Source organism: Pistacia vera, unplaced genomic scaffold, assembly GCF_008641045.1.
Source record: "Pistacia vera cultivar Batoury unplaced genomic scaffold, PisVer_v2 Contig628, whole genome shotgun sequence".
In the NCBI taxonomy this organism is placed as follows: domain Eukaryota; kingdom Viridiplantae; phylum Streptophyta; class Magnoliopsida; order Sapindales; family Anacardiaceae; genus Pistacia; species Pistacia vera.
The window spans coordinates 541,056-613,144 of NW_022196477.1; the positions used below are offsets into that span (position 1 = coordinate 541,056).

The 72,089-nt window shown below is 36.8% G+C and overlaps 4 protein-coding genes across 4 annotated transcripts in view; 2 read left to right on the forward strand and 2 right to left on the reverse strand.

Annotated features, from left to right (window-relative positions):
* Nucleotides 1–31,207: 31,207 nt before the first annotated feature.
* LOC116111152 (kinesin-like protein KIN-14L) lies at nucleotides 31,208–40,194 on the forward strand. The gene is made up of 19 exons (XM_031397351.1): nucleotides 31,208–31,289; nucleotides 31,488–31,645; nucleotides 32,079–32,225; nucleotides 32,336–32,588; nucleotides 33,020–33,111; nucleotides 33,246–33,314; nucleotides 33,815–33,919; nucleotides 34,622–34,696; nucleotides 35,489–35,570; nucleotides 35,865–35,960; nucleotides 36,050–36,223; nucleotides 36,301–36,407; nucleotides 36,685–36,863; nucleotides 37,013–37,177; nucleotides 37,331–37,581; nucleotides 37,865–38,028; nucleotides 38,670–39,304; nucleotides 39,451–39,629; nucleotides 39,709–40,194. Exons 1-19 carry the CDS (start codon nucleotides 31,223–31,225, stop codon nucleotides 39,783–39,785), a joined length of 3,075 nt encoding a protein of 1,024 aa, XP_031253211.1. The 5' UTR covers nucleotides 31,208–31,222; the 3' UTR covers nucleotides 39,786–40,194.
* Nucleotides 40,063–42,110, reverse strand: LOC116111153 (pentatricopeptide repeat-containing protein At2g35030, mitochondrial). The gene has a single exon (XM_031397352.1). The coding sequence runs from the start codon at nucleotides 41,867–41,869 to the stop codon at nucleotides 40,199–40,201; it is 1,671 nt and encodes a 556-aa protein (XP_031253212.1). The 5' UTR covers nucleotides 41,870–42,110; the 3' UTR covers nucleotides 40,063–40,198.
* Nucleotides 42,111–44,334: 2,224 nt separating this feature from the next.
* Nucleotides 44,335–46,735, reverse strand: LOC116111145 (beta-1,2-xylosyltransferase XYXT1-like). Its single transcript, XM_031397337.1, has 3 exons — nucleotides 46,223–46,735; nucleotides 46,039–46,110; nucleotides 44,335–45,653 (listed from the first exon to the last, which is right to left on the reverse strand). The coding sequence occupies exons 1-3, from the start codon at nucleotides 46,464–46,466 to the stop codon at nucleotides 44,335–44,337; spliced, it is 1,635 nt and encodes a 544-aa protein (XP_031253197.1). The 5' UTR covers nucleotides 46,467–46,735.
* A 24,691-nt stretch (nucleotides 46,736–71,426) lies between these two features.
* LOC116111157 (transcription initiation factor IIB-2) overlaps nucleotides 71,427–72,089 on the forward strand; it is a 7,204-nt gene continuing 6,541 nt past the window's right edge. Inside the window, exon 1 of the mRNA XM_031397355.1 lies at nucleotides 71,427–71,950. Coding sequence (XP_031253215.1) covers nucleotides 71,598–71,950 — 353 coding nt within the window. The 5' untranslated portion in view covers nucleotides 71,427–71,597. The remainder of the gene's footprint in view (nucleotides 71,951–72,089) is intronic.

A 72,089-nucleotide genomic window follows, 5' to 3' on the forward strand; every position in this document is an offset into this window, starting at 1 on the left:
GAACTGGAAACTTAGAAGACGTACGAAAGAAAAAGAAAAAAAAAAAAAAAAAGAAAAAAAGAAAAGAAAAAAAGAAAAGAAAGAAAAACCTAAACCAGAACTTCAATGTTGCCCATATTAGATTTTCAACTTCAGTATTTCGATTACTTTCCTCAATGCCAATTCTTGGACTTTGCCCCCAAGAATTCATTACAACAAACACGAGTTTCCAAATAGCTTTGTGTAGAATGGTATGATGAAGTTGAGAGGATTGATGTGTCTTCTTCCATTTGTAATGAGTGACATATATTATCAGAGCAAATGTTGATGTGGCTCCTGTTGATGTGGCTCCTGTTAATACAAAGAGTACGAAAAAACTTCTGGCACTCAGACTTGAAATTTCATCATTTAAATCCACTTCCATACAATGTTCAGGTCCCAGCATTCTCTTCTCTATCTCCCGTAGCTTCCCACCTTCAGATACATTCAAAAGTGCTTCAGTTATGCTCAGAAGCAGCGGAGATTCCCTCGGAAATGCCTGAACCAACAAGTAATTAGCCTCCGAATCATAATTAAATGAAACTGTAAATGTGCCATGAAATCCTTAAAAGCTCTGGAAAACTCATATCAGGAGAGGAAGAATTACTTACAAATCCATATTCTCCGACTTTGTAAGTCGGTCCAGCAATAGTGAAGCGCTTGCAATATCTTGCAAGGAATAAGTTGGCCACAGGAGATTCAAGAAATATAGCTGCTATATCTCCGTTCTTAAGGTCTCTAGCATAAGCATCAGGAGAAGTGTACCCCTGCATGTTTTTGGGGTTTAAGTGCAACACATCCACCAAAAATTTCGAAACGAAGGAGGCAATCGAGTGACCAACCATTGCATTGTTTTTCTTCAGTGATTCAAGGTTTGATAACGTTGGTTCAAGCTTCTGTTCGGTAAGTATGCTGGCCAGGTTTGAACGAGATAGAGAAGCAACATGAACAAAATAATAATAGTTAAACAAAACAAACAGTAAACAAAGAAAGTAATACGCGCGATTTACCCTGGTTCACCCAATGTGGGCTACGTCCAGCTGAGTCAATATTATTGCAATATGCCTCACCTCTCTCGTTTACAATAAATGAATTGTTCTCACACACATAACAAGAGAAAAGTATGTTTATATACTAGGTTTAAGAGATTAAACCTAGTTCTACAAGAATTCCTATTCCTAAGCCCAACCCAAAAAGGAATTAATAACTTAAAAGGAATCCTACAGCGGTTATACATGGAAAAGCCCAAAACCGCCTACGGGACCCCCGAGTGCGTCTCCGTTACCCATTAATGCTGAAGTAGTCGACAACTCCAACAAGGTAGCTGTGTAAGTCTGCGTAATGACCAATGCCACAAACAGCCAAACCACCATTGTCATGCGCGATAAATTGCTATGCAGTATACTGCCTTTCATCAAGAAATCGAATTGTTAGCAGACAATCAAAATTTGAAACCGGCCAGCTAAAAGGGTTATCAAATTACCTTGAACAGAGACGAGAGTAGTGAAGGAATGACAAAGCAAGGTTCTTGCTTGATTCAGAGGTGAGCGTGGAGGTTCAGAGCAGTGATTTCGCTCAATCAACCATACAACAAAACCATTGTAGATAAGTTATGGTAGCTATTAGAATCCACATGGATTTTGTAAATGGCTTTATAAATAACCATTCTTTGGGGTGTGATTTTGTTTGAAGAGGGACTACCATTACTAATCCTGATTCTGTGTATGGTGGTGTGAATTCTGTATACTTGTATCTCGCGGCAGTAATGGCTATATCGCCTACTGCAGCATCAAAATTCTGCTTCCATTCAAAGAAAATTATAAGAAATTCCAAAATTGGACAAGTAGAAATTGAAAAGAATAAGGAGATCTCACACCTTGAGGTGAATTTGCCTCACTAATTGAGAATACGTGTCATTGAAGGGATATAATTTATATCCCAAATCAAATGGCACCTCATCTACGATTGATCTGAAAAGATCAATTGCAATTCCCGAAAATGAAGTTTCATTTTTCAAGGGATCATCCTCCACGTTCACATACTGTTTGAATAAGGATCTGGTGGGCACGCCAATTCTTAGAGTTGTGGGTAGAGTCCATCCATTTGGAGTATTAAAAGTTCCTCCTGGCCAAAACATTTGGCCTAATCCTTTCATAGAAGAATTATCATGATCAGTACTATGATCAATAGTCTCCTGGTAACCAAATTCATTCGACCAGAATCCAAGTTCTTTATAACTTCCATCCCTCACATTCACGATCTGAAAAATACGAGCAGGAACTGCCGTCTGGTTGGCAAATCGAACATTTCCAGTTAATCCATGAAAATCACTACGCAAACTATTTTCCGGTAACTCGCTCCCATTCTTACTTTCATTCATTGCAGTACATACAGTCCATATAGCATCATAGGCTTGCAGCGCGTGAAATCCAGGCACAGGATTTTCTTCTTCAGGATGTTTCAAGGAAAACCTTTTGCCAAATCTCTCGTAGAAGTCCTGGAAATGGGAAACATAAGCAAGGGAGTACCTCTTGACTCCTAAAATTCCTTGCATTGAAGGCATCAATGGAATGGAGAAGGCTTGTTAAAGCATCTGTTGTGATCCATACGTAGCCCTCTTCCATCATATTCATCTTCTTCGCGGTTTTGAAAAGACTCAGGGCCAAAGGCATAGACGAATGAACCACAAAGACTCTACATTGACCTTCTTGAATTCTCCTCAGCTCTTTAGATTATGCAGAAGAAGCAAAAGGAGGCAAAACAATAAAATCTACAATTTCCGCGCCTTTTTCTTTCAAGGCATCTGATAGATGAGGTATGATTCCTGTAGCTGAAGAATCAATGTCCTCATATATTACTGTGACCTGTGTCCACTCCCAAGACTCCACAATTGCTGCTATGGCATTCATTTGTTCATACAGATTCGGTGAAGCAGCAACTAGAAAAAGGCCACCTCTCCATTGAAAATCCTGGAGTTGAGTCAGCAAGTGAGAGAACTGGGATGTCTTTTTCATTACCGAATTGAGCTACAACTGAAAACTCCTCCCATGTCTGTGGTCCGACAATGGCTTCTGCATGTTGCGTGCTGATAAGATCCACAGCTGCAATGACATATATATCATAATGTTACTAATTTGTATATCGAATCAAATTTCATCGTAACTCAAGGTTGAGTTTATCAAATTAATCAAAGTCACTGTTCGAGCTCGCATCATTAGTACATTACAGTTTATAATCAACCTGTGTGTATTGTTGGCTGAGTTGGGAATCAACTTGTTTATATAGCAATTTACCCTTTTGGATCCATGTTGAGATTGTGGAGCCAAATTCAATCCAAATTAGAGTTGGATTAGGACATGGGTTTCTTAATTTGTGTTTAAGTAAAACTGTTTTCTTTTATGAATACAATTGAGAATAAGATTATAATTGTATTAGGAATTAAAATATAATTCATATTAGGATATGTGATTTGAGTTCTATTAAGAATAGTATTTCATGTATTACCTATATAAAGGGTTTAAATGCTAAAGTTAGAGATCACAAAAAGAATAGAAGGATAAGCCACAATTAGAGAGCAAGAGCCATCAAATAGGGTTAAGTGAGTGAGCCAATTTGTGAGACTCGTGAGAGATTCTTGTAAATTTTGTTTTCTTCTTCTTCATAGTGAAATTCCGAAGTAACAAAGTAGACGTAGTTTTCATACAGAGAGTGAACCACTATAAATGTTGTTTTTGTCTGTGATTATTTTATGTCATTTGTTTGCACAGTTTTTTTTGGGATTTAGGATTTGTTAGTATTCAATTAAATCTCTCCAACAATCCTGACATCAAGTGGTTAATTAAAACGAGTTATTCTCTATACTTATTCGATCTATAATTTCTAAACAAAGTTCTTATTATAATGAATAAATTTCATTTGCTGTCATGGGATCTGCCAATCAATAACATGCCAACAATTGCTACTTCCAAGTTCCAAACGTACGCAATATTTCACACATAGACGAAACTAATTTTGTAGATTTCTTTCAGCAAAGCTTGGAGACTCCGTGTTACCTTCTTCTATGTTGACTAATAACTTAGGAAGATGAAGAGCTATAATCTTAGCTATAATATAGCTTATTAGCCGTTTTCTTTCTGTAAAAATATTGAATTTAGTGACAGATATATCACAGAATCGTACACACACACACATATATATATTACCTGCAAGAACTGCTGTAACAGGTTCTCCGCGAGAGTTTCTTATGTGGAGAACCAGAGTCTGATTGGTGTAGTTATTGAAGTCCTGCACTGCCATCTCCATAGCTAGTTGCTCTTCATTACCAATACGAGAACCGTTATTAACAATGGCACCCATTACCCCCTTCACGCGCCCGTTTGTTGCAGTCAAAGTGTGGGCATTTCTATTAATAGTAGTTCCGTTCGCTGGAAACATGAACGGCAACAGCAAGGACAAGAAAGAGACGACATAAAGAACATTCATTATGTGCAGAAGCACCGGAGAAACTCTTGTTTTCTTACATGCAAATGAAAGCTTCTCTATATATCCTTGATCCAACAGTGTTCTGTCTTTCTTTAATCAATATTTAGTCAAAGTCAAGCTAGAAAATCCAACAGTTTGATTAAGAAACTCGTAAATTAGAGTTAATATATACTAACTGCAGCTTGATTAAGATTTAAGAAAGGAAGTTGGTATAGATAATACAAGGTTTGTCCTTTTGAAAGCCATATAATATTGAATATAACGATCAAACTGTATTTAATTGGTTGGTTAAATAATGCCTAAATTTTCTTGCGTGCTTAGACGGTTAGACCGCTAAACGTGTAAGACATGCTGTAGTTGGTAATATAAAATGGAAATTGGCGACAAAATTTCCTCTATATCGCTATATTCTTGCAGCTTTCTTTCGAAGTTTTCACATAATTATCAAAACATTAGACTTTGAACTTGAAAATTTCCTTTAGGGGTAAAAAAACCCAGTTGAGTTTTTTTTTTTTTTAACTATAAATTTAAGTACATTTGAATTTGTCTAAAATTTGAATGAATGCTAAGTCTTACAGTTACTTTGATTTGAAAAGAAATGTTAATCTGTTTGTTCCTATAAATTAGAAAACAACTTAGAATATTCTTATGGTTTGGTAGTTGTTATACAGTTATCTTTAAAAGAAGAAAATTCTACATTTAGAGTTTTGATTGGATCCATAAAAATGTTTATTAATTTTAATTAAAAATTTTCTTTTTGACGTATTCCAACAGGATGAGAGGCCAAAGATCCTGTTTTTCAAGACCTCATCAGGTCAAGGGATTTGGAAAGTCCCATTGTTGGAGCAAGAGCAAGAGCAAGAGCAACTGACCTCTCCCTCTAACTTTCGCTGTGAGTCTCTTCCTTACGTTGAGAAAAGCAAAAGCTTCAGTTAGCTCTTTTCTTCCGGGAACTTACTTTTCCTTTCTTACCATTCGTTCGACCCTCTTCTTTTTCCTTTTAAGACCTTTGCCTCCCGTCCATGCTTGGTCGATCCCCCAAATTCACTATTCACAACATGATCTTGACCTATCATTTGTTCAATTCGGTCGATATAATACTTAGTTAACTCTTTTATCCTCTGACGTGAGGATAAAAGTGATAGAACGTGATAAGAACTGCTCCTAAATCATAGGCTTTCTTTTAGTTTTAGTTTGTTTGTGGGTGAAAATGTGTCTTGGAGAGTATGGTTAGTTTTTTATTTATTGTTTGTAGAGCTGAATCGGTTTCTTGAGATGTATCTAAAGTTGTAAAATGTGCCGCGCAACTAAAAATTAAATTACTTTACTGACAACTTGTAATCACAGTAAATACAGGTCGATCCACATAAACTAGCTAATCAGATTACCCAACTTAATATCACAATGAATTAATTAAATAAAAGGAGGGAAGTTTTACTTTGAAAATTAATTGACATAAGATTAATTACTACTAACAGGAATTCAGTAAAGAGAATTTAATAAAAAAATGATTTCGACTCAAGGAAAATTACACATGGTTGCAAACTGATCACTGACTTCTAATATATATTATTCTTTAATTGAATATTTAACAAAAGATTATTAAGAAACCAAACAATCTTTATTCATTCATCTGAGCCCAACACACATTATTTTTTATCAATAAACCATTTGGTATTACGCAATCCTTATGAATTTACTGATAGTATTACGAATTAGGAGTAGTTAAAGATGAATAACAATTGAACAAGCATCAGATTATTTAATTCATTCCACGTTTCTTTTAAACAATCAATAAAAGCTTGGATCACAATTGTTTTACTTAATTACACTCTAACTGAATATTATAACAATTACGGATTACAAATACAGTTTAGCAATCAATCACACAATCAATCAATTAACAGATCTCTTTAATTAATTAAATCATGCAACCATAATAAATAAAACAAAGAAACACTGATATACGAATAGAAGAATAACTAAGATTAAAAACAAGTCTCATAATTATACTAACCGGATTGGAGTTTCCTTGAATTGAACTAAAGAATTTAGCCCAACATGAAGAGATGAAAGGCACAAAGAAAGAGAAAAATAAAATTGTGCTCTGTCTCCAACCTCCAAAACCCTAGCAGCCTAAAAATTCTATTTTATATCTCCAAAAAACATATAAAAGCTTCTCTTTAAAAGCCAACTCCTAAAATTAAAGCAAATAACTAAACCCTTTTAGGAAAACACTTCTTTCTCTCTCTTCAAATCTGCCCTTAATTTGTGCAAGTGAAATTCCAGCTCATACACACGAATTTCCAGCCCCCTAGACTTGTATTGAACTCTCTCTTGAAGTTGGACCAAGTCTTTATACGAATCATACAAAAATAATCAAAATCAGCTAAGGATTAAAACTTCTGGGCTGAAGCTGTAAGTTCCAGGCTAGTTTTGGATAGGACAACGAGCTTTCTGGACTTCGTCCCCTTCATAAGAATTGTAGTTCAGGATATTTAATTTAATTTGGGCTTTTAAATTGTCTCATTTGAGTTTCGGAATCTCCAGTTATGCCCTTTTAAAACTCCAGTATTCGGACAGAAATCCTACTCCAATTAGGATTTGATTTCCGTTTTTAGCTCTGAATTTACTCCAACAATTGGAGGCCCAAACAAGGCCGTCTCTGAACGTACCATCCCAACTTAGAAAGCTTAAGATGTCTACTTTAACTTCATAGATGATCCAAAAACAAAACTGTAACTCCAAGTCCATCAAAAACCTATAAATATCCCAAAACATCTAAAAGTAAAAATGCTAAAAACTTCTGATTTTAAGTATATTTTTACTAACTCTTAACCACAAATGCCTTATACATAAAAATCATCATAAATAGGCACCATAAGATATTAAACATGTCAAATAAACTAAATGCAAGGATAATAAAAATATAAAATTATAAGTCTATCAAAATGTTATGAATAAAATAAGCCAATTTTATATTTCTCTTTTTTCAATTATGGTATATATATCAGAGCTATTACTGTCATAGAACAAATTTTTTTCTTCATCTATCTATTCTCTTCAAACAATGTCTACTTCCTCTTCTCCACGATCAAATTCTTCACAGGCAACTTTAGATGCCTCTCTCCTTAATCGAATTCAGAATGATCCTCCTCTCAATCAACCAGTGCCTCCACCAAACGCAGGCACCACTAGTTAGGTAAAACTGTTGTCCTTGGAACTAACTTGATTTCTCTAAATGCCTATTCTCATATCCCTTTCAAGTTAGCAAAAGGAGTCAAATACTCCTCTTGGAAATCTCAAATGACCAATCTATTATTTGGTTATGATATGCTTGAATTTGTTGATGGTTTGCGCCCGCGTCCACCACCAACAGACCCGGAATATCGTTTATGGCTCAGGCAAGATCGTCTTGTGCTTCAAGGCATTCAAGCCACATTCAACAATGCAATTGGTCCTACTGTAAACAATTGCTCAACCTTTGCAAATGCTTGGGATAAGCTTCAATCAAGCTATGCAAATCGATCCAACACATTAGAATAAAGGTGGTTCTACTCACAATAGAAATTTTTTCTCAAACAATAGGTCACCTCAGGGATCTCCCAGTCAACAACAATTCAATTCCAACCAAGGCTACTCTCGTAGTCTCCCTTATCAAGGTACTAGCTGTTGGAAGTGGCCCATCAGCTGTCCACTGATATGAATTTAATTCAAATGTTGGCAGCTACTATTTGTTTTAAATTGTCGGTTACATGTGCAATAATTCTCATCAGTTACATTTGCAAATAAATTTAACTGTTACATGTGGTTATTGAATAATGAATCCTAGCCACTGGATGGATACTTGATGGACGTATCAAATTAATTGTTATTCTCTATATATAAACTGGTCCTCGCTCTACCCATGAGAGTTAAAGTATTTTTCCCAACAATTTTAGCATTATATGTAAAAGGATTAAGAGAGGAGAAATCAGTTTTTATCTAGAAAGTTTATTATCATGGCTTTAGAAATTAGGATCAGGTTTATTTTCTCACAATAATTGTTTAATTATTTTGTTTGTGAAAATCATGAAGTTCTAAGATCTATGTTTATTTGATTGTTTATGTTTACAATCTTTAAGTAATTACTAACATGTGGTATCAAAGCATGGTTTTGAAACTCATGATTTTCCTTTAAGATTATTGTTATGCCTAAAAAATACAAGGGCTGACGTCAGGTCTATTTAGCCCACAAAAGTCAGATCATTGAAACAACCGCCGCCTGCGTCCGTCAGGATAGTGGGTGCGCGTCAGGCTAGTTAAGAGCTATGGTGCTCCCACGTGTCCAATCCCTGCTCTAAATCGCGCAAATCACTCTGGAAGGAGGGCAATGTGACATAAAGAAGGATTTGCATGGATAATCCCACCAACTTACAGATTTAGTGATCATTACCTCAAGGCATCCCACTATAAAATGGGAGCTCCTCTCTCATTAAAGGGATTGGCATATTTTACGCTTGATTAATTACTCTCTCTTTCCTAGAATTCTCAGCATTAGATACCTTGTAACATTATTGTAAAGTCAGTCAGCTAAAAACGACCTGACCTCTATCATTTATATAAGCATCAATGGACGTAGGACTTGCTACCTTAGCATCCGAACCACTTTAAAAACTATCCCCTTAGCATTTACAATCTCTTTATCCATTACATTCACGTGTGTCTTCTGGGTCCGCACAGCATTTCACACGTGCGTTTCGTTGGTGCAAAAACGCACATCAACAGTTTGGCGCTAGAAGGAGGGCCTGATTTAATGTTCATCTTTCATCAGGAGAATCTCCAACTTACCAGTCCTACAACAACGAATGGCCCGCCAACCAGAGCATGAGCAAACCAACCAGGGCACTGAGGGTCCCCCCCAAGTTCAGGGGGATGCTTCTTCCAAAAAACCTTCAGCCCCGCAAAATGCTGTGGGAGATATCCCATCAAGTTCACAGCTTGACCCTGCTATAAGAAGCTACCTGAAGAGGTTTGACAATACTCTCTAGATGGTCAACCAAAGGTTGGACCATTTGGACCAAGACGCGCCATCTAAGTCAACTGCGGTGGTGCAACCGCCAAAAATGCTTGCAGGTCGCGCGAAAGCGCGGCAAAGGGAGATAGCCTATGCCGCAAGCACTGCAGCGCGTAGAGGAAAGGGTAAGCAAGTGGCAAAAAGCAAGCCTACGGGCTCCAAAGGGCCAGCCAACACCGATCGTGTCCCAAGCAGAATACCAGTCTCGTTGAGACTTTGTGGAAAGACTCAGCCCGAGCTGTCCCATGCCACGTCGCATGTGCATACCCACAAAAGTGCTGGACGGGGCGATTCTTATCAGCGCCAGTAAAGCAATCCTGATCGTCATCGTGTGAGAAGGTCCTACACTTTATGGGGCGGTTCTTACCACAACGAAGGTCATGAAAGTACCCGCACCTTTCATCACCATCACACGCCTCTAGTCAACGTGTGTCGAGAGTGGTTGGAACCGCCGGCTGAGGCGAAGAGGAACCCAACCTCCGGACATTCCTCAATCGTAACCGCGAGAATCGAACTTGCATGGGTGAAAGTAACCCCCAAGCGGCTCCATTGCCGCAGATTGAGGAGCTGCAGTGAGCTCTTGACAGACTAAGAGCTCAACAAAATGAGCAGGGGCAGGTCGCATCTGTGTCCCCCTTCTCTCCCGAAGTGTTAGCTGCTCCACTCCCGTCAAGATTCAGATGCCCGACATGTAGGCATTTGATGGAAATTTCGATCTGCAAGATCATCTATATGAATTTAATGACCTGATGGAGCTTGACCAGGTCTCAGATTTGGCAAAATGCCGCTGTTTGGCAATGACGCTGACCTCCCATGCCAAACATGGTTAAGGTCGCTCCCAGCGGGGTCGATCAGTTCGTGACCTTAGATGAGCATGACGTTCCTAAGACATTTTCAAGCGAATCAGAAGTTTTCGATGCTTTTGAGCTACCTTAGCAATATAAGGCAAGAAAGAGACGAATCCCTCCAGTCTTACATTGACCGTTTCCACAGAGAACTCAACAAGGTGGCTCATACTCCCGAAGAGTCTGTTCGGACTCTCATCATAGCCAGGGTTCGCCCACAAACCGACCTGTGGAAAAAATTACAAGCTGAGGACGATGTCTCCCTCACAGGATTCTACAACCTTACGGAGAAATACCTCTGAATAGAAAATTCATTGGCGGCACTCCGCCGTCGTGACCCCGGCGCATCGAGCAGTATGTCTGGTCAGGGGGAAAGTAGAAGAGCTGATTACAGAGGGGATGCTGACGATCAGCGAAAAGGGAAGAAACCCCGCTACGAGCACAAAAAATCTTATGCTCCTGTTCCTCGTCACGACCGCGACAGAATTTAATATACTCCACTAAATGTGTCTGTATTGGCCATTCTTGATAAATCTGAGGAGGCCAGTCTGCTCGGTGAGCCAGAACCCATGAAAACTCCTATGACAGCCAGAAATAACAAAAAATACTGTCGCTTTCATCGGGACAATGGGCATCATACTGATGAGTGCCAAGCTCTAAAACAAGCAATCAAAGAGTTCATCAAGAAAAGGCACTTCAAGGAGTATATTGATGACTCCGCTCCCGTAAAAGAGAAGAGCCAAGAGGGGCAAGGGAGAAAGCATCGTGATCGTAGAGGGTATAGTTGCGTTAACATAATCTTTGGAGGACCGCACCTCGCAGGAAACACGTGGGGTACGCAGGAAACACGCGGTGTACGCAGGAAAGGTACGCTCGTGAAACTCATCACGACCCGATCAGGGTGATGAACACATCACAGCGACCACAAAAGGCTCGAAAGGAGGAGCCGATCGCCTTCTATGAGAAGGAGGCAGCTCGTTTGCATAATCCCCACGACGACGCCCTTGTGATCACACCCCTCATAGGGCACCATAATGTCCGCAGAATGCTCGTGGACAACGGAAGTGCTGTGAACATTCTGTTTTAGACCGCTTTCGAAAGAATGAACTTGGACGAGGCTGACCTGAAGCCAGCCTCGATCCCTCTTTACGGCTTTATAGGGGACCACCTGATCCCCAAAGGAATGATCCAGCTCCCAGTCACGTTGGGTGACTACGACGAGGTGACTAAGGTAACTGAATTCTTGGTCGTGGATTGCCCATCGGCCTTCAATGGAATCCTGGGGCGACCTCTATTGAGAAGCTTCAAGGCAGTCACTTCCATATACCATCTTAAGATGAAGTTCCCCACCCCAACGGGGATAAGGGAAGTGAACGGATCGCAAAGCTCATCTCGCGACTGCTACATAAAAGCGGTGTTGATGGCGTGTAAAGGAAAGGGCATTTCTCGATGTGTGCCCTGACAGGCTATGGCGATCAACCAGATCGAGCCACAGCCTGGCCCAACAGAGGATAATATAGATCCTCGAATTCAGGAAACCCCTCCCAACGGCCCAATTGGGGATTTGTCCGAGGTATTAGTCGACCCGAAAGAGCCGAGCCGAGTGTTAAGGATTGGGAACAGTCTCAACCCCCAGCTCGCGTCCGAACTAATAAGCTTCTTGATAGAAAACATCGATGTGTTTGCCTGGTCGCACACAGATATGGTGGGGATCAGCCCAGGCATCATTTGCCATGCGTTAAACATCGACAGCGAAGCCAAGCTAATTCGTCAGAAAAGAAGAGTAATGGATCCGGAGCGGTATGCCGCCTTGAAATTAGAAGTGGACAGCCTCCTCCAAAATGGGTCCATTCGAGAGGCACTCTACCCAACGTGGGTTGTCAAGCCGGTTCTGGTAAAGAAGCCAAATGGCAAGTGGCGAACCTGCGTCGACTTCAGCGACCTTAACAAGGCTTACCCTAAAGACAACTTCCTTCTGCCAAGAATTGACCAGCTCATAGACGCCACCTCGGGGCACGAGCTGCTAAGTTTCATGGACGCATACTCAGGATACAATCAAATTCTGATGTATGGGCTAGACGAGGAGCATACGTCCTTCATTACAGACTGGGGGCTGTATTGTTATAAAGTTATGCCTTTCGGCCTAAAGAACGCTGGCGTGACCTACCAGCGGTTGGTTAACCGAATTTTCTCTAACCAAATCGGAAAAACAATAGAGGTCTATGTGGATGACATGCTGGTCAAATCCCAGGTCGCCTCAGAGCACATTGTGCATCTCGCTGAGATGTTTGATATCCTCCGGCTATATAGAATGAAACTGAATCCTCTCAAGTGTTCGTTCGAAGTATCGTCAGGAAAATTCCTGGGGTACATGGTTAACCAGCGAGGGATAGAAATAAACCCCGAGAAAATTCAAGCTTTACTCGATATGGAGAGCTTGACCAGCAAAAAACAGGTCATGTGTCTTAATGGGCGAATAGCGACACTTAGTCGCTTCATATCGAGGTTAACAGATCATTGCTTACCGTTCTTCAATGTCCTAAAGGCCAACAAGAAGTTTGAGTGGACACCCGAGTGCGAACAGGCGTTCCAAAGCATAAAAGAACACCTCGGGAAACCACTTCTCCTGTCTAAGCCTTTTTCACAAGAAATCCTGCTTCTGTACCTGTCCATCTCTCAGTTCGCGGTTAGTGCAGCTTTGATTCGAGGAGAGAAAAAGGCGCAATGGCCAGTGTACTATGCGAGCAAACATTTGACGGATGTCGAAATGCAGTATCCAGAGATGGAGCGATTAGCTATGCCCTGCTAATCGCCTCCAGAAAGCTGCGACCTTACTTCCACGCCCATACTATCCATGTGATGACTAATTACCCACTCAGGCAAGTCCTTCAGAAGCCAGAAGCATCGGGTAAATTACTTAAATGGGCCATAGAATTGAGTCAGTTCGATCTTAAGTACAAGCTAAGATCGACTATCAAGGGGCAGGCAGTTGCTGACTTCATCTTAGAATTTTCCTATCCTCCAAGTGAGCAACAGCCTGGCGAAGCCATTCAGGAAAATATTTAGAACCTATCGACCTGAAGCCTCTACGTCGACAGGTCATTGAACAGGAAAATGGCCGGTGCAGGTCTTCTTCTTGCGAGCCTCGAAAAGGCTCGCGTTCATGGCATTCTTTGGTTCAGATTTAAAGCAACCAACAATGAGGCTGAGTATGAAGCTCTGCTCGCTGGGTTGCGGTTGGCCAAAGAAATGGGTGCAACCGCGATCAGCGTCTACAGCGACTTCATGTTGGTCGTCAACCAAATTTTGGGGGAATATCAAGCCAAGGAAGAAAACATGGTCCGTTATCTTAAAGAAGCTAAGGCCGCACTTGAGCCGTTCAAACATTTTGAAATCACTCAGATTCCCAGAGACAGCAACTTTGTGGTGGACGCCCTGGCAGGGATAGCCTCGTCGTTGGACTCAGAGGCACCAGATAGCATTCCTATTCGGTTCGTCGAAACCCCAAGTATCAGTCGGATCGAACAGGCCGTGAATGTGACGCATTCTGATTCCTGGATGACTCCCATTTTTCAGTACCTCTAGGATGGGATCTTCCCAGACGACAAGGTCAAGGCAAGGGTCCTGCGAACAAGATCTGCTCGCTACACCCTTATCGGGGACCAACTGTATAGGAGAGGATTTAGTGCCCCTCTTCTTTGATGTGTAACCAGCGAAGAAGCAGACTACATCATAAGGGAAATTCATGGAGGAATCTGCGGTAATCACACCGCCGCATGATCTCTTGCAAACAAGGTTGTTCGTCAAGGGTACTATTGGCCCCGAGTTCAAGATGACGATTACAACTTTGTCAAGAGGTGCGATAAGTGTCAGCGGTTCGCGAACATACTACGAGCTCCCTCCTATGAGCTAATAACCATGACTAGCCCCTGGCCTTTTTCCATGTGGGGGATCGATCTCATTGGTCCCATGCCAGTCGGGAAAGGGGGAGTCAAATATGTCATGGTCGCGGTAGATTACTTCACCAAATGGGTAGAAGCCGAACCGCTAGCCGCAATCACAATGAAAAAAATCAAAGACTTCGTTTTCAAGAATATTGTGTGCCGCTTTGGAATTCCTCACACCCTCATTTCAGATAATGAAAAACAATTTGACAACGAGGAATTCAAGCAGTTTTGCGACAAGCTGGGCATCCATAAGAAATTCGCCTTTGTCGCAAGACCGTAAGCAAATGGCCAAGTTGAAGCTGTCAACAAAACCATCAAGCACACTCTGAAGGCCAAACTTGGCGCAGCCAAGGGAAATTGGGCCGACGACCTCCCCAAAGTCTTATGGGCGTACAGAACAACTCCAAGAACCTCCACCTCAGAAACACCCTTTTCGCTGGCATACGGGTGCGAAGCAATGATTCCCGTTGAGGTAGGAACTGGTTCACTTCGGAGAGACTTGTACAATGAGGCCGACAACGAAGCACTCATAAGGGCGAGCCTAGACGTTGTTGAAGAATATCGCAGCAAGGCTTTGCTAAGGATAGCAGCCTATCAGCAACGTACGAAGAAGTTCTTTGATTCAAAGGTCAGGCAAAGAGACTTTCAGGTCGGCGACCTGGTGTTAAAGGAAGTTCTTCTTAGAAACAGGGAACCAAGTGTGGGAGTTTTAGGGTCGAACTGGGAAGGTCTTTACCGCATTGATAAAATAATCAGACCAGAGACTTATCATCTCAAAAGGCTAAACGGTTCCAAGGTACCTTGAGCCTGGAATGCTGAGCACCTTCGGCCATACTATCAGTAATTTCGAACTTAGCTTTCCTTGTAAATTAATTTCTGATTTTTGTAAGTCATTTCTTTGTAAAATTTTATCTTGGACGTTTGTAACAATCTTTGTGTGTGATCCTTTTCGTGCGAATGAGTTATGTTATCTTTGATTCAATGAATGTAAGCAATCAGAAAGTACTCATGTATAATGAAACGAACAGAAATTGCATAAGTCCAAAATGTGAATTTTATTAATAAGGAGTATAACAGGCAAAAAGATATGGCTGAGAACCCTAAATTGACTCCTAAAAAGGCGACCTCGACATCCTAAGGCTGGTCGATTGAAGGTCTGTCCGAAGCATGTCCCGAACCACCTGCTTGGGAGGTCGCTGCTTTGTCATCCTCCTGCGCCATTGTCATAAGTGTTTCGTGCCAGTCCTCCGGGAGGTCGGACATGTCAGGTCATGAATTCCTCGGCTGCAGGGCGTAGATAAACTCGATTGCCCATTCGACAGCCCTCTCCTTGACCTCCGCAGCCTGCTTTTGCATCTCTTCTATCAAGGAAGCAACTTTCCCTTGACTTTCCTGAAGTTTAACTTCAAGAGCTTGCCTTAGCTTCTCAGAAGCCTCTCTCTCCTACTCTGCTCGCTCGATTTGCAAGGAGGTCGCTTTTAGTTCCTGGTCCTTCTCCCCAGCCTGCTTAGAGAGTCTGGCTATGGTCCTTTGCAGTTCATTTATCTCTTCCCCCTGCTTCTTGAGCTGCGTCTTCTAGAAGTCAACTGTACGAAGAGTCGCGTCCCTTTCGTTCTGTAACTGGTTTGCCAATTCGAAAGATAAGTTTCTCTTCGTTTCTATGGCCTCTAGGCTTCGCTTGAGCATCGCGTTCTCTCCCTTCAATGCGACCTCCTCCTTTGTGGCCCCCAGTTGAGCCTTCTCCAGAGACATTTGCATGGAAAGAAGGGCCTGCGAACAAAGAAAGATAGAGTTAGCCAATCAAAAGAAGCTAAGGGTAGTCCTCGCCGAGGACAGTTCGCTCACCTTGCTTATTGTGCTGGATCAACATGGACATCAGGTTGACGTCGTCGAAATTTGTGAACTGCTCTAATGATTCCGAGAGTCCACATTCCAGTAAAGTGTAGACCACCGGCTGCAGATACTCCGGCAGGTTCCCCAGCGAGACCAACATTGGGGAATCCGTCTTCGCACCTTCAGTAGTGGTTGTGTCAACCATCGGTTCCTTTCTCAACCTTCTCCCGACGTCCTTCTGCGGCCTCCTTAGCTACTCACCTTCAGATTCGGTCTTTGATTCCTCGGCCTAAATCTGCTTCCTCTTTTTTCGCTGAGCCATCGTTTTCATCCTTGGGCGAGCATGCGACAGCTAGGAGACCTTCTTGGTTCGCATTGGTACATCTTCTATCGGCTATGGCTGAGAAGTTGCGAAAGGTCGCGCCGGTTGGCCTGGGGTCGCACCCTCAGCCGACGGGATTGTTTGAGCAGCTTTGGCTGCCTTAGCTTTCTTAGACCGAGGAAAATTGAGAGGCCTTCGTCGAGGCTACTCTGGCTCCTTCGGTGGCATGGTTACTACATGCAAGGCAAAGTTAGTGAAGGCATTCTATTCCACGACCAGGAAAAGAATCAGTTAGCACAACTTACTCGGTGGAGGCTTTAACGACGCGTTTGCGTTAAAGAAACCGTATTTTCGCAAATTTGCGGTCGTCCCAAGTTTCTTCATGTCACACTTGTCCTCAGGAAGGGAGCGGAAGTGCACGATTCTTCTCCTATCGTGGAGCAGCCCTACTTCGGTCGTCTTGTTAACTATCAAAAAGAAAAAACTAGGTCGTTAGTGCGAACACACTTCGAACGCAATGAGTTTGCCAAAGCAAAGCAGAAATACAAGCAAAGAGAAAGAGGCCTACTCGGCTCCTGGAAGCGACAATGGCCATCGTGACAAAAGAAGAAAAACTTTGTTTCGTAGGCCCCCGCGTTGCTGGGATAACTGTGTATCCTGTCGGCAATAGTAGGTCGCCTGGACAAGTAATACGACTCCTTGTCCTTGCTCTTTTTCAGAAAATATGAGCAGCCGAGCTCCAAGGCGGTCAGTTCACCCAGCCCGTTTTCCTGGCACGTGATGTACATTGCAACAACAATGACGTACGCGTTCGGGGTCAGCTACATCAGTGCGACCCCGAAGTGGTCCAAAAACGACCTGATGAAAGGGTGTAGGGGGATAAGTCCTCCACCCTTGATAATCTCCTCGGAGATCACAGCCAGACCGCTTGCTGGGTATCGTGACGAATGTGTCAGGTCGTGGAAAACGTCCACCTCGATGCCGTATTGGCCTATTACCCTCTCGAGTTCTTCCTCGGTGAGTACCAAGAAAACCTCGAGAGGGATGCTAGGAGCACCCTGCGGGGATGAGCTGGTTCCCTGCTCGGATCTGGTGGCTGAGGGGTCTATTTTTTCAGTCTGCAAAAGCGACAAACAGAAGGGTTATTTGGCCTCCATACGCTATTTTGTACGATGACTGGGAGGAAATAAACTCCCTAAATCCTAAAGAAAACCCTAGTAGCATGATTTGAGCCACCATTCTTGGCTCGAACCCAGCGCAAACGTCTAGTCTCCGATGGGTTACCGGAAGACCGATGCCATTAACTCATGGAAGAAATGAAGTAATGGCAGGAAAGCTCTTACCTCTTGGAGTATGACGACTGTTTCTGCTTCAAATGCTGAAAAAATGCAGGTTTGGAAGACAAAGGTTCCTGGCCTACGAAAATCTTTTGTTCTCTATGAAAAAGGCTCTGGTGACATTGCCTAAGAACGATTTGGGGTTTTTATAGCGTACGAATCGGCGTTTGGATTTTCCGGAATCGAAACAACGTTTGGGCGACAAAGGCTTCTTACCGTTGATCTTGGCCACGTGTCACTCATCAGCGGGGGAGGGTGAACGAAATGACTGGATAAAGAAAAACTTTCATCTTTCTAGTTGAAAAGCTCAAACGACGGCCATGCCTCTCTTAAAGCATTAATTGCGTCTCAAATCTTCATTTAATGCTCTGATAAGGCGCACCGTTCCAACGTATAATGCATTTAATGTCCTGGTAAAGTGCATTGTTTCAGCATGCAAGGCATTAAATGTGATTGGCTGGCATTTACCATGCAAGCGACACACCTGTCAGCGTAGAGATTGCTTCATTACATGCCTTCCTATCACCAGAACAAACAGGTGATGTCAGACGAAATCAGGTCGCTCGTCCTTGAGCATGTGAGGTCGCGCTCATAAAAATGCCATTCCGACCTACTTTCAAACAGACTAAAATTTTCAGAAATCATCCCGCTGCGGCATGACCTGTAGTTTCTAAGGTTCAATCCTCAAACCTTAAAAACTAGGGGACTTTTGTTATGCCTAAAAAATACAAAGGTTGACGTCAGGTCCATTTAGCCCACAAAAGTCAGATCATTGGAACAATTGCTGTAATATCCCACTTGAGGTACGTATTTAAGATTTGCTGTATTAGTTAAAAGTTTATTGTTTCAATTTTAATTGAGTTTGTATGTTGAGTTGGTTAAATTGTTGCCTTGAAATTGGTTGAGTTTTGGTAAAGTTGGAAATCCAATCTTCGCCGGGGCGAAGAAGAAGCTTCGCCGCGGCGAGGAGGAGGAGATTGCACCCACGGTTAGGTTCTGCCCTGTTTCGCCGAGGCGACACAAAGTTCTTCGCCGCGGCGACGAGCCTAAGACAAAGTTTCTTGAGTTTTCTAGAGAATTCTTCTTTTGGGGCACAATGACCATTCTACCCCTAATTAGTAGGAAAAGTGGGGAGTAAAATGAAAGAAAATTTAGTAGAGATTGTGTTTGGATGGGGGTGTATTTGTAAAGAATCAAAGGATATAGATGGAATTTCCAAGGAAGAGCAAGGGCAAAATGGGAAAGGATGCTTATAATATGAACTAAAAAGNACTCTTGTTGGATTCAAACCTTCTCTTAACCCTAAGCATAAACTTCATAAGAACTCAACTTTTACACAAATAAATTATAGATAAAGAGCAAGGATTCTTACCTCTTGTTGCCTAGGACCAAAACTCTATTAAAATCCACTCAAAAGCCCTCAAAATCCTTGGAGAATTGAGTGAAAAATTGAGAGAAAATGGAGAAGGAGAGTGGCGGTGGAATGAGAGAAATAAGGGTTTCAAACAATTAACATTTTATTATATAAACACACTTTCCCATTTTGCCCTTACTCTTTCTTAGAAATTCCATCTTTGTCCCTTAGTCAATTACCATAATGCCCTCATTTTTATTGTATTATCTATGAAATTCTATCTCTTTCCACTCCCCACAATTTTAACTAATTTTGAGTGAAAATTTATGCTTTATTTAAAGTTTTGATTCCTATAATCCATATCTTAGCTTGCATGTCTTGTTTACATGCTTTCCATCATTTTTCCGCCACCTCTTCATGGTTTTTCATAGTGAGCTCTCTCTTTACAGAGGAAGTTCGCTAGGCCCTGCTTCATGTGCCAGAAAGTAAGTTCGATGGGAAGGGAGATCCTAGAGACCACCTTGACACTTTCACCGACCTAATGGAGCTGCATAAGGTTTGTGACTTGACAAAGTGTCACTGCTTCGCGGTCACACTAGTAGGGGATGCCAAGAAGTGGTACAAAAGACTCAAGGCGAACTCCAGTAGTTCTTGGGAACAATTCTCCTTGCTTTACCTATAGCAATTCCAAGCGAGGAGACAGTTCGCAATGCCGTTGAGCTACTTGAGCAGCATTCGTTAGGAGAGGGATGAAACACTAACCTCATATTTAACGAGGTTCCAGAATGAGCAAGCAAAAGTCGCGGATGCACCTGAAGAGTCAATCTGGACTTTACTAATTGAGGGCATCAGGCCGCAAACAGAGCTATGGAAAGAGATCTAAAGTGAAGACCATGTGAGCCTAGTAAAGTTCTAACAGATAGCTGCCAAGCATCAGCGAGTAGAAAGCTTACTAGCCGTCCTGGCTAGAAGCTTGCCAAGAAGATGTATATAAATAGTCTTCAAAGCTCGAAACGAGCACTGAACACTAGGGGGTAGATGTTGTGTGTGATTTTTCCCTCAAGCTCGAAAAATTACGAGGTTATAGCTCGATCCTGTATTAGCTCAACTCAACCGATTGTCCAACCTAGCATAAGCTCGTCGAGTCGTAGCTTCACCTAGCACATCCTTACAGTTGTTCAACTAATTCACATATAACTTTAGATCCCGACTGTCTCGAAAAGGATCAGATCAATAGCAATCTTTGTGCAATCACAGTGCTCAATCTCGAGAATATCAGAGTTGCATTTCAAACTTTATTGTAATCCCTTTATTTTCGCTCTTTCCTTTGTACAAAATTTGTATATAAACCTCTTCCAACAATGAGAAAGGGGTTAGCAAATTATTCTAGGATTATCATTGTAAGCTTTCACAATAAATACAAAAACAGTGGACGTAGGCTTAAAAGTATAACTCGCCAAACCATTTAAAAACTTCCTTGTCATTTACTTTGCTACATTTTACTGTTTATTCATTGCTAGTTACCTATAATCACGCACACATTAGTTCCAATCCCGTCAAGGTTGATCAGATCACTCTAGTTGGTGTATTTTTCCATCAACAAGGAGCAATCAATTTTTATCTCAAAAGTTTATTATCATGGATTCAGGATCAGGTATGTTTGTGAAAATCATGAAGTTCTAAGATCTATGTTTATTTGATTGTTTATGTTTATGTTTACAATCTTTAAGAAATTACTTACATATGATATCAGAGCATGGTTTTGGAACTTATGACTTTCCTTTAAAATTATTGTTTACATGAATTTCTTATGCACCCCAGAATTTAAAATTGAAGATTTTGATATTCCGCTGCACTTAATCTTGAACATTATAAGTTGCGGCGTAAAAGACTTTCTTTCATTAATGGGTATTACATAAGGTATTTTAAATTGTTTTCTTTTTTTTTATTTTTTCTTTTTTTTTTATGAGTTATGTTTTAGCTTTAAAAATGGCCTTATTGTTAAAAGAATTGGCTTCTGCCATTTGTTCTTTTTTGCCGCACTTGGAAAGTGACGAATTGGTTGCAGATTTTTATAGTGAAATAAAATTCTGTATTTTATGGTACTGGCTTATGTTTAAATTCATGGGTAATTGAGATGTAATATTCACAGATGTTGTTCTATTCATGTTTGGCATACTTTGGTATTTATTTATTTATTTTTATCAATGCATGTTCCTTGTATTATTTTACTTGCAATGAATTCAGGAAGTTTGGATCCTATGACACCTTTAGCCTTTAATGGTTTAATTTAGGTTTTACTTGTTTATTACATCTTCAGGCGAATTTATGTATTCTGTTAATTTCAAATGCTCTTCGGTTTAAAGAATTTTACTATAGAATCCTTTATTTATTCAAAGCATAATAGTGCAATTTCATATTGCAATAAATGATGAATTTAATTTTCTCTGTTTTGGTTTCATGGGTGTTATAAAATACTTATTAATATTTAATCGCAACCATGAATGAAAGAATAATGATGATTTATTAATAATTATTTAACTTGATAGAATATTGCAGATAATTTATTCTAATGTTTAATAAATTATTCAAGTAAATATTCTAAATATGAGAGTTGATATATATAAGCTTATGTTTGATATTGTGATAGTTTGTAAGTCACCAAAGTGGCCAAACTAGTACGTTGTTAAATTTGAAATATGAAAATTTTCAAGTTGTCCTTTTGGTGCCTAGAATTTTCAAGATTCCTTATCCATAAGCAATTTAGACATACCCAAAGGTAATGCATAAAGAATATAAAGAGGTGAGTTGATATTTTTCATTGATTTTATTTACATATCCAAAGATAGTAAATATAATTAATTAAAAATATATGTAATCACCTATAAAGAAAAATAGGCATGTAATTGAATGATGATATATCCTTGTATCTACCCAAGGGAGAACTTTGATATATCTTACTATTATATTTTCTAGATATGTTTTTATTTAAGCTAATGGTGAGTATTTAATTGCAGTTTCAGTTCCTCTTTTTTACATTCTCAAGCATCATCCGTTGTCATGTTTAACAGATTAAATTTCTCACAATGGAAGGAGCAAGTTCATTTCAATTTGGGAGTTTTAAATTTGGACATGGCTCTTGATGAACATAAACCTACTGATATTACTGATACCAGCACTGAAGAAGAGAAATTCTATCGCAAATCATGGTATAAAGCAAATAAACTTTGTCTAATGTTTATGCGGATGACAACAGCTGGCAACATTAAAGACACTCTTCCACAAACAGACAATGCTAAAGAATATCTCAGTTTTGTGGAAGATTGATTTTGTTCTGCAAATAAATCCTTGTCCGCAATGCTGATGTCTTCTTTGATAGCCATGAAGTATGACAACTCTCGAAGTATGCATGATCATCTTATTGAAATGACGAACGTAGCGACAAAATTAAGGAGGTTAGGTATGACCATTGATGATGATTTTTTTATTCACTTTATTCTTCACTCATTGCCTCCTAAGTATGGGACATTTCAAGTAAACTACAACACTATTAAAGATAAGTGGAGTTTAAATGAATTGTCTAGTTAGTACACGAGGAATTAAAGTTGAAGAATTACGGAGATCATTCACTTAACCTTGTGAAGCATGAAACTGGTAAAAAGAAGACAAAAAGAATCAAGAAGAAAGGATCGAAAAAGGATGAGTTTAAGGATGATTCTAAAATCAAAAGAAGGAACGTAAGACCGATAGATGCCATTTTTGCAAGAAACCTAGGCACTATCAAAAGACTGCCATAAACGCAGGGCTTGGTTTGAAAAGAAAGGTAAGTCAAGTGCTTTAGTATGTTTCGAATCAAATTTGACTAAAGTTCATTATAATACTTGGTGGCTTGATTCTGGTGCTACCACTCATATTTGTAATACAATGCAGGGATTCCTTATGATCCGGACCACAAGTCCAAATGAGAACTTTGTGTTTATGGGGAATAAAATAAAGTCTTTGGTCGAAGGAATAGGGACTTATCGCTTGATCTTGCATACCGACCATCACCTAGATCTATTAGAAACCCTTTATGTTCCTTCTATTATCCGTAATTTAGTTTCTTTTTCAAAATTGGACATTTCTGGTTTTATTGTTAGGTTTGGAGAACATTGTTTTAGTTTGTATAAGAATACTATTTTTATTAGACCAGGTATTCTTAGTGATGGTTTATATAAACTAAATCTTGATCATATTTTTGCTAAATCCTTACCTATAGTATATCGTAATCTGGAATTAAGTGGGGTAGATTAAAAGAAAATTCATCTTTCTTGTGGCATAGACGTTTGGGTCACATATCCAAAGAATGAATAGAAAGGTTACTAAAGAATGAGATTCTTCCAAATCTAGATTTTACTAATCTTGGAACGTGTGTGGATTGCATTAAGGGAAAGCAAACCAAACACAATAAGAAAGGAGCCACGAGAAGTTCACAGCTTCTTGGAATTATACACACCGATACATGCGGACTTTTTGAAGCTTCAACCTTTAGTGGAGAAAAGTTTTCATCACATTTATTGATGATTTTTCACGTTATGGTTATCTTTATTTGTTGGATGAAAAGTCTCAATCAGTTAATGCCCTTGAGATATATATTAATGAGGTTGAAAGGCATCAAGATAGAAAGGTGAAAATCATATGTTCTAATAGAGGTGGTGAATACTACGGGAAGTATAATGAATCAGGACAATGTGCAGGTCCATTTGCAAGATTTCTCAAAAAGCGAGACATATGTGTATAGTACACTATGCCAAATACACCTTAAAAAAATGGTGTAGCAGAAAGGCATAGTAGAATACTAATGGATATGGTTAGAAGTATGATGAGTACCTCCTCATTACCTTTATCATTGTGGATGCATGCTCTAAAAACCACTGTGTACTTATTGAATAGGGTTCCTAGTAAAGCAGTTCCCAAAACTCCTTTTGAGTTATGGACTGGAAGGAAACCTAGTTTAAGGCACTTGCACGTTTGGGGTTGCCCGGTGGAAGTAAGAATCTATAACCCACATGAAAAGAAATTGGATTCTTGAACAATTAGTGATTACTTTATTAGTTATCCAGAGAAATCCAAAGGGTATAGGTTTTATTGTCCTAACCATAGTTGTAGAATTATGGAAACCAATAATGCAAAATTTCTTGAAAATGATGAGATTAGTGGGAGTGACGAACAATGGAAGATAGTCAGATAGATATCAGAAAGATAAAGGTGGACACTTCCTTAGCTACATCTACTCCGATGTTGTTCCTATTGTAGAATGTTTCAATAATAACAAACAACAATTAAATCAAGAATCATTCCATGAAGAACCTAATCCATTAAGGTCTAACAAAGAAATATCATAAGAATCATCATTAAGAAGGTCTCAAAGACAAAGAAGACCTGTAATTTTAGATGATTATGTGTTTTACTTGCAAGAGTCAAATTTTGACATTAGAATTAATAAGGATCCGGTTTCATTTTCACAAGCCATAAATTGTAATGAGTATGATAAATGGATTGATGCTATGAAGGAAGAGTTGAAATCCATGGAACAAAATAAAGTTTGGGATCCCATTGAGTTGCGTAAAGGTTCAAAAAGAGTTGGTTGTAAATGGGTTTTTAAGACCAAACACAATTCAAACGGCAACATAGAACAATATAAGGTTAGACTTGTTGCCAAGAGTTATACTAAAAAAGAAGGCATTGATTATAAAAAGACTTTTTCCCTAGTTTCTAAAAAGGACTCTTTAAGAATTATTATGGCGTTGGTGGCTCAATATGATTTAGAGTTACACCAAATGGGTGTGAAAAAGGCCTTTCTTAATGGAAATCTTGAGGAGGAAGTTTATATGGACCAACTTAAAGGCTTCTCAGTTGAAGGTAAATGTCCTATGATATGTAAGCTTAAGAAGTCAATATATGGACTTAAATAGGCTTCTTGACAATGGTATCTTAAGTTTAATGATACCATAACATCGTTTGGATTTAAGGAAAACATTGTTGATCAGTGTATATACGAAAAGATTAGTGGGAGCAAGTTTGTATTTTTAGTCTTATATGTGGATGATATTTTGCTCGTTGCGAATGATCTTGGCATATTATATGAAACCAAGAATTTTCTTTCAAAGAATTTTGAAATGAAAGACATGGGAGAGGCACCCTATTTGATAGGAATTGAAATATTTTGAGATAGATCACAAGGATTGTTGGCTTGTCTCAAAAAGGATATATTGATAGAATTTTAGAGAGGTTTCACATGGAATCATATTCAGCAAGCATTGTCCCTATACAAAAAGGGGATAAATTCAGTCTCATGCAATACCCAAAGAACAATATAGAACAAAATAAAATGGAATCAATTCCATATGCTTCGGTTGTTGGCAGTTTGATATATGCACAAACTTGTACTAGACCAGACATCAATTTTGTTGCAGGTATGTTAGGCAGGTATCAAAGTAATCCGAGAATTGATCATTGGAAAGCTGCGAAGAAAATTTTGAGATATCTACAAGGAATGAAGGATTATATACTCACATATAGAAGATCTGATCATTTAGAAATAATCGGATATTCAGATTTAGATTTTGCTGGATGCCTTGACAGTAGAAAATCTACTTTTGGTTATTTGTTACTATTAGTTGGAGGAGTGGTCTCATGAAAAAGTGCTAAGCAGACTGTTATCACTTCATCAACTATGGAAGCAGAGTTTGTGGCATGTTTTGAGGCTACAATTCATGCATTATGGCTGCGTAACTTTATTTTAGGACTTGAGGTTGTCGATACTATTATCAAGCCACTGAAAATTTATTGTGATAATTCCGCAGTAGTTTTCTTCTCCAAGAACAACAAATACTCAAGAGGTGCTAAACATATGGAATTAAAGTATTTTGCCGTTAAGGAGGAGGTTCAAAAATAAAGAGTGTGCATTGAACATATTAAGACAGATCTCATGATTGCAAATCCCTTAACTAAAGGATTGCAACCAAAGACATTTAAAGAACATGTAGTTAGAATGGGTCTTGGTTATAATAATTGATGCATTGACACTCTGAGCTCAATAATTTATGTTTCTGATATATATAAATTTTTTATTTCTTGTATTGATGTATACATAATTGACAAAGAAAATAGAATAGTCTTTTAAGACATAATCATGGACCATTATGTTTATACCACTTATAGACCGAGTATGATGAACGACTATTTGTAGTGTTGCATGGAAGGAAATATGTTACATAAACAACATACAACTGCCATGACTCACATTTAGTAGTTTGTTATGCTAAGGTGATTATGATGGGCATAAAGAAAGGTTTCATTGTTAGTTGCATGCTTGATGTTATATCATTAACCACTTATGTTGGTTTATCATATGAGCCAAGTGGGAGACTATTGAAAGTGGCTCATCAGTTGTCCACTAATTTGAATTTAATTCAAATGTTGGGAGTTACTAATTGTTTTAAATTTGTCGGTTACAAGCACAATAATTTTTTATCAGTTACATGTGCAAATAAATTTGACTGTTACATGTGGTTATTGAATAATGAATCCTAGTAATTGGATGGATACTTGATGGACGTATCAGATTAATTGTTATTCTCCATATATAAATTGATCCTCCCTCTACACATAAGAGTTAACATTTTATTTTCCCCATCAATTGTACCATTATATGTAAAAGGGTTAAGAAAGGAGAAATCAGTTTTTATCTCAAAAGATTATTATCATGGCTTCAGGATCAGGTATGTTTTCTCACAATAATTGTTTAATTATTTTGTTTGTGAAAATCATGAAATTGTAAGATCTATGTTTATTTGATTATTTATGTTTACAATCTTCAAGAAATTACTTACATCTCATTAATATACTTATTAATGCAATTTAATTATTTTTTAATTAAAACAAGAAAATAATAATTTTCCTTCAAATAAGATATTTATAAAAATTATCTAAAAGTCAAATATTTATACTTTTACTCCAAAACACTAAAAAAAGCATATTCTATTGTTGCCTATTAAAATAATTAAGATTGATTATAAATGATCTAGACTTTGTTTATCTCATAATACAAATTTCAAAACATTTGACTACAATAAAATTTGTTTTAAGTAAACACTGAAGACTATCTATTATTTTCACTTTTTAAATGACTAGTTTTAATAACAAGTAAACTTTTTTAGTATTTTAACTAAAATATAATTATTTCTAAAGTTGATAAATCAATATTTCAACATCTCTTATTGATTTAATCAAGTTTAAATTATTTCATACATATTTATTTTGTTTTTCACTAATTATTTAGCTACTTTATCACTTCAAAAGTACAATTATCATACATTTTCTTTAATTAAAAATCAACTAAATGTGTAACCTTGCTTAAGATAGTATAATTGTAACCAAATGGATTTGGCCGGTTGTGCGCCGATCTGGCCTTTTCCGACCAGATCCATGGCTAAAGATCTGGCCATTGACGGCTAGATCTGGCTGTTGATGACGGCCAGATTTTTTGTCCTCGTTTAGTTGGCAATGGCCAAATCTTTGACCATAGATCTGGTTGTTTTCGGCTAGATCCATGGTAGATCTGGCCGGAAACAGACAAATCGGCGCATGACCGGCCAGATCCAGCTGGTCATGCGTCGTTACAGGAGCGACGACTATTGGCATGTGATAGTGGCTTGGGTGGATAGGGGTGTTTTTGTTAATTTTAAAACTTTTATTGAGAAATATAATTGTTAAATATTCTGAGTTAAATAGAATAGAATTGGATTTTGAGTTGAATAGAAAAGTAATTATTTCATTTTCTAAGAATAAGATAGTAGAATAGTATATGGAAAAATAGTGTGTCAAACGCACCCTAAGTCATCCAACGCATCATATCTTTTTTCAAGAGGATGCTAAAAGTTTTATTCTATATCTCAAATTGGTCTTTATTATAATTACCAAAAGATAAAGCCTAAATTTTTTTTAAAAAGTTTCATTCTTTTCAATGAATGAGAAGCCAATTTACTTGGGACTACAAAGGAAAGGACAACCTTTGCTTTCAATTGAAGTCACAAAACTAGCAAAAATATCACGCATGGCTTCGTTTGGCTCACATTTGGGACTACTATTATTAGTATTCCCAATAAAATTAAACAGTAAAATTGCAAAAACTCACAATATTGTTCAATATTATTCAACTTTTTTTAAACCCCCTAAATTTATTAATTTAATTAAATACCCCTAAATATTTTTTTAGAAATTGCAAAAAAACCCCAGTAACCCACATTTACCAGATTTCGGCCACCACCGCTAGAAGATGGTCGGAATCTGGTATAATGGTACACTACCGACTGAATCTGGCTGGTAGTGTGCCGATCTAGCCTTTTTCGGCCAGATCCATGATAGATCTGGCCAGATCTGGCCAGATCTACAACCAAAGATTTGGCAATCAACGGCTAGATCTTTGGCCGTAGACAGTCGTTAATGACAGCCAAGATATGGTCGTCGTTGACCATCAATGACGGCTGTATCGTTGGCTGCCGTTGACGACCAGAAAAGGCCATATCGACGCAAGACCAACAATATCGAGTCGGTCATACGTCGATACGGCAACTCCGGCCACTCTCCGGCGGTGGTGGCCGGCTGTCCTTATTGATGAGTGGATTGGGGTTGTTTTGTTAATTTTGAATATTATATTTGGGGCTGTTTAGTAAATAAATAAATATATGGGGTACTTATGTTAATTTTTAAAATTTTACATCGTAATACCCACCCAATTTAACTTTTTTCAAAAGATTATTCTAAAAACTACCCAATAATGAACCAAACGGAGCCATCACGCATGGAATTCGACCATTCTAAACTATCATATAAAAAAATCTTAAATCAACATCGCTTAGGGCTAGTTTGGAATTTGTGTAACTTTAAGTTTAATCAATTTTTGCCGAACTTTAGAAATAATCAGCTTTCAAAATAATATGTAATGTTTTTGGTAAATGTTACTTTTATAATTGCTGTGATTTTCATAATTTATGATTATATGTTTGGTAAATTAGATGTTGAAATTGTTGTTCTATGTATAATGACCAAGAAAAACATTTTATTTCTTAAAATATTTTTATAATTCAAAATTTGTATTTTGATAAGTATTTAAAAATGTGTTAAAAGAATTGATATTAAATAAATTATTAATTAATAATTCAAAAGAAAAACAAAATATTGGATCTATTTTAAAACTGTGTATAAAATAATTTATTAATGAATTAAATTTTTATTTAAGTTTATTTTGTAATTTGAAGTATATTTGTCAAGTTACAATGTAAAATCAGTTTTAGAAATGATCTGAATTTTAAAGCTACTCATCCTAACTTTTAGAATTCTTATATAAAACTATTTATTTCATAATCAGCTTCAAATGTAATCTATTGTAAAAATTGTTTATCAAACACTTTTGTTGTTATAAGTTAAAAAATAATTGATTGTTTCTTAAGTTACAACAATCTCAAACACACTCTAAATGTAGTTATTTTGAAAAGAAAATAAATATCAATAGCGTTAATAATTTATAGCTCACGCAGTAATTCAAATCCATGAATCTATGCATACACCCTAACCTTGATTGTCTAGTTGATTAAGTCAAATTGTTTGGCTTTGTGATCTATGTTGTTGGTAATGTAGTATGATTAATTTCATAATTCACAGTTAGTGATTGGACCTTAATTACAACTGCTTCTAGTTTCCAAATAAGAAATAATAAATATTTGATTCATGAAATTGTGTCAACATTTTGTGTTACAATAGCCTAACCCATATATAATATATGAAAAAATTATTAAATATGTATGACTAAATTATTTTTTTTAAGACTATGACTTAAATTTTTCTATATAAAATTTAAATTTTAAGTTAAGACCTCGTCATAATAATCTCATTAATATACTTATTAATGCAATTTGATTATTTTTTAATTAAAACAAGAAAATAATAATTTTCCCTCGAATAAGATATTTATAAAAAATTATCTAAAAGTCAAATATTTATACTTTTACTCCAAAATACTAAAAAAACATATTCTATTGTTGTCTATTAAAGTTTTTCCTTTCTAAATGTTTTTTAAAATATCATATGTAGGATAGTTACAGCTAATTTTTAATGTATATTATATTTAATAAATAATTAACATATGAATTAGAATATAAAATTTCAGTTAAAATGTCTTATTAGCATGAAAACAGTAAATGAAAATTTTGATCTCAGGCCTAAGCTTTGATCCAATTTTGTTCTTGGACTTATAAATTCAAATAAACAATAAGAACTGACATTATATAGAATTCAAATTCCATACTAATATAGAAATAAATAAAAAATAATTAAGCATCACATCTCGAATTTGCCAATAAAATCCAGCATATCACTAATGTTTTTGACCTTCAATCAATCAAGGCCCAAAATCAGCCCAACCCAATTTTATCAAGCCTCACCTCAATAATAAATCTCAACCGTTGAATGATATCATCCACGTGGCAAATCAAACGGTTGATTCAACCTTCACTAACCCCAAACCACGTGTGTCCCTACACATTTGAATTCAAAATGTTGAAGCCCTAAAACAAAAAAGTAACGTTAGGATTCCGTAGCCTCAGCTTCGGAGCCGAACCTGAAACGGAACCAAAAGACAATACACAAACAAAACATAAGAATAAGAATAAACCATCTTCCGCTCAGTCTCTCTTGTCTCATTTCAACTGAAAACGAAAGATTCAAAAACAAGAAAGGTACTTTGCCTTCCTTTCTTGAATCCTTTTAGCTTTGTGGGTCTTGAAGGGTTTTGGGTTTTATCCACTCAGTTAAAAGGAAGACACCCAGAAGGAGAACCAATACTTTTCTTGACATTTTACTCTGTTTCTTTCTGATATGTAAATGCAATGCATTTGAATGATTTGCGTATTTTGCTTTTTTTTTGTAATGACAAGTTGATTTTATTTTTATTTTTTCTTTTGTTAAGGAACAAGAGGATTGGATTTCGATGGAGAGTAGTTCAAGAACTGGGTTGCATGACTTCAATTTGGCTTCAAGAAAAGCTGAAGAAGCAGGTTGGTCTTTCTGGTTTTTTTTTTTTTTTTAATAATCTTGAATTTTGTGTTTAGTGTTGTTTATTAGGTCCCTGATAATGTACAAGAAAAGGACTAATTAACATTTCAGTTTTTTTATTACTATTTATATTGGTGTTTGTATACATCTTTTCAGCAATGAAGCAGTGAATGATCATTGATTTTCGGTTGTTTTTGCAGCTTGGAGGCGGTTTCAAGCAGTTGCGTGGCTAGAAAGCTTAGTCGGGCCTCTTGGTATATCAAGGCAGCCGTCAGAGAGAGAGTTTGTTTCTTGCTTGAGAAATGGTCTCATTCTGTGCAATGCCATTAACAGGATCAATCCAGGCGCTATAGTGAAGGTGCATTATTCACTGTCTTATGTTTACGTATTATTTCCTTTTTTTTTTCTTTTTTTTTTTTCTTGAGAATCTTGAGGAAAGGGGAAGTAAATAAATAAAGTGGGTTTTTTTTTTTTTCTATGTTGATATGATCAAACCCCTAACTAGGATAAGTTTTGTGTCTTAATTCCTTACCATTTTGTTACATTTACTCAAAAGTGTGAAAATTTTGAGTTATATGTTTTTTTTAGAATTAGGGCACAAAATAATAACATTCATCTATACTGAGGTAGCTGAATGTTTTTTTATTAGGCTAAGATTAATGAAGGGTTTTGGCAATCAAAATAAAATGTGAAAAGAGTTTCCATTTTCCTTGCCGTTTTTGAGCAAATGCAGTATACAGGTATTGGTTTTTACTGCTATTAATTGGTTTGCTTTTGGAATATATTACAAGGTTGTGGAGAACAGTTCATATATACCATCATTCAGCCGGGAATCTCAACCACTGCCGGCCTATCAGTACTTTGAGAATGTAAGGAACTTTTTGGTGGCAGTCGAAGAGTTGAAGCTGCCAGCTTTTGAAGCTTCTGATCTTGAAAGGGTAATTCAATTTCAAATGTATATATGTATTTGGAGATGAACATGTTCTTATTAGTTTGCATGTAAGTACTGATAACGACTAAGTGAAATGATTGGTTTTGCCTTATTAAGGATACTTTGGATGTGGGGTCAGCAGTGAAGGTTGTAGATTGCATATTAGCCCTGAAATCATATCATGAATGGAAACAAATGAACTGTGGAAATAGTTTTAATAAGCATGCTAGGTCTCCAATGGTTATGCATTCTGCCGGTAGGTCTTCACGAGCCTCAGCAGCAATCACTCCAGACTCTTGTAGGTGCTTGGACATGTCTGCAGCTTGTGAGAAACAACTAGCTATGAATGGTGGCAATCAGAAACTTGAAGGTTGCTCTCTCTTCCAACTGTACATAACCAAAAGTATATGCTGTATGGCTATTAATATGTCACAAAAATACACTTCTACTTATACTTAATTGCCATACAAATTTTATAAGCCTGATACGAAGATAGTGTAATTTAAAAGATTTGTATAGCCTCAGCATATACTAATAAATGATTGTTAAAAGTCCTTGCTGGTGTATTACCTACCAAATATGACATGGTCACTGTTGAAACTATGGTATAGGTATTATTGCTCTTTGCTAATTAATAGATACAACTTTATGTAATATTTTATACACGGTTTTAGTAGCAATATCATTTACTTTAATGAGACGTTAATGTGTACGTAGCATTTATTGTCATAGGTTGTCCCATAATTATATTTAATTTGTTTTGACTTATAGCTTATTCTATGTGATGCATGGATCTTGCAGATTCTATTGTCAAGGTACTTGCTGAATTTATGGTTGGTGCGAAGGAAAACATTAACGAGAATCTTTTATCTTCCTTTCGTAGAGGAAGTCAGGTAATAATCTTTTTTTTTTTTTTTTTTTTTAAGAAGTCAATTTTTTTGTTATAAATGAATATAGGATTGGAGAGATAGATTTGAAGAAGATAATTGTCTTTTCATTTTTTTCATTTCTATCTTTTCTGATACAGGATTCATTCAAGTTATTTAGCACAATCCTTTCAAGTTGTTCTGAAGAACTTCAAACTAAGTTCCCTGAGGTGAGTCTAGTTTTCACTCAACAATAACTTGAATTTTCTGATTGCCTTAGCCATACTGCTGAAAGTTGAATTAAGGTGCCTGGAACTTTCAGACTTTTGTGCGTATGCTTGCCTATTTTATATCATAGCCTCCCTTGGGAGCCCATGCAAAGAGTCAAAGACCTTAGACAGGGCAGTGCCTAGGCTGCCTGATTGTTGATCTTCTTACCTAAGAATCTAAATAAGAGAAAATTACTTTGATATTCTTAAGGAGCTCTGCTTTCTTCTTAGTCGGAGGGATCTAAGAGTTAGTCGGAGGGATCTAAGAGTTCTCTCTTTATTTATTACCCTACAACTATTGGTGTATTATGCCATGATTTGATAAGAATTTTGATTCATTTATTTAACTTGAAATATTAGGATACAGTGCCTTATTTGACAAACCTTTTCTTTTTCTTTTATGCTGATGCTTTAGCTTCATAAAGCTCTATTTAACAGTATTTATTCCTGCTCAAAAACAGCTTAAATCAGTATTTGAAGAATGTTTGAAAGAAAGTATAAGTAGCTCACATGCCCCTCTAACACCTTCATCTCCAAAGGATTTGTCTACACTAGGAAATTCTCAGGTAATTCTTTTAAATCGTGACCGATACAGCTTTACAAATGTGTGCCCGTAAAGTAATAGGTTAAAGTTTGTAAAGCAAAAAGATGGTTAACCTGCCTTATTTCAACTCATAATGTCTTTCTTTTTACTATATAGTTATACTATAACTTCCTCTTAATATTTTCTGTTACTTAAGATTGATAGATTTACATCCAGAGAATATCCATCTTCATTTTTGTTAATGTTTTTCTGTTTTCCTGACATGATTTCACTAAGCTTTTACTGAATTTGACATCATCACTATTGATACCAGTGCCCCATCTGAACCATTTATGAGCTCACAACATGGATCTTGTCTAAGATGAATTTGGAACCTTTTCTTTATTAACATGCAGAGATACCTTAGTCTTTTCATCATACTGTTTCTTTTATTTTATTCTTCATATGATTTTGTCTGGAAAATACAAAAGCTTTACAGCATTCAAAATCGCCAATGTTGATGAAACCCACCCCCACCTTCAAACCCCATACCACCACACCCACACCCCCCCACAAAAAAAAAAAATTGTATGAACTATTAACATACCTGTTTCTCAGATGAATTTGGAGCCGTTTCTTTCTTAAACAATATTAATGGCACTAAAAAAATTTTATAAAGTAATTCTTCCATTCACAAGAGATAGTTTACTGAACACACATGACATAATATGAAAATATTTTACAGAGTCACAGAGCTTGCATGAGAACAGGTAACCGCAACCACAGGCAGTTACTGAAAATGCAAGAAAAAGAACTTCTGGTAAGTAGATTTGTTCCAACACCTCAACCTTCTTTATTAGGATTTTAATATGGACTGTACTTCTTGTTTTGAACTGTTGCAATCTAGCACAATTTTCATGGATTTCCACTTTCATACAAAATTTTGGCCTGGAGATAATGAAGTTTACATATACTGTAAACTCCTCCCTGGGAATGCTTCCATTCTGCTTTTCTTGGTAGTACATTTTATCATATCCAGTTGCTTTTACTTTATGACTGTTGAGAAATTTGATTTACTTCTATAAGAGAGCACTTTTGTTATCATACCTTGTTCAGGAATGATTGAATAAACTTCTTTTTTTCGTTTTTAGTTTGTAACCATATTACAGCCTTTTTTACTTTGTTGCAAAGTATCCTCGCTATAAGCTTGCATATAGATATGTTGCTAATTATGTTGTATATTTTCTTCTTATGTGTTCATTATTTTTCCTTTCCAATTTCTTTTGAAAGGAAATCTACTGGCAACTAGTATTATCAATAATATAAGAAGAGAATGATATATCTAGATGCACAATTTCCAATGACTATTGCCGAAATTAAACACTGAAAGACTTTATGATAAAAATATTGTTTTCTATATTTTAATCATTGTGATAACGAATGACGAAGTTAAACATTAAATGAGTGCATTAATTACCTCGAAAACAAATGAAGACTTGCTTCTATGTTTTCAATGCAAATCACATATTTGATTGATTCCCATACAAAACTGAATTTTCTCTTGCAATGAGATGATCTTCTACATTTTCATCATAATGCTGTTTTCTTCTAGGATCTCAAGGCCTTGCTTTCAAGAACTAAGAGTGAGTTCAAAGACTTAGAATCCCAGCTGCAGAATGATTTGAAAGAGCTTGGTATGTTACATTGTAAAAACAGCTTCAATTTTGAAAGCAGATGCTCGTCATCCATATCTGTATCTATTTAAAAAATAATAGCAGTATTCATTTATTACTTTTGTAGATATGCTATAAGTATATTTCCTAGAGTTCCATATTGTAACAATGCACAAGAGGTAAAGATGACTGGATGCTGATAATTCATAATTCAAAATGGATTCTTCCTTTTCATGCACTTCAATATTACTTCCATGTTTTAAGAAGAAAAGTTTTTTGGAAATTACAAAATGGTCATATTTTACATGGCTTCAGAAAGTCAGGTACAGGAGATGTCTACTGCTGCTCTCGGCTATCACAGGGTGTTGAATGAGAACAGGAAGTTGTACAACATGGTTCAGGATTTGAAAGGTAACAAGAACTACCCATTTGCATCCTAATATTTTTTTTTCCTGAGTATAGATGCTAAATCTATTAATCTATATTGATATTTTCTTCAGGGAATATTAGAGTTTACTGCAGAATAAGGCCTGTCTTCAGAGCTGATACTAAAAGTACAATAGAATTCATTGGAGAGGATGGTTCTCTAGTTATTTCAGACCCATCAAAGTCCCAAAAGGATGGAAAAAAGGTTTTTCAGTTTAATCATGTGTTTAGTCCCGCTGCTAGACAAGGTAAAACTTCAAACATTATATTATTATACATTTTTGCAAATAAATCTGATTACTTTTGCATTACTCTTGGTTTTCAGATGAGGTATTTAAGGACACTCAACCCTTAATTAGATCAGTAATGGATGGTTATAATGTATGCATTTTTGCATATGGTCAAACCGGATCTGGCAAAACACATACTATGGTATGATCTTTATCAAACTTAGCTTTTGCAAATCAAATTCTCTGCATTTTATATATCTTAATTGATTTTTTTTTTTTTATTGTTTGGACATCTAATGATTGAGCAATGATGTGTTTGCCTTTCAAGCAAGGCATATTTTATTTATTCTCTGATTTGCTTGCTTGCTTTATCGTGTGCACAAAAGAAAGGTTTCTGTTTTTGCGTGCACAAATAAAGGCTTTTGTTTTTGTACATATTTTTCTAGATTTTTTCATCTAATATATAACTATTATGATAGAGTGGTCCATCAGGAGGATCAACAAAGGAAATGGGGATCAATTATCTGGCTTTGAACGATCTCTTTCAGATATCTAATGAAAGGAAGGATGTGATAAATTATGACATTCGTGTTCAAATGGTCGAGATTTATAATGAACAAGTGCGGGACCTTCTTGTCGAAGATTCATCAACCACCAAATATCCTTTCGTACTTTCTATGTTACCTTCTAGAAATATTTTACTCTTTTTAAGATAATCATATTTATGATTATTAGAAGATAGGAAGTGCTGTCCCTACTGTTTTAATCATGCACAAGCAAACCTTTTGTATTCTTAACTATGCACACATTAGAGATTCGGAGTTGTGCTAGTGAAAATGGGTTGAGTCTTCCAGATGCCACAATGCATTATGTGAAGTCCCCAACTGATGTTCTTCATCTAATGAAAGTTGGAGACGTTAATCGTGCTGTTAATTCAACTGCAATCAATAACAGAAGTAGTCGTTCTCATAGGTCAGTGTTCTAAGACCCAACTTATCTACTGGTTTAGCTTCTACATTTTTCCTGGAAAATCAAAATATATGAAGCCTGTGTAGTAATGACAATAAATGTGGTAGTAGAAATATGTTCTAAAGATCAAAAGGGTGGTTTGACATGTACCTGCAGTATATTGACGGTACACGTCCATGGTAAAGATACAACCGGAAGCATTCTTCGTAGTTGCCTGCATTTGGTAGATCTTGCAGGAAGTGAAAGAGTGGACAAATCAGAAGTTACTGGTGACAGGCTCAAGGAGGCACAGTGTATCAACAAGTCTCTTTCTTGTCTGGGAGATGTAATCATGGCCTTGGCTCAGAAGAACTCCCACATTCCTTACCGTAACAGCAAACTCACTCTTCTCTTGCAAGATTCCTTAGGTAATAATATGCAAATAAATGCCCTCTTTTCCCCTAAGATCCATTATTCTCTTTGAAATGAGGTGGAAAACCAAATTGGTAAAAAGTGATTGAATGCGCATTTGTTTTATTAATAATAAAAAATATAAAGAATAAAAGAATAATAAGGAAAGCATCTTATCAAATTTTAATGCAGCGGTGATTGGATAGTGACAGGATAGAGTTGAAGAGCTCAACTTTTGAATAAAAAATGCTATATATGGTTGTACATACTAACGACACTCTCTGGAAATATTCACTTTAGGTGGACATGCTAAAACTTTAATGTTTGCTCATGTGAGTCCGGAAGGGGATTCTTTTGGGGAAACAGTCAGTACTTTGAAGTTCGCTCAGAGGGTTTCAACTGTTGAACTTGGTGCTGCACGAGCAAAAAAAGAGAGCAATGAGGTTATGCAGCTCAAAGAACAGGTACATATATCCATTTAAATTCTATTCCCTGATACTTTTACTTCTTTTCAATTTTCCTTGGTTGTCATTTATGCTAGAAATGTGGTGATTTCACGATTTTGCTTTATCAAAAGCCACCTTGTAATTAGTGAACTTTCTTCAGGGCCGGTGCTGTACCTCAGGACTTAATGTTACATTGTTGGACACACTAACAATACAACCTCCGTTTTTTTTTTTTTTAAATGAATTATCTTGGAAATTTTCTGAAAACTGTAATCTTACTGACATTGGCAAATATTTATGCCTGAAAATCTTGGTGAACAGTAGAATCTAACGAAAACCGTATGGTTGCATATGATGAAGAATAATAATACATATACAAAGTTTTCATATAAACTCACTCATATAAACTGTTGTGTTTAAATGTGATTGGATAATTTTAAATTAGAGATGAAGTTAACAAATTAGAGGAGATAATATGTCAAACATACAGGGTTGTTGTATCTGTTTGTATAATTAGTTTGTACATGTAACATTACTCTCTAATGAACTATAACATGGATAATAGTTTTTATTTATATTATTTTATTTTATTTGTGTGCATAAAGAGAATTTGTGTCTTTTAGATACAGTAATGAATTTTTTTAACAATAATCTTGCAGGTCGAAAACCTTAAGAAAGCATTGGCAAACAAGGAAGCCCAGAAACCAATAGCAGTGACTGAACGAACTCCTCCACGTACCCGAAGACTCAGCATTGAGAATGGTAGCACTGTGAAGACTCAGAAAGTGATGAAATCTGAACACAAAAAGAGAACAAAAACCCCTCCTATCGCAACTCGTGCACGGAGATTAAGTTTAGAAGGTCCAAGATATGTTTCGAAGGATAACATTCAGATCAAGTTATCTGATGGTGTGAGTGATCCCATGCCACTTGAGGCTGTGTCAATACAAAAACATAGTCAGTTTCAAGATGCAGAAGCAGTTTCAAAGTCGTACGGGCATTTCAGCAGCAATGGTAGTTCTGTAACAGATATGTGTCGAACTAGGGCAACTAGAAGTCCTACTAGTTTGTCCTATCAAAAGCGAGCAGTAAAAGCTGATAGTAGGACACGGATTCCTTCTCTTCAGCTACCAAAGACACCTGAGCCGCAATCATTTCCAAGAAATGAGGTTCAAATTTTGATGCAGAGTGAACTCACTCTTTCAACAGAATCTCGCAACAAAAATGGGAAAGGATCTCAAATAAGGAAATCCCTTCGAACAATCGGAAAATTCATTAATGGCAATGAAAAGAGGTAGGTGAAACTCATGAGTCATACTAATTCAATTATTCTGTTCCAACCGTTATTTTCAAATTCATATAATAAATTTTAGTAGCCTAATAACCTTTTCTAACAGTTGCAATGTATGTAATGGTATTGCGTGGCTATCTCACTTTCAGGAACCAACAGAACTTGACAGAAGCACGATCACCCGCCACCATGATTGCTAGCAAAACTAGCAATGGGAATTCGCCACTGACAGCTAATTCAAGGGCACACAGGAGGCAATCACTTACTGGCATTCAAACTCCAGGATCCCGGAGATCTTCTCTTGGAGGGAAACCAATTGAATCTTCTTGTAAGTACAATACTGAAAAACATCAAATGTATGTGCATTGCATGTATAAAGTCCATGATTTGAATTTCATTTTTTGCAGGTGCAAGCGACACTAGGAATGCAAAGACGCCGCCTCCAGTCCACCCATCAGGGAAGACAGCAAACCGTTGGGTGTAGATCATTTAACTCTGAGCTTAGAAGAAGTGCAGTAGCGCTTTGACTCGAAGCATACTGGCTTGCTGACAGTTTGAGTTTTAGAGCACAGTGCAACAGTGCAAGCACAGAAGAGAGAAGACTTGCTGACTGATTGAGCAACATGTTCATGTACATAGGAAGTAGAATATAGATTCAAACTGATCCATATTTCATTTGCTCAAAGAATGCTTTCTTATGCCAAATATTTCATATTCTTTTTTTAATAAAAAAAAAAAAGGCTTAGATTTGATTTGCCCCAGCCAGCAAAATTCTCTTGTCGCGACATAATAAAGTCAGCTGTAACAATGTGTGACTTGAAAAAGAGAAGTGATTGTATTACCTTTACCAGACTTTTGTAAATTAAAAATAAAAAATTTCCTAATTCAGCAAACGTGTCAAGAAAACGGCTCATCCACCAAAAGTTCATCACTTGTTACATGCCCAATGATCTTCATTCTAGTATGAAGATCGGTGAGTAACGAATAAATTAACTTAGATTGACGATGAGATTTATCACCAACAACGAATACATGAACTCTATTCCCAACTTCTATCCAGCTACAACCAGGCTGCTTCTTCAATCCCATTTCTTTCATTTTCAGCCTCACTCTCGCAGCATCTCTCCATTTCCCACTTGAAGCATATATATTAGACAGCAACAAGTAACTGCCTGCATTATTTGGCTCCGTCTCTAAAAGCTTCTTTTCAGCATGCATCCCTAAATTCAAATCCACGTGAACATTACATCCGGAAAGAAGAGCTCCCCAAACTGATCCTGATGGCTTAATTCCAAGGCGCTTGATAAAATCATAAGCCTCCTTTACTCTACCTGCCCGGCCACATAGATCAACCAAACATGTATAATGTTCTTCCCGCACTTGTATGGTTTTGTCCCTCGTCAGTTCCTCAAAGTATTTCAGGCCTTCGTCCACCAAACCAGTATGGCTGCATGCTGAGAGCAACCCTACATAAGTTACGTCATCAGGTTTAAAGCCGAGCTCTTTCATTTGATTAAACAAGTTGATTGCCTCTCTAGCACATCCATGGTGTCCATAGGCTGCAATCATACCATTCCAAGATACTAAATCCCTGCAACTCATCAACCCATCATCAAACATTTTCCTTGCTGTATGTAACTCTCCACATTTAGAATACATGTTTATGAGCGCAGATACAACAAATGTGCTACTTTGATAAACTGTCTTACTTATCATCTGATGAATTTGCTGTCCCTCACCAAGACCAGCTAAGTCACTACACGCACTCAAAACACTAACAAAAGTTCCCTCATTGGGTCTCATCCCATAATCCTCCAACATTTTTAACAAAACCTTCAATGCTTCTTCACTTTGTCCATCTTTTACATATCCTGTGATCATTGCAGTCCAAGAAACAACGTTCTTTTGAGGCATCCTATCAAACAAATCCCTTGCCCTTCCCAACTCCCCATTCTGAATAAACCCCGTGATCATCGTATTCCATGAAGGTAAATCCCTAGACGGCATCCTCTTAAATAGCTCAAAAGCCTCAACTAACCTCATATTCTGTGCATAACCAGTAACCAATGCGTTCCAGGAAACCACATTCCTCTCTGGCATCCTATCAAATACCAACCTAGCTTCATCAATCCTCCCATTCCTTGCCAACCCGGCAACCATTGTTGTCCACGAAATCACATCTCTTTTAGGCATCACATCAAACAATCCTTTCGCTTCTTCTATCCTCCCACAATTTGCCAACGCCGTAATCATAGTATTCCATGAAACTGTATTTCTATCTGACATTTTATCAAACACCGCCAAAGCCTTGTCAATCATCCCCTTTTTCGTGTATGCTTCGATCATGGTATTCCAAGAAACCACGTTCTTTATCGGCATTTCCTCGAACAACTGCTCTGCTTCAAAAATTCGATTCCGCCTGACATACCCACTCATTAGCGCAGTCCACGTAACCACATTCTTCTGAGCATCAACCCTATCAAACAACTTTCTTGCTTCTTCAATCAACCCACATTTTATGTACCCGGAAATTACTGTAGTCCAGGTAACCACATCTTTCTCAGGCATTTCATCGAACAATTTTCGTGCTTCATAAATATTGCCTTCTCTGCTTAGCCTTGTAATCAGCCAATTGGATCTTGCAATATCTGGACTAGGGCTATAATCCCTTTCTAGTGTCACTGCAGTTTTGGTTATCACTGCACTATTTATTGAATGGTAAAATAACTTGAAATTGCAGGGAGAGAAGATTGGTAATAAGATATTTTTGCCAGGATGGGATAGTTTGATTGACACTCGTGAAAACGATAACATTTCAATTGGAGAGTTTTGCAAGTCCAAATGACACTACGAATGACAAGACGCGGCCTCAGTTCATCATCGCAAATCTAAGTAAAATGATTCCCCATTGAAGAGTGTATAACTGCACAGGGAAGCTGACACTATCCCGTTAATTTGGGATCCAATTCGGGATTTTCTTTAGAAAGCATCGAGAAGGAATTGGAATGTAAGAGCATTGAAGGACTCTTTATAGGGCTTGAATTGGTGATCGAGCATCCTATGGTGTTCGAGCATCTTTTACATAAATTGTGAGTATCCTGGTTTCTAAATATAAGGAGGAAATAAATTTTAGGGGTGAGAATACGTTTTAAAAAAAAAAGAAACTTAAAAGGAGATAAATTATAAATAAAATACATAAAATCTCGTAATATGTTATTTAAAATTAAAATAAAGAGTGAAATTTAATTGTGGGGGATCAAACTTACTCTTTAATTTATATTTAAAGAATAAAAAATAAAAAATCTGTTACACTCTTATTTCTATAGATAAACTTTTTATAATAAACAGTTTAAGTCATATAAAAAGTCGATGTTTTAAAGAGTTCGTTTATAAAAATAAGAGTTCAATAAACTTTTTATTCTTTAAATATAAATTAAAGAGTGAGTTTAACTCTTTATATTTAGAGAGTCAAATTTAACTCTTTATCTTAATTTTATTTAATAAATTATAAGTTTTTATGCATTTTATTATTAATTTTCTTTCCTATTAAACATATCTCATATTTATTAAGTCTAATTTAAAGAGATTATTGGATTTGAATATAAATTTTGATTTTTATATTTAGAATTTAATAAAAATAATGTTTATTTATATAAAATATATTCTTTAAAATAAATTAGAATGTAATAATAGCTATTTATAAGATAGATACGGAAGAAGAAAGAGATCTCTATTTATTCAAATGGTGTACCTATGGGACAGAGAAAGAAGAAAAAATTGAAGATTTCAGATAGTACCTTAGATCGAAAAATCAATTCGTACCCTTGGCTCAATTTCTGATAGTAGTAATATATCAATATAAAATTTATAAACAAAAACTTGTAAAATGCCATGCTCCACGTATATTAACATAACAAGTAGCTTGAAAATGGATTCCTATTTCATTTGCTTAAGAATGCTTTCTGGCGCCAACGTTTCAAATTCTCCCTGCAAATTTCTCTACTCATGTCATGAGCCACTACCCACCACTATGTAACATCTTTAAGTCTAATAAAATTTGTCCAAAAGAAAAACAAAAACAAAATTTCCATCATATGGTTTCCCACTTCCCATATGCTCTTTTCATTTTTTTTTTTTTTTTTCTTTTACATCAATAAGTGTGATGATAGTATTCTTCTATGGCATATTACAACCAGGGAGATTCCCAATGTCTGATGGATATAGAATAAGTAGTAAACTGTAAGCTTATTTTGTTTTGAAGGCCCACCAAAAGGTGGAAGATCCTTCATCCTTCCCATACTGGAGTGTAGTATAATAATTCTTGTAACTGAACATCTTCACATGGAAAATGTCAATCTCTTGCATCCAATAATAACGATTGTAGGACCACTGGGATTTATTCGTTATGGCTAATAAAACCAGCAGAGATCAGAGAATGAGTTTAAAAAGTGCCACTCATTATATTTTAATATCTTATCCAGAGTGTGGAATAAGGATTTACCTATAAAAAGTAAAAACCAATACAATAACAATACAAACAATGAATTTAACATATAAATAATTGTTCTTCAGTAACTCATTAAACCACAATTCACAAGCACGAAATAACAGAGAATTGAGGAGATTTACTTGCATAAAATGCTAACATTGGAAACAAGGAACATCAGCTACAAAATAATTTTAAATGAGAAAACACAAACAAAAAACAATGAGAAATGGGAACCCATTTCTGAATTTTCATAACATAGTTCATCAATGATAACTCATTAACAGACACACAAAATTGCATGAAGCAAAAATCATGGGCACTTTGTAAAATATTTCATTATTTATTACATGTAAAGTCTTACAAGTTACGGAGTGTGGCTGCTTCAAACATTCCTACTATTTACCAAATGAAGACCTTTTTTTTTTATTTCCTGCTCAATGTACAAAACAAGGAATGAATTCACTAATTTTTCACAAAAAATTACAGTTTTCAATTAAATTAATTAATGATCCAGAACAAGAAAAGCTAGTAAGGACATTCGGAATCACTGTGACTGATGATGAGCACTCCGGTTGATTCTGTTGATGGAATAACCATAAGCACGAATCAACCGCTTACGAAATCTTTCGAGGTTTAATCTCACGTTTTGGCCGTCCAGATAGATTGCCTTGGTGTATTGCCAGCCCTTATTGTTTACACTCGTTGGATCTCGAAGAACAGGATCGTCTTTATCATATTTGTCATACAAAGAGCTTTCTCTGGGAAGAACGGGGTAGCTGATATAGTTCAAACCAAGTTCCCTTGCTGGTTCACCATAATATGTCTCGGCTGCCCAATCAGTTCCAAGGGGAATGACCTGAATAAACACAGAGCCAGGCTTCATGAAGAGAAAATGTGTCATGGCTGCACCATGGACTCCAACCATCACATCACTTGAGTTAAGCACCCGATAAATCTTTGCCAATTCTGTAGTCCGATCAGGCCTCACAACTTCAACTCGAAAGCCAATTTCCTCAGCCATTTTGACCAACAATTTCTCATTAGTTATCGCTCGAGACCCATTTCTAGATAAAACAACCAATTTTGGTTTCTTCAATAGATTTTCTTCCATATTTCTTATAATCTCTGATGAGGTTTTTGATGATGGAGACAAAGAAAGCTTCTCCCTTAGTTTTTCTTGAGCTTCTCGTTCCTCATCCTGAATTAATCCATGAATTCTTGGCCAGTAAGCTTGATCTAAAATATTTCTAAAATCAACTATGGTCTTGTTTCCTTGCATCAATGAAGGATCCACTTTAAGCTCATCATGGATTCTGAGACCAACAATCGCTTCGGGGAAGCAATGAGTCCTCTTGTCTCCAGTAAAATCTATTGCTGGATAATCCGAAAGATGTGAAAGAATATCACCATACTTCATAATCCACCAATTATGATATTCAAGAATGACAAATACAACCTTCTTCTTCAAATGATGAGAAGTGATATACAATGGCAAAAGTCCATCATTGAATTCATGATACACGTTCCCGGTATATCCTCCAGTCGAGAAAAACACAGCAGGAACGTCATGTTGAACATCACAGTGATGGTTAATTGCAGCACTTCCCCTCTTGGAGATAAGGTCTAATTCATCAATGGTGTCCATTACACTTGCTTCCCATTTTCGGGTATACGGTTTAATCTTTTCGTGTTGGAGTTCCTCTTCAACATCTTCTTCAACCATGCTCGAAACATAGTTGATTATGCCATTGGAGTTTCCTGAGTTGTATACAAAGACGGAAGAGGAAGCAGAGCTTGTTCGCACATCCCCTTTCATGATACATACATCAGAACGCAAACCGCTTCTGTCACAACATATAGTTCCTGAAATTAATCCCAAAACTAACAATCACAAAACGGATACTGCAAAGAGTATCTACAATAAAAAGTTAAGGCCTCTACCATATAGTTTGACTGTGGGATTAAAAAAAAAAAAACCAGAAAGGACTTTTCAGTTTTCAGTTTAAGATGTTATTTTACTTGGGCTTCTAAGAACATAATCAAATGAAAAATCCAACGTTTTCCACATCTTCTCTTTTAGAACTTCGTTCTCAGAAGCCAGATGGAACATGAGAACTTTCAATAGCCATAAAAGAAATCCTTTTTCCCCCATAAATAACTAGTCCATTAAACTTAAACTTCTAAAAGTTTACAAAAGGTAAAAAAACAGAGATGAAGAAACAAGATAGCAAGAGAATAAAGTACTAACCGTCAGAGGCAGAAGCACACAAAGGAGCATTTACATTGGGAAGAAGGCTTTCGTTATCCCCAACAAATGAATCTACAGAAACAAGTTTTTATAAAAATAAATAATTTTATTAAAAAAAAAAAAAAATCAACAACAAAAACAGAGCAAAAGAAAAGAAAACTCGAGTAGGTGAAAGGGGACTTACAGAGGAGAGAGGAAGAGCTAAAGAGATGAGGAGCCAAAATAAAGCAGCACGAAAGAAGGGAAATAAAGAGAAGAGAGAAAAGCTTAGGCCTAGCTCTCTTGTTGAAGAAACCATAGCTCGGTGCACAAACGAAAACGAAGTCACGAGACTCTTCATCGTCATCATCTTCAAGAGGCATATAATGTTTTACTACTTGTACATGTTCACCTTTCTTCAACTGATGATAACGCTGGTACCTCCCCATAATATTTTTTTCTATAAACAAAAATAAAAATCCAATCTTTCTGAGCTTTTCAAGCAAAGAAAAAGAAAAAAGAGCGGCTTTTGTTGGTGATAGCTTTGAAATAAAGAAGACGGTTCGGCTAAGTTATCGAGGAAAAGAGAGCATGTGGGTTGGCAAATGAAGAAGAGTATGTAAATGTATTTGTGGTATAACTTGAAATGAAAGAAGAAGAAAGAAATAAAAAGGAAAATGAGGAAGGTGGCTGAAAGAGTCAGGCAATGTGGTGGAGTTGTCTACTGTCAATATCAAATATGGTTGCGTGTGTGTTTAAAGAGCTGTTAAGGCTCTCCCCTGGTTGATTCTTTCTTTGCCTTCTCTTTCTAGTTACCTTCGCGTTATGTAACAATACGCTGTTCAATGCCACGCGCTTTTCAATGGCGAGTTTTGAATTAGGAGCGACTGACTGTACAGACACGGGGTGTCTCACGCCGTCATTGACTATTTATTCTTGCGAAAAACATTTATTTAATCAGACGCTGTTCGGTTGATACATTCGATGAAGGGCCTCCTCAAGGTTTTGGTTAATAACAAATGTTTTATCATAATATCCTGTCTCTTTATATTTTTATTTCTTAATTTTTTATACTATATGCAATTTTATATAAAAATCATAATTAAAATAAATATGTAAATAGTTAAAATATTTTTTAATTTTATACAATAAACTAAAAATTCAAAAAACCTAAATTTAAGGAAATTACATACTTTAAAAAATAAAAATTTTTATGGGAGAGGAAAGTATAATAAGATAAAGTATACTAATGTCTTTTCGAAACAAACTTTTAGGTTTCTTTTAGTTTTTATTTCTTCAATTTTTATATAATTACTTTAAAATAAAAATGGAAAAAAATATATAATTAGATAAAGGATATTATCATCTTTGTTGGTAAAATAATCGAGTTTTTAGGTGTATTAGTTACTATTTGAAACCCTTTGATGTGGAGGAAATTGTTATAAACCCAATAAATGGTAAATTAAGGAATAAAAAGTAGGATTAAGACCGCTGCTACACTGTTTTCTGTGTTTATTGCAAATTTATTTGATAGTATTCTTAACGTGTGTTGTCAGCCCAATCACCCACATATTAATTAACACCCTTAAGTTACATATTTAGTTGAATTTTTATTTTTTATTGTAACTTGTGGATTTGTATTTTATTTTATCTATTATATTTAGATTTGTGAGGGGTAAAACTCTTTACATCTCCTATCTAGATGTCATTTACCTTTTTTATTATTTAACAAAATTTCTCCTCTTAGAAAAAAAAAAAAAAAAAAAAAAAAAAATTAACACCCTTAAGGTTTAGCATAAGTACCATAAGCAGTATTAAGAATTTTGCGGCCAAGGACTTGGGCAAGAAGAAGTCTGTTTCCACAGGCGAAACTGTCATTTCCGTAGGAAGTAAATGAAGCCCGCCTCAACAGGGAGGTAAAATAACGGACGAGGCAGCTCGGCCTATGCTCGACGCAATAATCGACAAGCTCCCTGAGCATATCAGCATTGGGGCCTTGGCAGTCAAGGATGCCGTCACCCTGCAAACCTATACAGGCATTAGAGATTTGTCTCCTCCATAGCTGTTGTCTTGGGTATGCAGCTACATGACCAAGGTATCAGTAGTTCACCCTTTTTTTCCCTTTTTTATATACGTTTCTCTTTATTACTTGCTGACTTTCATTGTTTTAGGTTTGCGTGGTGACTAAGCTTCTCTATGATGAAAGTTACCCCACATTGATGGGCACTCATCAAGGGTGGCAAGAAGCGGAGGCGCTCAAGGAAGATGTCTTGGCTAAGGCCGAGGTGGCTAAGAAAGAGAAAGACCCGAAGCTGGCCGAGCTTGAACGACTTAATGAGGAGATGGAGGCCTTTGGGGTCAAGGAAAAGGAGTTCCTTGACAAGATTAAGGTGAGTGAGGCCGCTCGGGCAAAGGCTGAAACAAAAGCGGTCAAGGTTGAGAAGAGTTTGACACAACAGTGAGGTGCCAACAATAAGCTGAACTCCGAACTCACCTCGGCTCAGAAAGCTGCCTCATATTGGGAGGCTTTTCAAAAGGTTTCACTCGATCTCACCAAAGACGTGGAAGATCACCATAGGGCCGAGGCTGAGATTGAACAACTTAAGCTCGAAGTCGGGGAGCTGAACTCAGCATCATGAACCGAGCTTGGGAAACATCGATCTTCCTAGTGAAATAACTGTGGGAAGCTCATCCTTCAATCAATTTTTCCTTCCTTTTGAGAGATTACCAAAAGGAGGTTGACAAGATGAGGACTGAGGCTTAAGGCATGCCTACGTTTATTCGAATGACTCTAAGCCCGATAGTGAAGGCGAGAAGGAAGTCAAGGAATGGGAGGAGGATGTCGGCATTAAGCAAGAAGTTGAGGATTCGACTCCTCTAGCCACATTTCTGCCTATCACTGCCGACCTTCCTCATGTTGAGGCTCTGAGCGATGTCCCAGCTCTTACCCTAAAAAGGCTACTGAGATTCCTGTTGTCGACAATCTTTCTGTCCCAATTGGTGATGAATTCCCTAGTCCTACTGGTGACGATGCCCTCGCTCCTCCAACTATCTAGAGAGGTTTTGTTTTTTTTTTTTTTTTTTTTTGTATTTTAGTTTAGTTTGTAACTAAACTTCATAATCAATGAAAAATTCGTTTTGCACATTTCTGTTAAGTAATTTTTTATTTCTGCAAAGTCGTTTCTATCGTCCTAATCGGACTTATCATAAAAAATTTGAATTTGCTCCAAGTTACGTGTAGCTCGTTTCTTGAAGAACTTTTCAAATACATGTAAGAAAATCTTTTACGACAACTTTGAGTTTTGACTATTTGTTTGTCTCGAGTTTTGGTTACCGACTTATGACCGATTTTCTTTCGACGTGTTTTACTTGAATTTTTTCAAGTTTAACTTCATTGATTTGGAATATTTCTCCCTTAATGAGTTGAATTCTGGCGTGGCTTATTGAGCTAAGATACCTTCTTCCGAACTCTTGACTGTGAGTTTTAGATGTGATCGCGTAGGTCGTGATTTTGAAACCATAGATGATAAATGATGAATAAAATACTAATAAACAAAAAGTGATGAACAAAGTAAAGTTCATGAATAATACCTCTTTTTATTGATAGAATTTTGGCCATAAACAACCTTACAATGAATATAGGAGATAAAACAAAACATGATTGGAACTCGAGCTGCTTATTGGTAATACCTTCGCAAATGCTCAGCATTCCATGCTCACAGTACAACTTCACCATTGAGGTATTCTAGATGAAAAGTTCCTGGTACTTGCTTTTCGAAGATCCTAAATGGACCTTCCCATTTGGGCCCAAGTGCCCCCAAATTTGGGTTTTGTGTACCTGGACAACCTTTCTGAGAACTAGGTCGCCCACTTCAAAGTCCTTATTCTTGACTTTGGAGTTGAAGTATCATTTGAATCGTTGTTAATATGAGGCAAGCCTTAGCTAAGACTTGACTCAATGTTGTTTTATTAGGTCTAGCCTCAAGCAGAGAAGATCTACGTTTGTTTCTTCATTGAAGACTTCCTTCCGGAATGAACTAATCCCCACTTCAACCAAGGCCATTGCTTCACACCCATATGATAGAGAGAACAGTGTTTCTCCTGTCGAGCTTCTGGCTGTCATTCTATAAGACCATAAGGCCTTGGGCAATTCCTCAACCTATCTTTCCTTCAAGGCATCGAGCTTCTTCTTAATGGTGTGCTTGATTACTTTGTTCACAACCTCCACTTGCTTGTTAGCTTGAGGCCAATAAATAGCATCGAAGCTCTTCTTGATGCCGAGTCTTTCGTAGAAAAATCTGAAGTCCTCACAATCGAATTGTCTCCCATTGTCAGTTATTATTATATGGGGAATTTTGAATCTACAAGTGATTTGTTTGTAGATAAAATCCTTCAGCTTGTTCGATGTGATGGTAGCTAAAGGCTCGGCTTCTGTCCACTTAGAAAAGTAGTCGACTACAACTATTGCAAACTTAACACCTCTCTTTCCTTGAGGGAAATGGCCAATCAGATCAATCCTCCAGATTGCAAACGACCAAGGACTTGTCAAGGTAATTAACTCTTGAGGTGGAGATGGCGGAACATCTACAAATCTCTAGCATTTGTCACACCTACGCACATAATCTGCTGCATCGTCAAAAACTGTTGGCCAGTAGTAGCCCTGACGAAGCACCTTGTATGATAGAGATTTGCCCCCTGCATGGTTCCCATGGATGTCTTAATAGATTTCTCTCAAAATATAGTCTACATCTTTATGATCAACACATGGCAAGAATGGTGTATTGAACCCACGCTTATACAGTTTGTCATTGATAAGCGCTTATTGAGTTGACTTTGTTAGAAGTGTCTTGGCTTCACTTCTTCCTTTAGGCATTGTTATATCTCTTAGGTAAGCAATTATTACATCCATCCAGCTATATCTCTGCCCTATTACTAAGACTGATTCTTGTGGAGCGAGGATTCTTGGATTTGGGAGGGATTTGATAGGTATCGAATCAGTCTTTTCTTGACTCGTTGTTGAAGCTAGGCAAGATAGGGCGTCGGTCACTGAATTCTTCTATCTCGGGATTTGAAGAATAATGAAAGACTTGAACTACTCGATCTCATATTTCACTTGCCAGAGATAGGATGCCATCATATCCTCCTTTGCTTGATATTCCTCGAAAATCTGATGGACTACGAGCTGAGAGTTGTTGTAGATCTTAATGGACTCTGCCCCCATTTCCCTAGCGAGGTGGATCCCTGCGAGCATTGATTCATACTCTGCCTTGTTATTAGAGGCAGTAAACATGAATATGACTGTAGCTTTGATTGGTTCCCTTAAGGACTTTCGAGCAAGAGCCTCGTTCGAGGACCTATCTACATATATAATCCACTATCATAGGCCATCAAGCTTTGGTTTCTACGGTTCGCTTATCTCTGAGGTGCTCACCTTTAGCGGGCTATTTCTCCCTCGGGCTGATAAGAATATTCTGAAATAAAATCTACTAAAGTTTGACCTTTTATTGCTATTATGGGGATGTACTTGATGTCATGTTGACTCATCTCCATTGTCCACTAAATCAATTCACTCGATGCCTCGGGCTTCTGCATTATTTTCCTTAAGGGAAAGTTCGTCAGCACATGTATGGAGTGCGCTTGAAAATAGGGCTGTAACTTCTGAGCGGCGATGACAAGTGCATAGGCGAGCTTCTCCATCTCTAGGTATCTTGTCTCTGCATCGAGCAACCTCTTGTTCACTTAGTACATCGGCCATTGCACTCTAGCGTCTTCACATACCAAAGTCGTGCTAATCGCGGACTTAGATACCGATAAGTACAGAAGCAAAGACTTGCCTTAGATGGGTTTTGATAGCAAATGAGGCTGCCCCAAATGTTTCTTCAATTTCTAGAATGTTTTCTTGTATTCCTCTGTCCATTTGAAATCCTTATTTCCTTTTAAGGTTTTGAAGAATAGTAGGCACCTGTTTGTGGCTCGGGAAAAAAACCTGCTAAGTACGGCCACACGCCTTGTTAAGCTCTGAACTTGCCTTATGCTGGTCGGGCTTTTCATGTCTAAGAGAGCTTGAATCTTTTCTAGGTTGGATTTGACACCTCGTTGATAAACCTAGAAAATTTCTTGAGCTTACTCTGAAAGCACAATTTAGAGGATTAAATCTCATTTTGTATTTTCTGAGGATGTCAAACATTTTCCCTAGGTGCCCAATGTGGCTTTCGGCAACCTTCGTTTTGACAAGCATGTCATCGATATACACCTCCATTGTTTTATCGATTTGTTAGGCGAACATCTTGTTCACCAAACGCTGGCAGGTCGCTCCAACATTCTTCATGCCAAATGACATTACCCTGTAACAGTAAATACCTTGATCAGTAATAAATGAGGTGTGTTCTTCATCAGGCTGATACATTAGGATTTGGTTATATCCCGAGCATACATCCATGAAGCTTAGTAGTGTGTTCCCGACTGTTGCATCTACTAATTGGTCAATTCGGGGTAGCAAAAAGCTGTCTTTCATACAAGCTTTGTTCAAGTTTGTGAAGTCAACAAAAGTCCGCTGCTTGCCATTTGACTTTTTTACTAAGACTAGGTTGACGAGCCAGTCCAGGTATTTCACTTCCCTGATAAAGTTGATGTTCAGGAGTTCGTCAACTTCATCTTTGTGCGCTTTAGAGCGCTCTGCATGCATAAATCTTCTCTTTTGTCCGATTGGTCAAGCTATTGGGTCGACATTCAATCTATGACACATTTCCTCGGGGCTGATCCGCACCATATTTGCATGTACCCATGCGAACACATCGAGATTTTTCTTTAGGAACCCCACCAGACTGTCGGCTAGTTCTTTGCTCAGATTGTTGTCAATTTTTAACATGTGAATTGGGTCTTCCTCCCTGACAGATATTTCTCACAACTCCTATGTTGGTCCTACTACGAGCTCTTCTTTATAGATGAGCGGATCTATGTTGTCCTCTAGAGGTTCGGGGCTTGGCTCGGCCTTTGCAATGACCATGGTTCTCAGGAGTGGTCATTTCAGTGCAGCATTAATGGCCTGGTTGTAACATTCCCGAGATTCTTTCCTGCAACTCCTAATTATCGCAACTCCGCCTAGAGTCGAGAACCTCATTGCTTGACAGCGTACTGAAGTGACTGCACTCAGATCAGGATTGGTCTTCCAAGGATGACATTATAAGTGATCAGGCAATCCACCACTAAGAATTATGCCATCACTATCTTGATCTTAGGTTTGGCGCCCAGGATCACGGGTATGTCAATTGTTCCCTTAGTGACCAGGTTATCCCTGATGAATCCATATAACGGGGAGGGACACGCCCTTAGATCTCACTTTGTGAACCTCATTTCTCAAAAGGCTCCCAAGAAAATAATGTTCGATGTACTGTCGTTATCGACCATTACCCTGAGTACTCAAGCATTATCGATCCTTGCTACGATCACGATTGTGGCAAAGAGATTCTTCACACTCATCCACAGTGAATCCTATCACCTTGCTCTCTTGTCTAATCTGCTTTGGCAGCCTCTGTTCACAGCTCATTACTCGGGAGACCAAGTCTATCTTGACCTCCTGTGCATATTGTTCACGAGAGCGCCTTGAGCTCCCTACAATGCTAGGACCCCCATAGATCATGCCTACCAGAACTTCTTTGTTTGCGTTGGCCGAGGCTTGCTGGATCTGGTTATTCTGCTTGCATGTACTTTTGTTAGCTGGTGCCTCCTTAACAAATTCCTTTAGGTGGCCCCTAGGATCAGATCTTCAAAGACATGTTTTAGAGCTTGACACTCATTGGTGTTATGCCCAATGTTTCAATGATATCGGCAATATTTTTGTCGATCTCTCCTGCTCGAAGCCCCTTTCATCCTTTCTGGAGTGAGCAATCTTTTAGCCTTACGAGAGATTTCATATATATGAGCTATGTCTTAAGTGAGGGGGTGTATTTTGAATATTACGGGAAATGTTGCCTTTCCCCTCGATTCTCTGTCTTTTGCCTGTTTTGGAACCTGTTTCGATTCCTGTCATTGTGGTCTTAGCCCCTCCATTTATTCGTTGGGCGATCTTGTCACCTGTCTGGGACTCTTTGTGAGCTTCTGGCTAGGGTTGCTAGCGAGCTTTCCACTCGCTGATGTTTAACAGCCATCTTATAAAACTTCGCCAAGCTCACATGGTCTTCACTTTGGAGCTCTTTCCACTGCTCCATTTGAGACCTGACGCCTGCAATTAGCAAAGTTCGGATTGACTCTTCAGGTGCATCTGCGACCTTTGCATGTTCGTTTGGGAACCTCTTTAAATATGAGGTCAGTGCTTCATCTCTTTCTTGATGAATATTGCTTAAGTAGTTGAGCGTCATTGCGAACTATCTCCTCACTTGGAATTGCTGTAAATATAGCGAGGAGAATTGTTGCCAAGAACTAATGGAGTTCTCTTTGAGCTTTTTGTACCACCTTTTAGCATCTCCTACTAATGTGACTGTGAAGCACCAGCACTTTGCCAAGTCACAAGCCTAGTGTAGCTCCATCAAGTCGTTGAATGAATCTATGTGGTTTCTGGGATCTCCTTTCCCATCAAATTTACTTTATGGTGCCCTGAATCCGTGAGGAGGCGGGGCCTGAAGAACTTCTTCTCTGAAGGGAGAGTTCACTATCTCTTCCGCCGCATTATTCTGGCAGGCTCTTAGATCGTTGAGCATTTTCTGCACCTGATCTAAGTCTTCATTGTGAGGATTGCCTTGGCTGGCTTTGTTCAACCTTACCTCGAGCAGGTGAGTTCGCAAATCTATTCCTTGTGAGCCCCCTCCATTATGTGCATTGATGCGCGAGGTTGAGTCATGATGGTTGGGTTGGTAGGTGCTATCATGCTTATTAGTGCGTTGCTCGCGACTTTGGCTATAATCAGAACGTCGGTCATTACCAGATTAGCGCAGATGACTCGTCTCGCGAGCTTGTGAGGTCTGAGCTTGCCTTGGGCATGGGTTAAAACCGACACGCTGACGTTGGGGATACCGTCGAGCTCGAGTGTCCCTTTGGCAACCATTATCTTTGTCTTCTCTTATAGGTTGTTTGTCTAGTCGCCTCTCGGGGTTACTTTGCCCACGGGACTCTCGCTCATGGGCGGCATGTTATCGGCGGTGTCGGGATCGTTAGCCGTGCCTTGGCACCGACGAACTAGATTGGTCTTCAACCGAGTTCCGACCTATAGGAGTGATATCGGTGAAGCGCATCTGGTCAGGGTCTTGGGGGGCTGGCTACTGATTTCTCAACTCAGCAACGTTCTATTGCACAGCTTATACGACCATTGTCATGATTATCTCCACCAATTGGCCATTCTCAAGATTTGATGTCCCTGCCCTTAGCTGGTTCGCGGCCTGCTGCACCGGCGGCACTAGTGGTCGACGCCCAACGACGTCTTGATGTACATCCTGGTGGATGGTCTCCACATTGTCGTGGTTTCCAGTAGTGGTCTTTGATCTGGTTCGAACCATCGTGGGCCTTAAGTGATCGGGTCATTGGGGTTTGTTTGTCAGAAATTCTGAAATTTGGCAAAGGCTATCCTTCTAGCGCCAAAATGTTGATGCGAAAATACGCCAACTGGAGTGATCTGATCGACCTTGACGGGATCAGAACTGATGTGTGCATAGTTACAGGTAACCAGCAATGTATAAACGGAAAATGCAATAAAGTAAATGGCACAATGAGTTTTTAAAGTGGTTCAACAAGTTAAACTTTTGAGCCTACTTCCACTGTTCTTATATTTGTTGTGAGAACTTACAATAATAATCCTAAAACGATTTGCTAACCCCTTTCTCATCGTTAGAGGGGGTTTATATACAAGTTATGTACAAAGGAAAAAGCGAAAATAAAGAGATTACAATTAAAATTGAAATACAACTCCGATATTTTCACAATTGAGCGTTGAGATTGCGCCAAGATGGCTGTCGATTTGATCCTTTCGAGATATCCGGGATCTGAATTTATCTATGAGCTGGTTAAACAACTGTAAGGATTGGTCGCGACTAGCTTGTACTAGGTCGAGCTATAACTCGACGAGTTTATACTGGGTCGAACAATCAATTAAGTCGAATAGATTCTGGATCGAGCTATAATCTCGCAATTCTCCGAGGTTGATGGAAAAATCACACACACACACACACACACACACACACACACACACTATATATACTCTATATATATAATTAAATTCTACATAGTCATAAAAAATTCTAGTCCTAATTTGGGATAGTTATAAATAATGTTTTAAAACCCGGTCTGGCCTGGTCGGTTCAACCGGGACCTAAAAGCTTCAACGGGCCGGGTTTATATTTTTCCTATTCACCCAAAACCCTAGGATTTGAGAGGATGATCGGCGAACAATTGACGGTCGAGATATGGGGGCTTTTGAAGAGAAAGTGTCATTGANACCCAAAAAAAAAAAAAAAAAAAAAAAAAAAATCTGCTCATCTCATTGAAAATTTGTCATGAAATAATCTCCTGTTTAGAGATAAATTAAATAAGTAATGTGATAATCAAATTTGGAATATTTAAAATGATTTCATATCTTTATTCGATTTTACGAAATATGTGGTTTGTTGGTTATAATATTAAAAGGGTCACGTGAGCGAAAATGTAAGAGAGATACGGTGTGTTGAGGGAAATTGAGCCACGCTCATAGGGAGCGCGTGAAAAAAAGTGACGTAAAGCATTAGCAAAATGCGGTCGCATTTACCAGCAACAGATGATGACGGTAGAGTCACTAGAGTGTTCGAAGAAGCTCTACAGGAGACCGCTGGCATTAATCTTAATTAATTAAATGCAATTTGTTTTGTTAAAATATGGGTCTAATCTTTAATTTTGCCGCCTTTGACGAGATTCTTAAGGTACCCAACTACCCATCACACAAATTATTTAATTAATTAATAATGCTAATTCAATTTAACATTTAATTATTAAAACTAAATAATTCATAAAGTTGGTCTAAAGTAAAAGGGAGAACGGCATTTTCCCACCCAAGGTTTGGCAAACCGACACTTTCCCACCCATCAAGTTTCAAAATGACACTTTCCCACCCTTCGTTAGGTTTTATTATATTTTCCGTTAATATTTTACAAAAAAGACAAAAATACCCTTAAATATTTTACTTTAAAATTTTTATATTATTTTTTAATTAGCCAAAAAGTCAAATATTAAAAATTCAAAAAAGAAAAAATTGTTAACCCACCTAAAAAGTTAGGAGTAATGCTATAAAATTGTTTAAAATTAAATAATTTTAATATTTATTTATAATGTCATCAATTTCACATCACTATTATTTATAATGTTTTTCATTTTTACTAATTAACATAAAAAATCAATATTCATAATTAATTAAATAAACAAAAAAAAATGTATCTTTATACTTGGACCAATAAATAATCGAATAAAGACTTTGAATTAACTAAATTTTAATTTATAATCAACTAATTAAGAAATAAAATATTTAAGGGTATTTTCATCTTTTTAGTCAAATATTAACATAAAACACTAACAGAACTTAACGAAGGGTGGGAAAGTATCATTTTGAAACTTGACGGGAGGGAAAGTGTCGTTTCATCAAACCTTGGGTGGGAAAATGTCGTTCTCCCAAAGTAAAATTTGTTCTCCCAAGGAACATAAAAAAAGATGCCACCATATTAAGCTCTGAACCTGCTTTATGCTGGTCGGGTTTTTCATGTCCAAGAGAGCTTGAATCTTTTCTGGGTTGGCTTTGACACCTCATTGATTGACTAGGAAACCCATAAACTTCCCCAAGCTTACTCCAAAAGCACACTTTAGAGGATTGAATCCTATTATGTATTTTCTGAGGATGTCAAACATTTTCCCCAAGTGCTCAATGTGGCTTTCGGCAACCTTCGTTTTGACGAGCATGTCATCGATGTACACCTCTATTATTTTACTAATTTGCTCGACGAAAATCTTGTTCACCAAACGTTGGCAGGTCGCTCCAGCATTCTTCAGGCCAAATGGCATTACCCTGTAATAGTAAACACCCTAATTAGTAATAAATGAGGTGTATTCTTCATCGGGCTGACACATCAGGATTTGGTTATATTCCGAGTATGCATTCATGAAGCTTAGTAGTGTGTTCCCGGCTGTCGCATCTACTAATTGGTCAATCTGGGGCAACGAAAAATTGTCTTTCGGACAAGCTTTATTCAAATATGTGAAGTCGACAAAAGTCCGCCACTTGCCATTTGACTTTTTTACCAAGACTAGGTTGGCGAGCCAGTTCGGGTATTTCACTTTCCTGATGAAGTTGATGTTCAGGAGTTTTTCAACTTTATCTTTGCGTGCTTTGGAACGCTCTACATCTATAGATTTTCTCTTTTGTTTGATTAGTCGAGTTGTTGGGTCGACATTCAATCTATGACACATTTCCTCGGGGTTGATCTGCACCATATTTGCATGTACTCATGCGAACACGTTAAGGTTTTTCTTTAGGAACCCCACTAGACTATCGGCCAGTTCTTTGCTCAGATTGTTGTCAATTTTTAACATGCGAGTTGGGTCTTCCTCCTTGATAGATATTTCTTGCAACTCTTCTATTGGTCCTACTGCGAGCTCTTCTTTAGGATGTGTGGATCTATGTTGTCCTCTAAAGGTTCGGGGTTTGGCTTGGCCTCTGCAATGACCATGGTTCTCGGGAGTGGCCATTTCAGTGTAGCATTAATGACCTGGTTGTAACATTCCCGAGATTCTTTCCTGCAGCTCCTAATTGTCGCAACCCCGCCTAGAGTCAGGAACCTCATTGCTTGGCAGCGTACTGAAGTGACTGCACTCAAATCATCCAGGATCGGTCTTTCGAGGATGACATTATAAGTGATTAGGCAATCCACTACTAAGAATTCTGCCATCATTATCTTGATTTTAGGTTCAGCGCCCAGGGTCACGAGCATGTCAATTGTTCCCTTAACAACCAGGCTGTCCCCGGTGAATCCATAGAGCGGTGAAGGACACTCTCTTAGGTCTTGCTCTGTGAACCTCATTTCTCAAAAGACTCCCCAGAAAATGATGTTTGTTGCACTGTCGTTATCGACCATTACCCTGAGTACTGGCATTTTCGATCCTCGCTGCGATCACGATCGCGTCGCGATTGTGGAGAGGAGATTCTTCACACTCATCCATGGTGAATCCTATCACCTTGCTCTCTTGTCTGGCCCGTTTTGGTGGCCTCTGTTCACAGCTCATTACTTGGGGGACCGAGTCTATCCTGACCTCCTACACATATTGCTTGTGAGAGCGCCTTAAGCTTCCTACAATGTCAAGACTGCCATAGATCATGCCTACCAGAACTTCATTGTTTGTGTTGGCTGAGACTTGCTAGATCCTGTTATTCTACTCGCCTGTATTTTTGTGAGTTGGCGCCTCCTTAACAAATTCCTTTAGGTCGCCCATTCGGATCAAATCTTTGATGACATGCTTTAGAGCCCGACACTCATTGGTGTTGTGCCCGATGTTTCGGTGATATCGACAATATTTATGCCGATCTTTCCTACCCGGAGCCCCTCTTATCCTTTTTGGAGGGGGAATCATTTAGTCTCACGGGAGACTTTATATATATGTGCTATGTCTTGAGTGAGGGGGGTGTATTTTGCATATCGCGAGAAATGTTGCCTTTCCCCCCAATTCTCTGTCTTTTGCCTCTTTTGGAACCTATTTCGATCCCTGTCATTGCGGTCTTGGCCCCTCCGTTTATCCGTTAGGCGATCTTATCTCCTGTTTGGGCCTCTTCAAGGTGAGCTTCTGGCTAGGGTTGCTAGTGAGCTTTCCATTCGCTGATGTTTAGCAGCCATCCTATAGAACTTTGCTAAGCTCACATGATCTTTACTTTGGAGCTCTTTCCACAACTCCATTTGAGGCCTGATGCCTGCAATCAGCAAAGTTCGGATTGACTCTTCAAGCGCATCTACGACCTTTGCCTATTCGTTTGGGAACCTCTTTAAATACGAGGTCAGTGTTTCGTCTCTCTCTTGATAAATATTGCTCAAGTAGCTAAGTGGCATTGCGAACTGTCTCCTTACTTTGAATTGCTGTAAATACAGCGAGGATAATTGTTGCCAAGAACTAATGGAGTTCTCCTTGGGCCTTTTGTACCGCCTTTTGGCATCCCCTACTAATGTGATCGTGAAGCAGCGTCACTTTGCCAAGTCACAAACCTGGTGTAGCTCCATTAGGTCGTTGAATGAGTCTATGTGGCCTCTGGGATCTCCTTTCCCATCGAATTTACTTTCTGGTGCCTTGAATCCCTGCGGAAGCGGGGCTTAAAGAACTTCATTTGTGAAGGGAGAGCTCACTATCTCTTTCGCCACATTGTTCTGGCAGGCTCTTAGATCGTCGAGCATTTTCTGCACCCGATCTAAGTCTTTATTGTGAGGATTGCCCTGGCTGGCTTTGTTCAACCTTACCTCAAGCAAGTGAGTTCGTAAATCTGTTGCTTGTGAGCCCCCTCCATTATGTGTATTGATGCGCGAGGTTAAGTCATGATGATTGGGTTGGTAAGTGATACCATGCTCATTAGTGCATTGCTCGCGACTTTGGTTACAACCGGAACATCGATCATTGCCAGATTGACGCACATGACTCATCTCGTGAGCTTGCCTTAGGCATGGGTTAAAACCGGCACGTTGACGTTGGGAATACTGTCAAGCAAGTCGAGTGTCCCCTTGGTAACCATTATCTTTGTCTTCTCTTATAGGTTGTTTGTCTAGTCGCCTCCCAAGGTTAGTTTGCCCACGGGACTCTCGCTCATGGGGGGGATATTATCGACGGTGTTGGGATCGTTGGCCGTGCCTTGGCGTCGACGAACTAGATTGGTCTTCGACCGAGTTTCGACCTATAGGAGTGACGTTTGTGAAGCGCATCTGGTCAAGGTCTTGGGGGGCCAGCTATTGATTTCTCAGCTTAGCCACGTTCTGTTGCATAGCCTGTGCAACCATTGTTCTGATCATCTCCACCAATTGGCCATTCTCGAGATTTGATGTCCCTGCCCTTAGCTGGTTCGCAGCCTGTTGCACTAGTGGTACTAGTGGTCGACGCCCGACGATGTCTTGGTGCACCTCCTAGTGGATGGTCTCCACATTGTTGTGGTTTTCGGTAGTGGTCTTTGATCTGGTTCAAATCGTCGTGGGCCTTGAGTGATCAGGTCACTAGGGTTTGTTTGTTGGAAATTCTGAAATTTGGCAGAGGCTCTTTTTCTAGCGCCAAAATGTTGATGCGAAAATACCCCAACTAGAGCGATCTGATCGACCTTAATGGGATCGAAACTGATGTGTGCGTAGTTACAGGTAACCAACAATGTATAAACAGAAAATGCAATAAAGTAAATGGCACAATGAGTTTTTAAAGTGGTTCGACAAGTTAAACTCTTGAGCCTACGTCCACTGTTCTTATATTTGCTATGAAAACTTATAATAATAATCCTAGAACGATTTGCTAACCCCTTTCTCATCGTTATAGGGAGTTTATATACAGGTTCTGTACAAAGAATAGCGAAAATAAAAGGATTACAATTAAGATTGAAATGCAACTCCGATATTTTCACAATTGAGCGCTGAAATTGTGCCAAGATTGTTGTTGATCTTATCCTTCCTAGATATTCGGGATCTGAAGTTATCTAACTGTAAGGATTGGTCACGACTAGCTTGTACTAGGTCGAGCTACAACTCGACGAGTTTATGTTGGGTTAGACAATCAATTGAATCGAACAGATTCTGGATCGAGCTATAATCTCGCAATTTTCCGAGCTTGATGGAAAAATCACACACACACACACACACACACACACATGTATGTGGTTTAATTTAAATTTGTTGTCTTTATTTTAGATTTATAATGTGAGGGTAAAATGATTTTTGTATCATTTGTTAATTTGAGGGATCTAAGTGTCACTTTTTGAAACTAATGGAGTTAAAAAACTACCTCCATGTATCATGTATGTATATTTTCATTTAACTCATCAAAATTATTATATGTTGGTTTAAAATTTAATAAATATGTTACATGATAATCTTAATTATATGAGTACTTACCCCAAAAAAAAAAAAAAAATCTGCTCATCTCCTTTAAAATTTGTCATGAAATAATCTCCTGTTTAGAGATAAATTAAATAAGTAATGTGATAATCAAATTTTGAATATTTAACATGATTTCGTATCTTTATTCGATTTTATGAAATATGTAGTTTGTTGGTTATAATATTAAAAGGGTCACGTGAGCAAAAATGTAAGAGAGATATGGTGTGTCGAGGGAAATTGATCCACGCTCATAGGGAGCGCGTGAAAAAGAGTGACGTAAAGCATTTGCAAAATGCGGTCGCATTTGCCAGCAACAGATGATGATGGTCGAGTGTTAGAAGAAGCTCTAAAGGAGACCGCTGGCATTAATCTTAATTAATTAAATGCAATTTGTTTTGTTCAAATATGGGTTCTAATCTTTAATTTTACCGCCTTCTGACGAGATTCTTAAGGCACCCATCGCACAAATTATTTAATTAATTAATAATGCAGAGTCAATTTAACATTTAATTATTAAAACTAAATAATTCATAAAGTTGGTCGAAAGTAAAATCTGTTCTCTCTAGGAACATAAAAAAAGATGGCACCATATTACAGTTCACTAACACATTCTTAATTTTATTTAATCTTTGCGACAGTAAATAATATATAGAATAAATAAATTTGAGCTTTCTCTAATATTACCATGCATACAAACATTTAAAATAATTTAATCATTTAACTGCTAAAAAGCATTAAAATAATAAAAAAAAATGAGAGTTTTATGTATTTAAATTATTTTTAATATGATCTCTTCAAACGAAAGTTTTTAAGTTTTATGAGTAGAAGGTTTATAAAACTACAATATTAATTGTCTGGTTATCAATTAAATCAGAAATTTTAATTTAACTGATGATTTGATTAGGTAAGTCCTAAAGAATTTTTAGTAGCAATAAATTAGCAAAAATGTTTTCACTGGTAATAATATATTTTTATTATAAAAAATGCAAAACAAAAGTTGTTTTAGATATTTTATAATTTAGAAAGAAAAAAATGAAAAAGTTTACAATATAAACTCGACTATTAATAAATAAGTTAGTCAATTTTTAATAATTAATTTGCAAATAAGTCACATCATTTTAAGAGAATAAAAACACACGATTAATGAGGTGGTGACTAGTGGAGGCATGAATTTTCATACTGCAAATGACTATTTTGGATAACCACTAGCCAAATGAAGATAATGAAACACATCTCTCTCAAGATGATGTACTCATGTCATCTATCGAAAATTCAATTATTGTAATAACTACAATTTAATTTCTTCAATAATTACAAATATTAGTTTTCTTGCCCTAATTGCTAACCTCATATTTACAGTTCAATAGAGATTAGCTTTATTGCTTTAAAAATAATTTATGCTTTATAATTAATTTTTTTACATATTTAATTAATTGCTTTCATCCAAAGTAACTAGCTATGTAACAAGTGTTTTTTTTTTTTTTTTTGTTAATCACATATACTTGTTTTTATTATTATAAAGTGGAATGTCATGTTCATAAAATGAAACTTTATACTTGTACTTATTATAAATTGTATAATGCTACAACTTTGACATCCAATTCAACAAAAATGAAATTTAGTGTTATTAGTGTAAAGTTTCCATATTACGAAAAAAACAAATTTGTTAATTTAATATTACAAGGCATATTTTATAGTATATCAAAGCTTAAATTTATTCCAAATATGCTATAATATATAATGAGATTATTGTATCAAACAAACACATTACTATTACATAAATCAATTTTAACCTAAGTTTAAATATTAATAAAAAAAAAAGAATCAATTAGCGTGTGATGATAAGATGCATATATTTTGAAAAATAATAATACATAATAAAAAAAAAATTATCAAATAGAGTAGTTTATCGATAAAAATAATTTGTCAAAGTAAGAAAACAATAGTTATTATGGAATTCCTTTATATAGTTTTTGGGGATACACATATACATTAATTTAAAAATCATATTATAAATGTTTAAAAAGTAGGGCGTGAATAGATGCAAAAATAAAGTGATCACGTGCGTGTCTTACTTTAGATTTATTGAGATGAGTAATAAATAAAGTAAAGAAATTAGGCGTAATCAAGGCCTTGAAACTTGCAAGGCATTGGTCGCCATCACTGATATCTAGTTAAGATGAATTATATTGAGTTGAATGTTAACATATCTCAAGTATTATTAGTTTATTTTTTATTTTTTTAAGAAAAAGAAAAAGAAAAAGTTATGGATACATATTTTCTTAATTTAAATTACTGATTTTAAGCATCTGCATATGACCACATGCCAACCACATGGTTTTTGGTCAGAATACCATTATTGTTGTGAATATGGGTAACCTTCTTTATAGTTGTCTCATCAATGCTAGCATTTGGGGAAGCTCTATATGTTCCTAATAATTTATGGGAAATAAATAAGTATTAAATATTTGTTACTTGAACCCATATTCAAGAATTTCTTATTTAAATATTAATGTTATAATCGGGATGGTTCATTAATTTTTGAGAGAGGCAATTAAATGGGTCTCCATTATTTAGCCATTGGATTCCCCCTTAAAAACATATGAAATTGAGAACAGTTAATTTTTAATTATACATGTTTATAATGTTGGGGTAATAATATTGAGGAATGAATAAAAAACTATATAAGGGGGTGTACAATTGGACCGTTGTGGTCAACATTATCCTTAATTTTAATTTCCAAGTTGGAATAGAGATATACTTACTGGCACACAGAGTCACGTGGACTTACAGGCTAACGGCCAAAAATCATATGCCTTCAACATTGTCAAAACCACATAATTAAAATAAATAATTTAATTATGTATTTACACAATGAGGATTTTTTATATGTTTAGCCTTAGGGACAATCTGTGACGTGATTTTCTTGGAAAAGAACCAAACAAACATCAAGAATTGTTTTTTTTTTTGAGATTTTGGGATGAAATTATTTATCAACTGCTCAACTTGTTAAAGAGGCAGTTCATTCTAAGGATACATATATATAAATTTAACCAAATAGCTATTATTTTTTTATTGATAATATTATCAAACCATAATAACAAAGCCTTCTATACAAAAATTAAGGGTTTTTCTCAACTTATGAGGTTTAATCAAAAAAAATTTTAATAAAATTTTATAAATAACATAAATTTCCGTATTGTTAATGAGTCTTTGGTTTTATTATTAGCATTTACATCACAAAAAAATATTTACACAATGTCTTTCTATCATTTGTTTGACACAAAAAACTTAATAATAAATGAACTTATATTATTATTATAACTATAAGTATATTTTCGTTATTTAGTAATATATAAGGAAAATTATTGTCCTTCACCTAAACTTAATCATGAAGTAAGCCTTTATAAAAAGTGTTCTTTCTTTATTATTAGTATTGTTCTTCTATTAGGTTTCCTTTACTTTTATGAAATGCAAGATTTCCAATGTTGATGTGTTATTTCTAGTACGAAATATTAAAATATCAAAATTTTGACATTATACAAAACAAGGATGGCTTTTGTTTTTATCTAAAAGATGGATGTTGGATAAGTTGTTAGTTCAATATTTGTAACGTAGATAGTCTAATTGAGATATATATATATATATATACCCTTTATTAATTATCATATAATTATATTTTTTTATAAATTTTTAAATAATTCCAAATAATTTAAAATGAAATATACGTATAAACTTTACATTATTTTTATCTAATATTTGAAAATTTATTGTAACAAAACCAAAAAAAAAAAAAAAATGTAATATATTAGCATTTTGTTAAAAATAGATTATATAAATTCAATAAGGGTATTATAAAATAAATAATAGCTTTTGACGTTTTCATTATATAAAAAAATATAAGCTAAAAACCAAATAATTACACGTAATGGAGGTAACATTTGCAATGGTGCTGACTATGAGTCGTGAAACACAGATTTATTTTTTGTTGACCTTTTTATTATAAGCTAAAACCAAACAATTTCACGGAATGGAGGTTACAGTCACATTTTCAAAAACAGTGGTTATCACTACTCACTACGATTCGTGAAGTACACAGTTTTGTTTATTTATTTATTTTTGTAAATAACCGTTATTTATTTGATATAATAATGTTTATACTTTTAAAATTAATATATAAGCAAATAACTTGTCATGCTTGTCTCACTCAACTGAAAGATACAATATTTAGTGTATTATGTTAATCGTGCAGTTATAATCAAATCGTGTATTTCTTTTTTAAATTGATTTTCTTAAGTTTAAAAAATGCTACTTTGGAGTTCAATCACGGGTTTGAAAACGAGGCCCCATGATTTCAGCCTTTATTACCGGCTTCGGCTTTCCTCGCCCAACACAACACTATTTTTAGCTACTACGAAACAAATTTTACTATTAAAAATGTTGCCAAATCTAATCTACATAAATATATAAATAATAATTAACATATATTATAAAGTTTAACAAATGATAAATGACCTAAAATTTAAGCAATAGAAGCAATAAAATAACAAGATTGGATCAACCTGATTGATTAAATAACTTTCAGCAACTTCAAGAGATTCTAAATATTTAATTTCAAAAAATGTATCCACAAATAGTTTGATGCATCATAGAATTTATTGTATTGTTTAAGCGGAGGAGGAAAATGTAGATTAGCCCAGCTCAATCGCTATTTACCCTATTTCTTGGACTCCTTGAACATTTATTATTTGAACCAAGCCCTTCTTTATCGGAGAATACCTTGCTACAATTGGTTACTCATCTACTATATCCTGAACATGGGTTACTTGTTTAGATCACCACCAAACAGTTATCAATAGTTGGATAAGTATTTTTACAAGTTGTTGTTACACCCTTGTGGTATTGAAAACCAAGTCTTCGCATTTTACAAAAATGTCCCATCATCTCTGTTTTCTAGTGGTACCCTTTCACTGAAGCCGAAGAAAAAATCTGAATTGCCCCTATGGAACAATGATCTGAATATGCTATTACATATCTCAATCATTTCCGTGCTTGCAATCTTATACATGGCTTCATTATTTACCATCAATGAAGGAGTAATTCAATTCAGAGATAGGTTTTGTTTTGTAGGTGTGGACAAAAAGTTGCACCTTGGCAACATTATTCTGAATCGAATGATTACCATTCAAGCTCTACTTCTATTGCAACCTGAGAAAATGCTATTACTATTAGCTTTGGAATCCAACTGGAGAGGAAACAATATTTTATTTTCTGGGTTTCTAAATGCAATTGAAGATGAAATCCAAAATCAGTACAAAGCCATGGAAGATTTGATGTGTTTTGTAAGATGAAATTGCACTTTCTAAAGTAAACAAAGGATTCATTCCATATTGCTAATAACTTTAGTATTCACTATAGACTTCATCAGTTCAGTTCACACATTATTTTTTATACATTCCACTTTATGACTGATAATAACAGCTGAATACCCCTTAGACTGACTTTTACAATTCAGTTATACCAATCTACAACATATACAGGCACAGCCACTACTAGTTTACACCAAAAACCCTCAGTTCTGTTACCATATACAAAAATAAAATGCAATACAAAAAAAACCCCTTTCTTCTTCTTCTTCTTTTGTTATCACAGACTAAAAGTAACAACTATATGGACAGAACTAAATAACATCTTTAATTTCACATATCTATAAACCATTTACATGATTCCCAAATAACTCAACATCAAGCTCAAAAAGGCCATCAATCTGCTTAACATTATCATGCATAACTCAATTAGCACAAAGAAAATTTGCTTTCCAAATAACACAAATTTAATCATATAATCTTATTAAGTTGAACACCCACAAACATAGCAATATCAGTTAACTTACCAAAATGAAACTCGAGTTTGAGCAGGAAAACCCTTTATTATGATTTGCCCTTTTTCCCTTTCAACCACTTGTATGGTACAAGCAGCCTACACACCATCAGATTAAATAATGCATTCATAAATAATATACCACCAATAAATTCAAACTCATCAATGATATCAACACAATTGTACCTTGGTTTTTTCTTTTTTTCCTCTTGGCCATGTTTATCCTTACCCCTGGTGCTTTGGTTTTGTTCTCGATTACCTCATATGATAGGCTGCAAAGTAATCAGATCATTAATATCAACTGATAACAAAAAAATAAATTAAAATGAAGTTAACATAACCCTTTAATAAATCACCAACAATTCACCAGTATTTCTGTATTTGTCTCATTCACCACTACATATCTGCAATTTCAATTGCTTTATGTGTTTGTTTCACCTGAAATACACACTTTTATTATGTGTAATCAATTCACCAAATAAGAGAGCCATGAAAAAATAAAACATAAATTAAGAAAATGGCAATTTCAAACATGAAACTTACTTTTTTAGTTTTCACCTTCTTTGAGTGACAATCCATTCCACTATCTTAGTTGCTGGGAACTAATTAACCAAAAATATTAATTAAGCTACAGACAACAATTCACAAGTTAAAAGTTCAGAATCCCATTAACTCCAACTTTTGATAACTCAATGTGGAGTGTACATCTATGGCATTTGATGCCAATTCAGTCACTTTATGTGTTGACTTGCCCTGTTACCATAAAAACCATGATATTAGCTTAATACCCCTATACTGTAAATGAAATAGAATAATGATATGTTTGGTAATGTATGTCTCTATGATAATTTGTTTTGTTGCACACTGTTCTCTATCAATCTCTTTAATCCATTATTTAACATATTGTTCGCATAATTGGATGTCCCAATAGAATGATAATTTGTCTCAATACTAGATTCAATAGTAACATTTTTCTTCTTATTTCACCGTGAAATTAGAGAGTTGCCTAAAAAGGAAAAAAACCCTTTAATAGAACGTCAATCAGTAGAATGAAAATAGTGTTTGTGTAATTCTTAGAATATAGTCTTACACTTAGTTGACTCTCTTGGGGGATTTACCTGTGGAGGAATTTCTAGGTTGCATGGGCATGTTTTTACTGGTGTCAATTGTGGCTGGGGGTCACATTCATAATTGGAATGGGTGAGAAGTTAATCCTATTATTTAGGTGATAATATAGTATACTTTTGAGTGGAGGACAACTTGTTGTGGGTGGTAAGAGATTTTATCTTATCACGTGCCACGTGTATAATCAAATGGCTTCTTAATATTGACGAGACTTGGGCTGATTTTGGGCCGCCTCTTTAGGCATAGGGAATCAAACCTCCAATTTGGTCTATTTTAGGTAGGATTTTCGTATTATACTTCATTGGTTGGGCTAGGTGATTTTTACCCCAATAATAATACTGATTGTATAAAGATGACACAAGAAAAATATATAGAAAGAGGAAGTCTGATAAAAATTAAATNAATTGAAGTAAATAACTAAATATATTATTACTCAATCAAATATAATATTTTATTCAAAAATAATTCTTTTAATAACATTAAAAATATAAAACACTTTTAATTGGATTATAATTCCAATTTATTCACTTAATTAATCAAAACTTTAATATTAATGTATTATAATATATTAAAGCTTTTAATATGGTGTAATTTATATGTAACAAGTATAATTGTATTCGTATATTTATTTAATTAGGTTATTCTAAAAATTTAACTTTTTCTATTTAATTTTTTTTTATAAAACAATAGAAACCCTCCATTCACATTTTACAAATATTTCATTATAGTCCAGGTTCCAAAATAGGTTCCAAAATAGGTTCCAAACCGGTTCCAAAATAGGTTTCAAAACGAGTTCCAAACAGGTTTCAAAACAAGTTCCAAACAGGTTCCAAAAATCGGTTCCAAACTGGGTACCCCCTACAGGTTCTAAACAGGGTACTCTTTTTACAGGTTCCGGTTCCGGTTCCTCCACACACAAGAACCGGAACCGGAACCGCACAGTATCGGTTCCAAAAAATTGGAACCGGAATCTACCAGCATAATACAGGTTCTGGGTAGGTTCCAGTTCTACCCACCGGTTCCGGTTCTACCCGCTACCCGTGCTCACCCATACTGTTACCATAAAAACCATGATATTAGCTTAATACCCCTATACTGTAAATGAAATAGAATAATGATATGTTTGGTAATGTATGCCTCTATGATAATTTGTTGCACACTGTTCTCTATCAATCTCTTTAATCCATTATCTGACACATTGTTCGCATAATTGGATATCCCAGTAGAACGATATTTTGTCTCAATACTAGATTCAGTAGTAATATTTTTCTTCTTATTTCACCATGAAATTAGAGAGCTGCCTAAAAAGGAAAAAAACCCTTTAATAGAACTTCAATTAGTAGGATCTCTCATCCAATCAACATCAGTGTAGGCAATTAGACAAGAATAGACTAAGTTGAGAAACGTATTTTTTTGTGTGAAAAATTGAATTACATTAGCATCGATGACTTTTCTCTTCAATGCTTAAGTCAGTTATTAGATCATTACAACAACAAAAACGGAGAGATAAGTAGTGTTTGTGTAATTCTTAGAATATAGTCTCTCCTGGGGGATTTATATAGCCTTTACCTGTGGAGGAATTTCTAGGTTGCATGGGCATGTTTTTACCGGTGTCATGGTGCCTTAATTGTGGCTGGGGGTCACATTCATAATTGGAATGGGTGAGAAGTTAATCCTATTATTTAGGTGATAATATAGTATACTTTGAGTGGAAGACAACTTGTTGTGGGTGGTAAGGGATTTTATCTTATCACATGCCACGTGTATAATCAAATGGCTTCTTAATATTGACGAGACTTGGGCTGATTTTGGGCCGCCTCCTTAGGCATAGGGAATCAAACCTCCAATTTGGTCTATTTTAGGTAGGATTTTCGTATTATATTTCATTGGTTGGGCTAGGTGATTTTTACCCCAATAATAATACTGATTGTATAAAGATGACACAAGAAAAATATATAGAAAGAGGAAGTCTGATAAAAATTAAATTGTGACTTTGTGAGAGAAAATAAATATATTTTACCACATGTAATTGATAATTTTAACTCATTATAGTAAGACAAAAAGTGGTATTTCTAGCGTTTTTGAAGAATTAATGAAAACTATATTTTGTAATGTCATGTAACTACAGGGATGAAAGTAGTGTCATTAACTCCGACCTTCAAGGATGAAAATGTCATTCTCCTTTCCGACTGCCCTAGCAAGTTGAGTTCCTTTGCTCCTCACAACTTTCTGCTCGTTACATCACCACCGGTCCCACCTAAAACAAACGGTTCAGATTCAAAGTTATATTTATACCAAGTCAATTACGCCGCGTCACTCCAAATACCCGGCTATAAATTAACGTGGCGTAAGTCGCTAAGGTCTCGGCTCTTCCCTTCCTTCCTTTTGTCTATTTAAGTTTCCATTGAAACGACATTTCGATTCATTTCGCTTAAAACCTGAATTAAAATAAATAAATAAATTAATTGATAACTGAAAATCCAAACGAAGAACAACAGAGAGAAAAAGATAATCAAACGACAGATGTCGGACGCGTATTGTTCGGATTGCAAGAAGAGCACGGAGGTGGTGTTCGATCACTCTGCGGGGGACACGGTATGTTCAGAGTGCGGACTGGTGCTGGAATCGCACTCGATCGACGAGACGTCCGAGTGGAGGACGTTCGCAAACGAATCGGGCGATAACGACCCGGTCCGTGTCGGAGGTCCGACCAATCCTCTTTTGGCCGACGGCGGCCTCTCCACGGTTATCGCGAAACCGAATGGAGCTTCCGGCGAGTTCTTGTCGTCGTCGCTAGGTCGGTGGCAGAATCGCGGGTCTAATCCGGATCGGGGTTTGATTACGGCTTTTAAAACCATCGCTACGATGTCTGATAGGTATGGATTGAGGTCGCTTTTGTTTCGGATCTTGGATCGGGTTATGGATGCAGTACGGTTTTGTTGAAAATTTGAGAATTACCAGTAATCTACTGCTGAGTTTTTTTTTTTTAATTTTTTAATTTTTTAATTTTTTATA

What these genes read in the sequence shown, in the direction of transcription:
- LOC116111152 (XM_031397351.1), top strand. Translation starts at nt 31,223, where the DNA reads ATGGAGAGTAGTTCAAGAACTGGGTTGCATGACTTCAATTTGGCTTCA. An exon ending in AAGCTTCTGATCTTGAAAGG is followed by an intron (nt 32,226 to 32,335) that starts GTAATTCAATTT and finishes TGCCTTATTAAG; the next exon opens with GATACTTTGGATGTGGGGTC. An exon ending in GAAGATTCATCAACCACCAA is followed by an intron (nt 36,864 to 37,012) that starts ATATCCTTTCGT and finishes AACTATGCACAC; the next exon opens with ATTAGAGATTCGGAGTTGTG.
- LOC116111153 (XM_031397352.1), bottom strand. Translation starts at nt 41,869, where the DNA reads ATGCCTGAGAAAGATGTGGTTACCTGGACTACAGTAATTTCCGGGTAC.
- LOC116111145 (XM_031397337.1), bottom strand. Translation starts at nt 46,466, where the DNA reads ATGGGGAGGTACCAGCGTTATCATCAGTTGAAGAAAGGTGAACATGTA. An exon ending in TAGCTCTTCCTCTCTCCTCT is followed by an intron (nt 46,111 to 46,222) that starts GTAAGTCCCCTT and finishes TTGTTTCTGTAG; the next exon opens with ATTCATTTGTTGGGGATAAC. An exon ending in GTGTGCTTCTGCCTCTGACG is followed by an intron (nt 45,654 to 46,038) that starts GTTAGTACTTTA and finishes GATTAATTTCAG; the next exon opens with GAACTATATGTTGTGACAGA.